The 65641-nt window shown below is 49.0% G+C and overlaps 1 protein-coding gene across 2 annotated transcripts; it reads right to left on the bottom strand.

Moving 5' to 3' along the window:
• Positions 1-13696: 13696 nt before the first annotated feature.
• TMEM229B (transmembrane protein 229B) lies at positions 13697-49545 on the bottom strand. Of its 2 annotated transcripts, none has more exons than XM_061182679.1 (3): positions 49461-49545; positions 25000-25181; positions 13697-14216 (listed from the first exon to the last, which is right to left on the bottom strand). In XM_061182679.1, exons 2-3 carry the CDS (start codon positions 25124-25126, stop codon positions 13699-13701), a joined length of 645 nt encoding a protein of 214 aa, XP_061038662.1. In that variant the 5' UTR covers positions 25127-25181; positions 49461-49545; the 3' UTR covers positions 13697-13698. The 2 variants fall into 2 exon arrangements, with proteins under 2 accessions (XP_061038662.1, XP_061038661.1); XM_061182678.1 differs by having other exon boundaries at positions 13697-14220.
• Between the last annotated feature and the right edge of the window lie 16096 nt (positions 49546-65641).

The raw sequence follows: 65641 nt of genomic DNA on the forward strand, positions 1-65641 counted from the left end.
AGGCACGGTTCTCACACTGGGAAGAGAAAGCAGTGAAAGGGTTAAACATGCGCCCTGCCCTCTGGACCCTACATTTGGATGGAGAAGACAGAGAATAAAGAGACAAACGCACAAAGAAACCAGACTTCGGAAAGTGACTGGTTGTCACAACCCCACAGCTGCAGACCTTCACAGCTTGTCCTGTCCTTGAGGATATCACAATGGGAAAGATGACATTGACTCAAGAAATACAGGAAACCTCCTTGGGAAAGTCAACCAGTGGTCCGGACTTGAGCCTCTTTGAACTCCTTAGCACAGGCCAGCCAGGAGTTGTGGGTACCAAATGCCCCAGGAGCAGCAGGCGGGCTGGGCTAGAGGAGATGATGGAACACCTGAGGCCCTGGCTGGTGGTGCATCAGGCATGGCTGCTCTCTGGTGGTGTCCTCACCTGGCCAGAGAGCCGCTGTTGGCTGCTGACTCCTGTGGCCCGACATTCCCTTGCCTCAGCAGACAGGAGCGGGAAATGAGGGCGGAGCTGGCCAGTCCCTGTGACAGAGTGCTGCAGCCTGAAACCCGAGGAGATGGGCTGAGGTCAGTGCTGGCCTCTGCTCCCCAACCACAGGTGAACTTAAGGCTTTGAATCTTTGCTGCCCTGAATGAAGGACTCCTTATAGTGGATACGGGGTGACAGAATCAGGATGGGAACTGCTTTGGGGAGGATGGATGTGGGGTTGAAGCTGGAGTGGAGTGAGTCTCCTCCACAGCCTCAGAGTTGATGGAATGATGTGCGGTTCTCTGCCCTTTATGGACTCGTGATTTCACCTGCCAATTCCCTCATTCACTCAACAAATGTTTATTGAGCTCCTACTATGTGCCAGACCCACACTGTATAGGTGCTTGGGATGCGGCAGTGAGCGAGATGTGGTCCCCAGCCTCCCCCAGATCATTTGGGCAACATTTTGTTCTTTTTGACACATTTGTCAGGATCTCAAGTTGTCCTCTTACAATCCTGAGTCCCATGAGAACATTACTGTCATTCCCATTTGATGGATGGGCAAACAGAGGCAGAGAGAGTTTAAGTAATTTGCTTAAGGGGAAGCTAGATAGAACCAGCAACCAGATCTTGCTTAATCCTTTTGCTGACCCCCCCACCAAGGGGATTCAGGGAGGTGGTACTTTCTATTGATTTTTAATGATTTGTCCTGACTGTTAGAGTCTGAAAGTAAAACCTGATAAATTAGGGACGTTTTCATGGAATACCTGACCTTGTTTTCCTCATTCACTGTTTCATTTTTAGCACCTTCCTCCTGAATGGAACCAAAGCCCTTGACAGGCGAGGGAATACATCAGAGACCTATTTAAAGTTCTTGCTTTCATCACTCACATCACACCCTGGTGCCCATCTTTACCAGGCCTGCTTAGAAGGCCTCACTGGCTGGACTCAAACCCATCTCGGTTTGAAGTTGAAAGGCCTCCTGGGTTACACATCAGCCTCTTAAGGGTCAGAGATACAGCTTATGCTCCTGTGCCCCCTCCCAGCACCAAAGAGCTCCCTGTTCCCCATGTAGGCGTTCAATAAACCCTAACTGATTAGTTGATTGGGAACAACAAATATATGGTGGAAGTGCCTGGAAATACAATCTCCCAAAGGCTGCCAGCCAGCCAGGGGCTCAAGGCACAGGTGTTTTCAGATCAATGTGCTTGCTCATCCCCAAGGCAAAGTTTAAAGTGAGTGACTGAGCATTATTTTAGAACAGTGCAAAATTGGAAACATGCAAATACCCTGTGATAGGGGGATAGCTAAGCTAACTGAGTTATATTAAGATCCTGGAAGACTGTATAGTTTTTAAAAATGACACTACAACACAATACAACACCATACAGAGAAATGTGTACCAAGCACCAAGATGGCAAAAGCAGAATATGTGAAGAGTGTAGAAATATACACACATCCACTTAGAAAGATGAGAAGGAAACTTGACTGTTTAGTAGCTGCTTTTTTTTAAAGTTCACTAAGCAAAGGGGATGATTGTAGCAGGGTGGTGTCTCTCACAGTGTGTGGTGTGATGGGAAGAGTCCCTGGGCCAGTTGACCAGATGACCCAGGGATCCTGGTGCTGCCAATTATAGACCATGTGCTCTTGCACAGCCCACTATCCTGAACCTTAGTTTGTTATCTGTCAAGTGAGAATGTTAATACTTGCCCTGCCTGTCTCACAAGGTAAGAATTTATTTACCCCACTTAGTATGATATTCATAGGTTTCCTGTAGAAATAATAATGTGTTTGACTATGGGGTGCTGACTCATACCTGGTTCAGGAGTCACAAAATATACATCATATAAATGTTATTGTTTTTCTGAAATCCAGAAAGTCTTGCAAAATCCCATGGGTTTGGGGTAAGGAATCACGGACCTGTACTAAGCATCTAGACATATAATTTTATTTAACTTAACCTTCACAATAATCCTATAGAGTAGGTTTGATCATTCTCACTTTACAAATGAGAAAACTAGTGTGTACAGAGGTTAATTTGCTTTCCTATTGATAATAAGTGGCCCAGTTCAGATTGGGAGCATTCAAAGCCCATGATTTTGGCTACCATGACCACATCAGCAGGAGTCCAGATATGCTTGCTGGAGTGACATCTGCTTGCATTTTGACTTATGAGACTAACAGAGGAGAATATTTCTCCTAATACCTGATATTGATTGCATGCCAAGCACTTGACAAGCATTGTCTCATCTGATCTCCTCAACTCTGGGAGGTGTGGACTAATATTAACCCCATGTCCAGATGGGAGACTGAAGCTTAGACAGTTTCCATAACATGCCCAAGTGAGTCAGGGACCTGGGATTCAAACTCAAGTCTAATGACTCCAAAGCCTGGAATGTTGCATCTTCTGTTGAACAATCAGGAATTTGCCAGGGGAACACAGAGTGTAGATGGCCACATTCTGGAAAGACTGAGAAAGGGGCTGGTTACAAATAGCGTTATAAATGTGGAACAATCTGGTCCTTCCATTTCCTGGTTCTGTGCCTTCACTTCCCCCTCCCTTACCCTCATCCTGCCTCCTTGTGTACAACAAGGTCAGCTGGCATCTCAAGGACGTGAAATATAAGCTAGAATTGGGTCTCGAGTGCCTTCGGCAGAGTGATAGGAAGGAAAAGTATATAGATAACTAGAAGGAATGCACGGGTATGTCAGTCAGAAGGAGAAGGTGAGTCGTTTCTTAGGATGTTCAAGGCCTACACACAGGCCAAAATGATGAGATATTCCCGCAAAAGGTGCCATCTGGTCCTGCTGGTCAGCAGGCCTGAGGCCCTGGGGAACAGATTGAGTGAAAGTCAGCAAAATAACACCTAACAACACTTTGTTCTCATTTCTAAAGTGATTCAAGGAAGACACTTGTTCTTTGGTGTTGAAGAGGTCTAGACAAGGTTCTGCCTCCTGCTTTGACCCTTGGCTTTGGCTCAGCAGGACAGACTGTCCCAGGGAGCAGCCCGTGGGCAAGCCAGGTAGGCAGTGGGCATTAGCTGTCCTTCACTCTCCACCCAGAGGTGGTTAGCAGACTGCCTGCTTCTAAAGGATTTAGAGAGCTTCAGTTTCCCCATCTGAAAACGGGGCTAATATTAGTTCAGAGCTCTAAAGTTTTCCTGGAGACCCTACTGCAGAAAAGGACAGCTCCTAAATCAGATTACTCGGGAACTTCCCTGGTGGCACAGTGGTTAAGGATCCGCCTGCCAATGAAGGGTACATGGATTCGATCCCTGGTCCGGGAAGATCCCACATGCCGCAGAGCAACTAAGCCTGTGCGCCACAACTACTGAGCCCTCATGCTGCAACTACTGAAGCCCACGTGCCTAGAGCCTGTGCTCCGCAACAAGAGAAGCCACCGCAATGAGCCCACGCACCGCAATGAAGAGTAGCCCCCGCTTGCCGCAACTAGAGAAAGCCCGCACACAGCAAGGAAGACCAAATGCAGCACACACACACAAAAAAATCAGATTACTCCCAATTGGATCAGGTCTGAATCCTGGAATATACACAAATTTTTTTTTAAATAGTACCACATACACATTTACATGTGTATGCATTTTTTAAAAAAATATTTACTTATTTATTTGGCTGTGCCAGATATTAGTTGCGGCAAGAGGGATCTTTTAGTTGCGGCATGCATGGGGGATCTAGTTCCCTGACGAGGGATCAAACCCGGGCCCCCTGCATTGGGAGCACGGAGTTTTAACCACTGGACCACCAGGGAAGTCCCTATACACAAATTTTGAAAGGTCATGATTTGCACTTCTGGGTGCTTTACAGTTTATAAAAGAAGGGCCTAGTTTGGGGCATTCCCATGTTGGAGCTTCCTCAGCTTTCAACAGTCAACCTAAGGCTCCGAACAGGTGCAGGGGTGGCAAGCATAGACTGTAATGGGTGAGGTCTCCTAGAGGTGGGGTGCAGACTGGATAGAGGGTATTAGCTCAAGGCATGAGCAACATCTCATGAATTAGGAAGGAGGAGCATGAGGGCTAAAGATACGATCACAAGTGACGGTTGGATGCTTAAAAGAAGTCAGGTATGTAGCAGGGATCTGGATGGTCAACACACAGAAGGTTCTCACTGCTGCACGGAGAGTAGGAGAAGGGTTGGTTAGGTTACAAGCAACAGAATCAACTGACTAACACAAACTAAGAAGGAATTAATTGGAAAATTGTGAGGGGCACCTCAGGGTGTCTAAGGAAAGGCCAAAGAACACTCTGAGAAAACAACAGGAACCCAAAGTCCTCTGGGGATCCAGGTGGCAGGAATGATTTATTGGACAGTCCCTTTAGGCTTTGTTTTGATACTCAAATGAAAGAAAAAAGGGTTGATTGTCCTTCCTTGTCCTGGGAGAGGAGGACCTGCCAAGATCATGTCCAGGGGGAGGGGGGTCATTCTGCAAAGCAGGAACTACATTATTGTATTTGGTAAGGATATTGTAAACGCCCACCAGCTAGGGTCACCAGTTTGCTCTGGTTTGCTAAGACTTTTCCCGTTTTGGCACAGGAAACCCCTGAGTCCCAGGCAAACTGGGAGGGCTGGTCTCCCTACAACCGGCGATGGGCCAGAGCTGGCCAGTTAAAAATCCCTGAGGGCAACGCCCACAGACTTTTAATAATAGGGATGGCAAATAGTCCACTGTAAGATGTTTGCTGTGCTTCACTGGACTGTAATGTCCCCTCTGGTTGCTCCAAACCTTCAGCGTGGTTACTTTCACACTCAGCTTTGCCAGGAAGGCTAGGATATGCTCCCAGTGAATTAAACTAAACTAAGTTTGAACTAAATCCACTGAGCTAAATCTCAAAGGGGCTCAGTGTCTTATCAGAAGTCATACAGAGAGTAAGTGGCAGAGCCAGAGTTAGGCCTAAAGTCTGTCTGATTCAGTACTTATGCTGTTCCCCACCCTTGCCCTGCTCTGGGCTGCCCCAATCCTGCCAGGGCCCTGAGACTCCAAAGGTCTGTGGGTGGGGTGGGGGTTGGGCTCCCAGGTAGCTTCAGGACAGTTCTGCAGGCCCATCTCACAAAGGTTGAAGCGTAAGAGGTGGGGTGAGGTGAGGTGAGATGGGTTGGATGTGCGGTGGATTAGACACCGCTGGCCTGTGCATCCTGAGAGAAGGCTCGAGTCAGGGTGAGTGAGTCAAAGGATGGGTCCTCAGAGGCTGCTCAGAATTAGGAGAATGTGTGTGTTGTGTATGTGGTGTGTGTGTGTGTGTGTGGTGTGCATATGTGTGTAGTGTGTGTGTGTGTGTGAGAGAGAGAGAGAGAGAGAGAGAGAAGTTTTGTTTGTTAAGCCCTGCAGGACCCAGCCTGGAACAATCTACTCCAGGGCAGGAGTGCTTATATAACAGGTAGAGAGGAGGGTTTGCAGAAACCAAACACACCCACGTCTCAGTTATGCTGACCCCAATCCATGACCCCACGTCTAGCAGGGCAGGACAGATGCTAGGCCATGTGGGACCCCAGGCTCTACCTGCAGTCTCCCCTACCGGACCCCACCCCCAGAAAGGGATCCCTGGCAGGGGCTGGGCCAGGCCCCATGAGTCTCCTTCCTTGAGAGCTCTCACCTCCGTTTCTCTTCCCCCCGACCCAGGCCTCCAGAGCCCCCCACACACTGACGCTCGCCCGCCTCTCTCACCTCCACACTGTCCTCCTTCTCACCCCCTTTCTCAACAAGCTCCAGCCGCACCAGCCTTTCATCTGTTCCTCAAGCTATCCAGACTCATTCTCACTTTTTGGCCTTTGTACCAGCTGTTTCTTCTGCTTGAAATACTCTTTCCCCATCTTCGCATGGCTGGTCCTCCTCATTATCCAGATTTCAACCTAAATATCATCTCTTCCCAAAAACCTTTTAGGGCCACCCAATCTAAAGGTGCTCCCTATTCATTTGCACACCACTCTCTTAATGTATTACAGCCTGTTGTTTTCTTGTTTGTTTATATCTGTCTCTCCCTGACTTGGTTTACAAGACATTTCATGATCTAGCCTGGCTTCCTGTGGACTCCATCCTTCACCCTGAGAGCTACTGCAGAACCACAGGGGCCCCTGCTCTTTCTCTGAGTTCCCAGTCTCTGCGTGTGTTGTCTTTTCCACCTGGAGTCCGGCACTTCACCCCCTCTCCTGGCTATCCGACACAGACATATTTCCTGACCCCTAAGTCTAGTTAATTCCTTTTCCCTAAATCAGCCCATCAGCGTTCTCTGCACCCCATGATCCAGGTGAAGCCATCAGGCAGGGAGGGCAAAGATGAGTCTGCCTTGTTCACTGTTGTGCACAGGCCCAGCACAGGACCTGGTGCTTAGTAGGATGAATGAATGAACAAAGGTCTGCTGCAGGGACAGCACTGGAAGAACTTAGCTACTGCTGCTGGCAGCTGTCAAGCTGAGAGTTTCCAGGGAGACAGCTTCCATCCTGAGTTTGCCTGAACTAAATCGAGAGCTGGGTCCAGAGAGAGCTCGAAGTAAACAGAGACCAACGATGCTGGCTATAATTGAGCTCATCCGTCTCTAGTTGGGCTAAGAGAAGGAGTAAGAGTGTTTCAGGAAGAGGAAAGGCCCAGAGGCAGTGAGCAGGGAGCTGCCAGGGAAACCACAAGTCATTCTCCCTGGATTGTGCAGGACTGAGTGGGAGGTGAGAAATGAGGCCAAACCACAAAGGGCTGTGTAAGCCTTGCCGAGGTGGTGAACTTGATCTTAAAGTTAATGGGAAATCATTAAAGAGTCTGGAGTAGGGAGTGAAGTGGTCAGATCTGCATCTAAACGGAAAAACCATTGCAGCTACAGGACATGTCTTGGGATGGAGAGCTCCAACCCCAACCTAAATCCTTGAGTTCTCTCCCAGGTTACCCCACACTGTACTTCTAGCTCTCGCTCTTAATGGAATCCCTAAATGGGTATAGGATGCAGGGCTTCAGAAGAAATCTCCCTCCTTAACACCTGAGTGGCTCCCCAAAAGAGACAGCCACATCCAAATCCCTGGAACATGTGAATGTGACCTTATTTGGAAAAAGGGTCTTTGTAGATGTAATTAAGTCAAGGATCTTGAGATGAGATCATCCTGGATTATCTAGATGGGCCCTAAATCCAATGATAAATGTCCTTAGAAGAGGCAAAAGAGGAGAAGACACAGACAGAAGGGGAAGAGGCCATGTGACCATCGAGGCAAAAACTGGAGTGATACCACCACAAGCCTAGGAAGCCAAGACATGCCAACAGCCACCGGAAGCTGGAAGAAGTGAAGAGTGATTGTCCCCTAGAACCGCCAGAAGAAAGCCCTGCTGACACCTTGATTTCAGACTTATGACTTCCAGCACTGTGAGAGAATAAATTTCTGTTGTCTTAAGCCAGCTAGCTTGTGGTAATTTGTTACAGCAGCCACAGGAAACTAATACATCCCCATGCTGTAACTAGGAAGATTCAGCCTCAGGACCCTTCACCATCAGTGGACCCTTATGAACCAGAACACTTCCTTTCTGTTTAGAAGGTATGACTGTAACAGAGGCAAGAAGCCAGGCTAGACTATCAGTGGATCCTTCTTCTTTGTACTGCTTGGCGTTGAAAGGACACCTTTGCCCACACCTAGAAAGCATATCACCAGAATGAAGCATTGGACAAATCAATGGAGCTGGGTCTTTGGCCAAGGTCCAAAGACTCTGAGAGTGAAGCTAGAATGCTGGCAGGGCTCTGTGGGGACTAATGGTTTGGGAAGAGTGGGGAGGGTGGTGAGTTGTTCTATGGTGGTGGGCACAGATATGGCAGGGATGATTGTTGTTCAAACAGGATTCCTAACTCCAGTTTCCCAAAGGGGACTGTGGTGCTCTGGAACATTCAGCTTGGCTTTTAGGGTGGGCTTACTAGGGCTGACATACTGTGAGACTTCATTCACCAAGAGTTCCTTAAAGCACCCACTGTATGCTGGCTTTGTTCTGCACTCTACCCATCTAGGTATCTCCCAGAGCACAGTCAATGTCTACATTTCCAGACAGTGAGAAGCCAGCCCACCCCTGAAAGCATCAGTACTTGACCTTCAGGTTTGCACTATGTGTCTCTTCCCTGGGGAAGCCTATAGGTAGGAAGCCTACCTATCCCTGTAGATGAGTCAGGTTCCTCTGTTAGACTGAGGTTTCTCTTTTGGAGGCCTGATCAACACTGTACTGTACTGATATAACTATCTTCATGAAAGAACATTCCACGCCTTTCTCCTGACTAGCTGTGAGCACCCCAGTAACTAGCCTGGTCCCTGGCTCACTGTAGGTGTCCAATAAGTAGTTGAAGAACTAACCAGATCAATTCTCAGGTCCATCTGAGTTTTCAAAAGGAGAATGATTTCACCTGGTAGTTTCAAACCCTCTGAGAGCACCGACAGCTAGGGGCCCAGGCTTAATCTCAAGAGAAGGAAATAGGATCAAAGGCGAAAGGCCCGGGGAATAAATAAAGCTGCATGTGGGAGGTAGAGAAGATGTCAACTCCAAACCCAGGGTTGCCAGAGGCCAAAATTTCACAACCCTCCCTCCATGAGGAGGGATCCTTGTGCCAATTGGTTTAAGTCTTGGCCAAGGTGGCATCCCATACTTCCTTTTCTATAACCCTGTCTCTCCCCCCAAAAACCTCCCCCTCCTGAACATTAATTTCACCTTGTGAATAGCATTTGGAGGGACTGGACTCTAAAAACGTCCGGAGTCTCATCAAAGTACAAAAGGGCACCTGACTCATCACAGGTTCTCCCCAAAGGGTCTTCGGCTTACGTTGAAACAAAAGAGGGATGTGGTAAATCAGGATTGTAGACTGGTTGCCACCAGACCTCCTCTGTAAAATAGGGAAATAACGGTGCTCACCTCAGATGGGAGAAGATTTGAGAATGAGGGCGAGCGCTCAGTGCAGTGCCTGGCTGCAGTCGCAGGAATAGCAGCGGCACGAACCACAGTTGTTCTTCTAACCTGTGCTATGAGGAGTCAGAAGGTCTCCTTGAATTGGGTGAGGGTGGGGCAGAGGAGGTGAGGAAGGAAAGTATCAAGAAAGAAAGGTACCCATTGAGTAGAGTACGGAAGGAGCTGGCCAATGAAGAAGGGTCTCAAGTCCCCTCGGCCTCCTTGTTCTGGGTCCTACCTCTTGCCTCTTCTCTGAAGCTCCATCAGGTAGACCCTGTTCCATTATGCTTGCCTCTTTCTTTTTATAAACACCTGCTCTAATGGACTAGCCTTATAGATTTGTTTATACTAACATGTAAATGACTGTTGGGGCTTTGCTCATTTGTATAAGGGGAAGGGCTTTCAGTTGAAATGAACACCATCGAGTGAGTGGGGGAGGCAGAGGGCCTTCTCAATGATTCAGAAAGCACAATGCCTATTCCATCTGGAAAACCAGCAGGTATTCTATAGTCTGGCTATGCCAGGTGGGGAAGGCCATTTTGGTTTGGTTAAACTGGCTGAGCAAATTCTGAACCCTCCATCCTCTTCCTGGAAGTAGGAAAGTAGGCAGGACCATGGTGGGGGGAGAGAAGGACAAGGGATGCTAGACAGAGCAGAGGTACACAGAGCAGGAAGGGATGACTCCCTCCAAATGTGCTTCTCGGGGAAAGCAGCACTGCCAGGGGGAGAGCAGAACTCTCTGTTTCTAAAAAGCATGACTTTCAAGGTAATGGGAAGTAAGGGGTTCTAGCCTTCCAGCTCTTTGGGGTACCCTCAGACTCCTTCCATGGACCCTCCTGCCCCATGAGACATTGCAGGTCATGGCTGGCATTTTCAAGAGAAGCCCATCTCATGGGCAGATGCAGTAACCTATAGTCAACCTGGATACTGCCTGGGCCTCCCCATCTGCCCTGCAGCCTGGTCCCAAATTCAGGACTGGACCAGATTATGATGGGGAGTCGGGGGTCGGGTGGAGAATTCAGGTTACCAGAGATGGTCAGCACAGAGATCGTGGAAAGGACTGGTGGAGAATGCCACCTGCCCTCCCCAAGGCATGGCCCCATCTAGCATGCTTCAGGACAGTGTGATGCCAGAGTGTGAAGGGCCTGGCCTCCAGCAGCTCCTAGGGAAGGGGCTCCAAAACAGAAGAAACAGAGATGGGTCAGAGCCAGTCCTGGAACACAAACACCAGTATATTTTGTGTGCATGAATGTGAAAAGAAAGAGACAAAGAGACCAATGGAGACGGAGCAGGCAATGGGTGCACAAACCAGTCATGTATCCTTCTGAAGAGCTGCCATAGCTGGGAGACAGTCCCATCTGCCTCAAAGGCCCTTTTGTAGAGCAGGGACCTGCAGCTCCTCCAGGCCTGGGGTGGCCTCAGAGTAGAAGGTGCTTTCCCTGCCTTAGCTGTAAGTCCTCCAGGCCTGAGCCTCCCATTTTTCTGCCTCCCCTGTGGTGATGTCTGCATAGCCCAGAGCTCTATAAATACAGGTTCTCCTAACTGACCCACTCAGTGGCTGCCTCCCCAGGAGACCCATGCAGAAAGCGAGGGACCAGGACAAAAGGACTTCATGGGCACTCCCTAGGTATTATTGCTGTGAATAAGCATAGGCCATTGTGACTCACTGGCATCGGAGGGGACACAGCACAAGGGACAGGATGCCTAGCAGATGTCAGAAGCGATTCAACCATGCAGGGCAGCACATGGCGATCTGTGACTCAGAGATGCTGCCATGTCCTGTGGAGAGAGGCCCAGGACACAAGAGGTTCATAAAAAGTGATCAGATTCTCTGCTTTGCAGGGCTGGGATTACTCCAAACTTTGAGTCCTTGGGCACTATGGGATTGGGGCCCTGAAGACACACAGATCCTGTGGTCAAGCTCCAGGTCATCACCTCCCTTTGCTAGGGGCTCTGTGCCCTACGAGGGAGAATAGGAGCCTCAGGGCACCTGGATGAAGCAGAAGCACAGTGCTCTGCACGTTGCCAGGCAGGCAGGTTTACTCGGGGACCTCTCGCACTTGGGAGTTTTTATAGGGCCCAGAGAGATAGTGCCAGGAAACAGACAGGGCAACCTCTGGAGCGGCCAGACCCAGCGGGCCACCCAAGGGCTTGCTCTGGCAGAGAATCATGGAGGCCTTGGGCTGGGAGACATCAACAAGCTGACCACCAGATTCTGTCGTGGAGGGGAGAGCAAAGGTGAGTAGTGTGGTCTAAGGGGCTTAGAGGGGTAGTGGGGTCCAGGAGACCGAGATAATGTGGATCAAGGGGAAAAGACCGAGGAAACAATTACTCAGACAGAACCGGGAACCAGACACTATTCTTCCTCTGGAATCCCCTCCACCTATAGATGGAAAGCAATTGACCCCCACTGGAAGGCTGAACCCCTAGAAGCCCCAAAGCCCTGGAATTGGGGCCACAGTAAAATCAAAGGTAGGGTTAACCCCTGCAGAATGTAGGTCGTGCCTGGACTGCAGGAGCCTGCCCAGGACATAGAGGCTGGGGATCGCCTTCAAACTGTCCTGGACAGGGTCACTGCAGAACACAACCCTGCCACAGGCAGAGTCTCCCAGCCTTTCTCCCAATCCAGGACACCACCCCTGCCCACCCCCAGCATCCCCACCCTGGCCTGTGCCCTAGCTGGTGCTGTCTGCACAGTCTAGGTGGAGCAGTACAGCAAGAAGAGGAGATTCTCTCCACAGGTGGTATTATCACTTTTAATGTTCTATAAAAAGGGAAAGGCTAATTTCTACCTAAGAGTCATAGTGTGGTCAAGAAGAGACCATGTACCATGGGATAGGCTGCGTTCTGATGGACCCCTCCCCTCAGGGAGTGGGCGGAGCTGGAAGTGGGCTGGAGTTAGGATTTCACCTGTCTACTGCCAGCAATGGACCTGTCACTGAGGAAGGCGGGGCAACCGAGATGACAATGCCCATGAGCCTGGCAGGGTTAATACTGTTTAAGGAGCAAGCTCAGGGGGTCAGCTTTTCTGGGAGGGGTGAGGAGGGGGTAGCCCTGAGGAGGTTTTGCTGCAGGGCTGGGGCTATGGCAGAACCAGAACGGACCCATTCCCACTAAGGATGCTTCGAAGACCCTCCCAAAGCTGAAAGGCCCTCTTTTTCTCCCTCACTCAGTCTCCATGACTCTCCAACACTGGATACCTGCTCCTCCACCTCCTAGAAAGCTAGACTGCCCCGGCTGGTTTGAAAATAAACCAGTCAGGTACCTTTACTGCCCAACTTCCCCCCTTCACACTGATTTGTCTCTAGGTCCCCATTGTGGATCCATGGGGCCCAAGATGGCCTGACTGTGCGTTGGGGGTATCATTAGTTTTTAGCCACTGCAAGGAGGTGAGCACCAGGGGCACTGCCACAACCCCCCAGACCAGGGGGGTGGGGAGGCATAAGGGGGACTTCTCAGGAATCGGGCCATCGACAATAGTGGAGGGAAGGCTGCAAGAGGGTTGGAGGGGTCTGCTCAGGGTTCTATCTCTGGCAGCTGCTGTGTTGCCTAGGGAGTTGTGGGTGGGGCAGGTGGGGGGGTTACATGGATAAAGGGGCTGCTAGTGGTAAAGGCTTTGAAAATAAGAGAAAAGGGGGAAATGCCACCGAACACACAGGGATTGAAACCTCCAAAAGCCCAAGGTTGGTGGGAATCCAGCACCAGGGGGGGAGCCCCCGAAGGCCAAGGGATCAGCGTGGGACCCTGGGGGAGGGGAGAGGAGCCAAGGGAAGGCCTCCCAGCCCTTGCAGACCAGCATTCCTGCCCAGCAGCCTCCTGTCTGCCCAGTCTCTTCTTAGGCTGCAGCTCAGCAGGCCCCTGGGGGAGGTATTGGTTGCAAGCAAGCACCTGAATATTGCCTAATGGAACCAGCCCAAGCCCAACTAAACCAGGTGAGAGGGAGGCAGGTGGCCGCTGCAGCAGCCCGAAGCCTCCTCAGGCTTTGCCTCCCACCTTCTGCTCCATTCTGTGTCCCTTAGCCAGGACAGGGCCTGCTGCTTCCAAAGTCACCCACGTAGTCCAGTCCCGGTGTAGCCACAGGCCTCCCGCCCCTGAGCTGGGCTGACATCCACGGACCTTATCCGAAGTGCCCCTGCCGCCTCCACACCCCGCCCCCAAGACCTGACCACGCCCCCAACGCCCGCCCACAGTGGGTGGGGGCATGGGGGCTCCGTGTGCCCTACGGGGCAGGGCTTGTGCTGTACAGAGGGGGCAACCCTGCCAGCTTGGTACCCTTGTCCACAGAATCCATGAGAGCCCCCCAGCCCCCCCCCCCAGCTCAGTCAGTCTTGATGTGGCCGTTGGCCAGGGCCAGGGGGCCGCTGGGCTCCCCGGGCTCGGCGTTCTTGTCAAAGCGGAGGCGGAGGGTGTTGCGGATGATGAACTGCTCCATGATGAGGGCCCCGCAGAACCAGGGCACGGCGTACTCCAGGGTGATAAGGCCCATGAAGTCAAAGTCGAACTGGGAGTAGTCCCAGGGGCAGGCGTTGAACTGGCGCAGGATGAAGCCAGTGGTGAACTCCCACAGGTAGGTCCAGAGCGTGTAGATGAGGCAGCGCACCAGCAGCGGGCAGCGGCCGCGCAGGCGCAGGTACATGCGCTCCACGATGAGGATGGACGTGCCGTAGATGAAGAGCGCCCACACGCTCGTGACTCCCGGGAACTTCCAGTTAAAGTTCACCACGAATTCCCAGGCCGCCGTGAACATCACCTCGCAGAAGTAGCCATGGATGGCGTACAGGTACCAGCGGGACAGCGCCGTCAGGGGCTCGGCGGAAGCCATGGCGCTGACTGGGGCTGGCTGTTAGGGACGCAAAGGAGACACACGTGAGGGAGGAGGGGAGGGGGCAGGGCCACAGACGTGCGCGCCCCAAGTCTCTGGAGTGACCAGGCTGGAGGGGATTTCAAACCTGCCTCTACCTTTCTCTTTAGTTACTCATCATACTCCTAACCCTATTCCATGTTCATTACTTTATTTCATATTCGTTACCTGAGCCAGGTAGGCATGAGAAATAAAAGGAAGAAAACAAACAGCCCCACTGGCTTCCTCTGAGAAACGCTACTCAAGTGCTACTTGGAGAGAGGTGTCTACTACACTCCCTATAATAACTTCTTAGGATGATTGGTAGTCAGTGGAAGAGTTGGCTGTCCTGGCCCACCAATCACCCCCATTTCCAGGCTACTTGCTAATTTTTCACTAGGCCCGTCCACTGGGGTCCCCATCTCTTCCCCCACTTCTTCTCAAACTCAAGTGAGTTCCACATCACTCATACTTCTGAGCTCTTTCTAAGCAGCCTGTCACATGTGTCTTTTATGTGTGTGTATGTGAACATATACATAGAAGTTACCATTTTAACTGTTTTAAAGTATACACTGAAGTGATATTAAGTACATTCTCATTGTTGTGCATCCATCACCACCATCCATCTCCAAAATGTTTTCATCATCCCAAACTGAAACTCCGAACTCATTAAACACTATCTCCCCATCCCCTCTCCAGCCCGTGGCAACCACTATTCTACTTTGTCTCTATGAATTTGACAACTCTAGGTATCTCATTTAAGTGGAGTCATGCAGTATTTGTCCTGTTGTGACTGGCTTGTGTCACTGAGCCTAACGTCTTCATGGTTCATCCATGTTGTAGCATGTGTCAGAATTTTCTTCCCTTTTTAAGGCTAAATAATATTCTATTGCGATCTACCTAGATATATTTTGTTTATCAATTCATCCATTAATGGGTGTTTCCACCTTTTGGCTATTGTGAATAATGCTGCTCTGAACATGGGTGTACAAATATCTGTTCGAGTCCCTGCTTTCAGTTCTTTTGGGTATTTACCCAGAAGTGGAATTGCTGGATCATATGGTAATTCTGTTTTTATTTTCAAGGAGTGGCCTTGCTGTTTTCTACAGCAGCTATACCATATTACATTTGCACCAGCAATGCACAAGGGTTCCAATTTCTCCATATCCTTGCCAGCACTTATTTTCTGGTTTCGTGATGATGGCCATTCTAATGGGTGTGAAGGGTTGCTTATTGTGGTTGCGTTTGTTTTTAACTGCTCCATTAAGTGGGGTTTCTGTGTTGAGTTTCAATATTGAGAGGAAACCAGTGGGCTGACAGAGGAGAGAGTCCTCCCCTTTACTTCTCATTCCCTTCCGATCCTCTCTTTTAAACCCCACTGGCCTTCAAGGCCCCATCATGCTTCTCCGAAGACTGGCCTGGCCCTCCACCAGCAAGTGTGTGGACCACTCATTTGACCCTTTACTCAATGCCACCCCTAGTTACTATCCAACCAGCCTGTGTACTCCTTGATGGCAGCAACTGTCTCCCGGTCCTCTGTTCTGCGGCCTTGGTACAGTCCTCCCCTGAGCAGGCGTTCTCTAAATGACACGTCATTTATGTGGAGGGTGGGGTGGGAGAGTTCAGGGTTATACCAAGAACGGGCAGGCAGAGCAGGAGAACATGAACCCCAGCTCTGCCAGCTGCCAGTGGACTCCAGGCGGACACCTCTGGCAGTCCTCTCTCCGAAGTGGTGGAAGGGACAGAGGTTAACAAGATGACATTTGCAGTCTGCCCACCTGTCTGGGAATCCCAGCCTTACGTCTCAGGTAAAGCAGACCTAGTCACAATAATGCCTACCCATGCACATTGCTTGGTGGTCTTCCAATCACTTTCATTCACATTTTGTCATTGGTTCTTACTAAATTAAGACTTGTGTGAAGGGCAGGTAGTTTGACTTCCATTTTTTAAGAGAGGTAGTTGAAGCTCAGAGAGAAGTCATTTGCCCCATATCCCAGGGCCACTGAATGGAAGAGGTGAGACTAGAATCAGTATCTTTTGATTTCGACTTCAAAACTCATCATACTTCAGCCATCTCCTAGACATGCGTGCCTAATGTCACTCCCCTGCTCAAAAACATTCAATGGTTCCCCATTTTCTAATGAAACGCTGCAGTGTCCTTGGCCTGGCATTCAAGACTCTCCCTGATCTCACTCCAATCTACTTTTTCAGCCTAATTCTCACAGTCCAGCTCTCTGCGTCTTACCACCATCCCATCTATTGTGTTTTATGTGCCTTTCTCCTCTTGCCTCCACAAGTACAAACCCAGCTTACAGGTTACCTTCAGAACAAAATCTTTTTCATCCTCCCAACCACAAATCCTTTCTTCCTCCCCTGAATATCCACAGCATGTATTCTGTCTCTCTTTGGTACAGATGATTTTGTTTCACTATGTTGATAACTTTCAGTCCCCAGCCAAACAGCTTTCCTGTGTTCTACACCTATTTACCCCACTCCTTCCCGAACACCTCCACCGAAGTGTCGCATAGGCACCTCATATTCCTTTCCTAAATCAAACTCATTATCTTCCCCCCCAATATCTCCTATGACCCCCATCTTTTTTTTTCTTTTTTCTTTTGGAAATTAGAACACTTTGTGCAATGTTTTGGTCCACTCTTAGCTTCTTTTTTCTTTTAAAATTATGCAATTAAAGGAGCACCCAGCACACAACTCGACACAGAGAGTGTGGGAGGACCGGCCGGTGATAGGAGCCCAGGCCCCTGGCCTCAGGCTCGAGCTGCCCTCGCTGCTCCGGCCACGGCACCGAACAGCAGCCCCTCAGGGCCCGGGAGGGGGAAGGGGGAAGGTGGTTCCAGCCCCAGTAGCTTTCCCGTCCCTACTGGTGCCCGACTGTCAGCGCGTCTTGTCCCACACCTGTGGCCGGGAGGGGACCGCTTGTCCTCTGTCCAGCAGAAGGGCTGGTCACCTTCCCTTGCTGCGAGGCGAGTACGGAGGGCCTCCCGCTGGAGGTGCCGCCTCAGGCCAGGTCACCCAGGTCCACCTCAGGGATCGTATGACCCCCACCTTGATTAATGGTACCACCATGCACCCAGTTAGCAGAGAGAGGTCATTCCTGCTTCCTCTGCCACTTCCCCCCTTTAACCTGAACTCCCTGAAAGTAAGGACTTTGATTCAGCACTGCATCCCCAGGTGCCTAGAATAGTGCCCCGCACACAGTAAGCATTCAGTTCAAGAGTGAAGACATTCTTGGGACTTCCCTGGTGGTCCAGTGGTTGAGTCAGTCTTGCTGTGCAGGGGACGCTGGTTCGATCCCTGGTCGGCAACTAAGCCCACACGCGCAACGAAGAGCCCGTGCACCGCAACGAAAGATGCCATGCGTGTCACAACTGAGACCCGACGCAGCCAATAAATAAATAAATATTAAAAAAAAAAGAATGAAGACATTCCTATCACTCAGCAATTGCTACATAACAAATCATCCCCAAACTCAATGGCTTAAATAAACTCTCATTTATTATTACAACTCACGTGCCTGTGGGTTGGCAGATCTTGGCTGGCCTCAGTCACAAGGCTGTGAGTCATCTGGGGGCTCTGTCCTATGCTTGGCCGGGATGGCTCTGCTCCACTTGCCTCTTGTCCTTCTTCTGGGCCTAGTGGACTAGCCCTCCAAGGTCTTCTCATGGCAAGGGCGGAGGCCCAAGAGCGAGCAACCCAACTGCACCGGTGCTCTTCAATACTAGTTAAGTTGTTAAGTCACACCCACTAACATCTTGTTGGCCCAAGCAAGTCACATGGCAAAGCCACCAAGTCAGCCATTAACTCCTATACTTTCTACCTCTTAAACATCTTTGAAATCCATCTCCTCCTTGTCATTCCTCTTTCTCATTCCTGCTCTAGTTCAAGCCCCATCATCTCTCATCTGGATGACTCCAATGGTCTCTTACTTAGTCTCCCAGCCTTGCCTTGCTCCTTTCAGTTTACTCATCACTACTGTGAAAGAGTGTATAGAAACAGCAGTCTTTCTAAAATGCACATCCAATGTTTCTCCCCACTTAAAGCCCATTAGTGGATCTTTAACATCTACAGAGTAAGGCTCAACCCCTAGGCGTGACTGGCAAAGCCCATCGTGATCCACTTCTGCTTCGGAGCCTGTCCTCCAGATCTCTCCATTGCTGTTTTTGCTACTTGGGGTGCCCTTCCCCCACCCATGGCCTGCGAAGCCATAATCCTCCTTCAAGATCCAGCTCCTCTTCTGTGAAGACTTTCCTAAACACCTGCAACTCTGGAGCTGTCCACTGCCCTGTCCACCTCTGCACCTCATTCACTTCTGTGATAACAGTTAGCATTTGGCTTTGCCATGATTCCTCTGGAGGCCAGCACTGGTAGCCACCTGATGAATGTTTAATACAACATTAAGAGAAAAAAGCAGGATTCAAAGTGGAATGCTGAGTATGATTCTGATTTTGCAAAGGCATACATACATGTAAATATCAAAAAAAAAAAAAAAAATTTAGCCACAATCGTCTCTAGATGGTGACATCATAAGTGATTTTTATTTCCATCTTTATACTTTTCTGTAGACTCTAAAATTTTTTTCTAACTAGTATGTATAATGTATAACTTTTATAAAAATAATGGTATCTCAAAAACATTTGTTTTTGTTTGTTTGTTTGTTTGTTTTACTTTCTTTCTTTGGCCACGTAGCACGTGGGATCTTAGTTCCCCGACCAGGGATCGAACCCGCACCCCCTGCAGTGGAAGCGCGGGGTCTCAACCACTGGACTGCCAGGGAAGTCCCTTAAAACTATTTGTTGAATGACTATATATTAATCTTCTTAGCGCCTTGTATATAGAAGATGCTCAGTAAATTTGCCAGACAAATGAACTTAAGGAAACCTGAAATTGTGTAAAATTAACGCCCATTCTTCCCTGCTGAGCCATGCCCAACAACAAACCATGACTCACAGGTGTGAATGGTGTGTAGGGTTAAGTGCAGAGGCTCCAGATCCTAACTGCCTGGGTTTGTGTTGTGGACAATAATACCCCCCACCTGTGGGATCTAGGGCACATTACCTGACCTCTCTGTCTCAGTTTCCGTATAAGTGAGAATAAGAAGAGAAACTACCTCTAAGGGTTACAGTGAGGATGAATGAGCTAAGAGATATCCACTACTAGGGATACAGCAAATGCTCAAAAAAGGACGGCTTTCATTTCTGGCACAGAGCCAGGATTCCTGGTCCGCTTCTCCCTCCCACCTGTGGCAGGGTCTTTCTGCCCCTCTCCTCACTAGCAGCCGGGCAGCCTTCTGTGCCAAGCAAGTCAGGTCTTCACCTCCACCCAGAGCACTAACCCGGCAGCCAAGCTACCCGTGAAAACAGTAATCACACACACAGCCCATGGAACAAAAACTCAGCTGAGGAGAATCGACGTGAGCTTCCAGCTCCCGTGTGGCTGAGGAGGTTTGATGAAAGGGGAGGGGTCTCAGAACCAGCCCTGTGCGGGCCTGGCTTTAAAAGAAGTGTGAGTGAAAGGGCCAGCATTCCTGGCAGTTTCTCAAGCTCTCGTTTTATCCTGAACTCCCAACAGGTTGCTAAGCTCTGCCCAGAACAGAGCTTGGGCTCCAGGGAAACTCACAGAGGAGCGAGGAGGGGTCCGCAGTCCGAGGTAGGTGGACAGTGGTGGCCTGGAGACCCCTCTGCCTCCTGCCCGACTCAGGGTCCTCTGAACGCAGGTCTGTCCACCTGACAGGCACTTGTAGCCCTGGCCCCTCTGTCCCCCAGGATCCGGAGAAGGGACTTCTTCAGACGTGCTCTTCAGCAGCCTCATGTAACTGGTGGAGTCATCACTCTGGTCAGTCCCCTCCTTGATGCTGATTTTAAAACCCTACTCTCCTTGCCTCTTGGTCTGATCTTTTGGGGAGGCCAAGAATGGTTTCCCAGTCGGTTACAGATCAGAGGCTCCAGCCACGCCCACCCCCCGGAGCAGGTGACTTGGAAGAGTTGGACGCCCAAACCCTATGGAACAGAAGCAAGATTAAAGGAGTAGCTGTCAGAGGGAGAGAGGGCAAGCTGCCGAACAGAAGAGGGGATGTGGGGAGAGAGAACAGGGCGAGCCTGAGGCCTGGATTCTGTTTTTAGAATCTCCGTGCCTGGAAGAACACGGGTAGGTGGAGGGGAAGCATACCTAGGCGAGGTCAGGTGGTGTCTGAGGAGACCTGGACTGGTCCACGGAAGATGAATGGGGTAGAGCTGGCAGGGGCCAGGAGGCCGGGGTGAGGACAGGGACGGGGATGTGAGGCAGTGTCGTCAGGTGGGATGGCAGCTCACGCTGTGACGGGACAGATGCTAAAATTAAAGGCAGGCATTGGCCTGGGTGGATTTTCAGAACTCCACCCCCCAAACCCACTTCTAATAGTCACAGGAGCTGTGCCTAAACTTTGAGCTAGGACAGGCTCCCCTCCCTCTGCTGGGCCCAACATCCCCCATCCCTGCCTGGCCTCCCCCAACCTGAGCCCTTTGCCCCAGACCCTTCCAGTACCTCCTTGTTCAGCCCTGGGATCGGAGCCCCGGGTATACCTGCATCAAGAGGAAGCAGCAGTTCACGGGATGTTGCTTCTTTCTCCTCGTGACAGGCATAACCATCCTGAGGACCATGACACAAAGATGGGACAGCCCAGGAATGAAAGCTCAGGGTGGAGTAGTGAGGAGAGCGTGGGCAAGACTGAAAGCAGAGAAAAGAATTTGCAGAGCAGTGGACGGTTTCACAAGCGGGATTTTAGGGAACAACACTCAAGTACAAGAGCCCTCATGTGTGATGAAAGAGCCAGGCACACGGAGTTCCAGCGAAGGGCCAGAGCCCAAGGAGAGTCATCAGGACAGGGCACTGCCCCTGCAAGGAGACAGGTGGGGGAAGGGGGAGGCCTGGCTTTCAGAGCGCTGCTCCCTAGGAGTATCTCACTTGCTGCTCTTGGAACCTGCTGAGCTATTCCTTAGGGTGAGCAGTTGAGAGGAGCGAAGAGAATGCCATAAAAGTCCAAGACGGGCTGGAGGCAAAACCAGATGGGATGATTGTTCTTGGTTTTGCCAAAAACCCCCACCTTGTAGCATCTTAACTTCCTGGAACAACACGATAACTCTGGGAATTTTTGTCCAGAGGAGCATCTTGCTAGAAAATCAGGATTCCCCTTCCATGCAGACAGGCTGGGAAAGCCTTCCTCTTTCACCTCATTTACTTCCCAAATTTCACTCCCCATCCCCAGGCAACAAAACCATTACAGTTAATTAATACCACTGCTCTGGAGAGATGCACCGGCCTTCCCGGGGTCTCTGAGGACAAGGCATTGGGGGCACAGCTTGAGCAACCCTGAGTGCAGTCTCCTGGTGGGGTAGTGGAATTAATGAGGGGTGGGCGGTCGCCCTTCCCTCTGGGTGCCAGATGCAAGTTCTGAAACAGTCCTGAGCTTCCCCTGTGGTCATCAGGTTGAGGAGGAGGAAAACATGGGCTTGCTTCAGGGCCAGAAGGGAAGCAAGTGGGGGAAGATACCTGTGGTCACTGGCTTGCCCAAATGCCATAGAGTTCCACCCTCTCTTGCTGTGGGCACCCCCCCAGGAAAGCTCCCTGGGATGGTCCTCCTGCCACTTCCCAAGTCACAGTAATAATCAGGCACTCTTCTCAGCACTTTCCATGTATTAACTCAGATAATCTTCAAGCCCATTTCATAGATGGGGAATTTGAGGCAGAGAAAGGCTAGAAAATTAGCCTAAGTTCTTACAGCTCCACAAGGCAGAACTGGGATTCGAACCCAGCTCCAGAGCCTTCACTCGCAGTCAGCACATTGCACTGTTCTTGAGCCTGCCTACAGGCTCCTTTGAGGGCACTACCGTTTTCTGAGTTTCTGCTTGTGGAAGGCTGAGATGGTATATGGAGAGACAACAGGAAGCAAGAAGGATGTGAGCTTCTCGGTAGATCATCAGTGAAGCCCAGAACTGGTGTCAGAGCTCCTGAAGGCTCTCAGTCTATTCTGAGAGGCCAAGTTCTGTTCTGAAGCCACGTTCTGGCAGCGTCCACACGAAGATCCTCCACGGTCACGGCTGACCCTCACAGGACCATAGCAGCAGCCACCCCTTTGGACCTTAAGGCACGTGCCATTCAAAGACCTCTCACCAGGACACACATTACCCAGAGCCTCCCCGACTGCCAGCCTGCCCCAATGCTGCCGGGAATCTCAGATGCCCCAGCCCTGCCATGGAAATGCCAGCCAAGAGCAGTGGCCAGCGTGCAGGCTGCCCAGAGAAGCCCTGTGCCTACAGCAGCAACAGCAGCCAGAGTATCAGAAGCAACCGATCCGTGCAGGGCAGCAGGCCGGGGAGGATTTTAGACAGCCTCAGATGCTGAGCAAATCCCAGCTGGCAGGTGCAGGGGGGGCAAGTGGGCTTGGGAAACGGAGTCAGCCTGACACAGAGGCTTACCAGGGCTCAGGCAGCAAAGGGCAGCCTGTGGGTGGGGACTGCAGGCTGGGGTTCCTGTGCGTTGCCTGCAGGACCCTTCCCAGACTTTACATGGCTGCCTGTCTGTTGTCATTGAGATCTCAGCTCAACCATCACCCCTCAGAGGAACCTCTGATCCAAAATAGCCTCCCCGTCACTCACATCATCCCATTTTAGTCATAGCGCTTTCACTTTCTGATATTTTGCTACTTGTTCATTGTCTGTCTCCCCCAATTAGAGTGAAAGTTCCACAAGGGCAGGGCTCTGCCTTGTTCACTGCTGGGTAACTAGTGCCTAGAACAGTGCCTGGCAGTAAGACCCACTGATACCTGTGAACGAATGGATTGATAATGAATGGGCCCAAACAGGCGCAGGCCCTTAAACACTGATGAGAGCAGGTATAAAGAACTAAAGAGCTCAGCCTTTCTCTTCTCCTCTTTCTTGGGAAATATAGCCTTTAAAATTTTTTTATATCTAGCATTTTAAAATGTCTTTCTTTTTCCTGATTACAAAAATGACATTTGCTCACAGTTGAAATTTAAACACTGCAGAAAGGAATGACATAGAAAGCAAAAGTCCCCCATCATCCCACATCTTCGAGAAAATCACTTTTAATGGTGTGTTGTGTACTCATTGAGATTTAATTTAGTTTTAAAAGAAACAAATCCATGCATCATAGAAAGAAAAGGCATTCATAATTCCAGCAAACTAGCAGCCATTGTCATTTCCCCTTTGTGATCTTTTCTCATGTGTTTAGTTTACAAGTTACCATAATGTACTTATCCTGTAACCTGACACTTTCACTCATTACATCATAATCATTTTTCCAAGTTGTCATATTTCCTATGTTCTCCTTATTATAATGGCTGTGTAATATTCCACCAAGTGGAAATCTATAATTTACTTAACCTAGCTGTTCAACAAAGGGAGAACAACTGTTCCCCATTTCTACTCTGACAATGACACCACAAGAACATCTTTTTTATGCCTGTAACAAGAGAATTCAGCCCTTTTCTTTGCTGGAACTATTTCCTAATGAAAGATTTCTTAATGAACAATTCTACAAGTGCTATCACTGAACAAAAGGGTACAACTGTTTTAAGGCTGATGATGTAGGTTGTTCTGGGGAATTCTGTGTAATGCGGGGAATAGGTCTCCGTCTGAGCCACCGCGTTCCCACACTGGCCTCCACGACCATCTCTCCACCCCCCACCCCACTCCCACAGTCCAGGCTCTCTCACACCACCCCGGCTATAAATCAACTCGGTAACACACTTCCTGAAAGACCCTCCAATCACAAACTGATTTTGCAAGCCTCGGTTGACTGAAAAATAGATTCTAGCCTTGAGTTTTAAACTCTCAACTAGCAGTGGAGTCAAGATCTATCTAAAGCTGAGAAATACCCGGTTACCCTTTCCCTCTCTGCAAACTCCTACATAGAAGCTAAGGGCTCTGGGCTCCCATGGACCAGTCCAACAGCTCCTAAAACTTGTCCAGTCAAGAGTGCAAACTCACCAGCGCTCCCTGCCCTGGTTTCCGGGGGAGCTCTCCGCCTGCTGGCCCCCGGTCCCACAGTGGGACTGTCTGCCCTCTTCAGACAGAACAGCCTTTAGGCTGGACAGCCTCTGGGGCTTGGGAGAGCAGCCAACTGTCATTTTTTAAAGCATCATCAAGGAAAAGCCAGAGGCCGAGGCTGGAAAGAAAGGCTATGTGAGGACAGGTGAGACTCCCCAGCCAGGGGGCCGCTCGCCCTACATGCTGCTCCTCTGGACTGAGGAGGAGATATGGCTGAAACATGGCAGAGGCAGCAGAGAACTTGCTCCTCTTGACCCCCTGGTGGCCAAGTTTCTGGCAGCTAAGGCACCACAAAGCCTTCACCATCCAGTGCCCTGGATGCTCTACCCAAGGCCACACAAACCACTCATGGCTTCTGGGCAGAGTCTGGAAGCCTAGGTGAGATCCAGTTCCCACTGAACAGAGGTAAAGCCCAGGGCCCAAAGCACCCATGAGCATACAGATAAAGGGAACTGGGGAAGATGCCATCTCCTAAGTGCTGGGTGTCTCACATCACTCATGTCAGCCCATCTGGGTCTGACCCAGTTCTTAGAGGCCATGTGGCCATACGATGGCTCTAGCATGTGACATGGCCTGAAACTGCTGGAAAACCCCCTCCCATTCCAGGACCATAGCCCTTGGACCGGAAGCAGGCTCAGAACTGGAACCTTCAGACCTGCGCCCATGCTGCTGAGGCAGGAAGGGCCAGTGATCCCCTGGGAGCCAGTAACATACTCACCTATCACACCCGTGAGTGTGCGGCTCCGAACAGACATCAGGAACACTGTCCAGGAGCGTCCCGGGTTCACCTTTGTCCCGGTGCCTGGCTGGGCCTCGGTGCCATTCTCAACAGTGTGGGCACGCATCAGCCCCAGGGCTCAGCTGATCCTCGGCTAGTGGATGGGTGGCTTCCATTTGTCCCTGGAATTAAAGAGGAGGAGTTCATTAGCTTAAACTGCCCCCAGCTCCGAGCCACCAGGCCAGCCGGAGAGGCAGCCTCAAGGCAAACACCACAACTCCGGGCTCTAGGCTCAGCCCCAGACACTCATCACACCCAGGCCATGGGGCCTCTCCTGGAGCCTGGCACCTCCTCTCTGCCCTCCTGCTTGCCCAGGTCTGGTTAATCCGGAGATGAGAGCCCGGAATGGATCGCAGGCAGTTCACATGGGGGCTAGGACTCGGTGCTTCTTGTGCCATGAGTGAATGTGTGCACACTTGTAAATCTGAGCAGGGATATAATTTTAGAATCCAGCTCCATTCTCAATTTAGCTTCAAATTACACTCTCACCTTCACCCTGTAGTGGGTACATCTGTTCTCAAGGGCAGTCAAGAACCTCACGGAAGACAGACGATGTAGAGCATTTGTTTTAGCATTTGGGGAGCCAAGCACAACTACACCTGCAAAAACAAGCACGCCAACAAAATGTGTGCTAAAACCCTCTACCCGCAATCCCACTACCCTCATATTTGTTTCATTTTATTATTTTATTATTATTGTCGAGACCCTTCCTATTAACATCGGTAACTGACTACAAGCTGATATAAAGCTGACTTTGTAATGCCCCTTGCCACATACATATTTTTAATAGAGCCCTAAGACTTGACCATCTGATAGAGACGTCGACATTTTTTTGCTTTAATATGAAGGTGCTGAAGCTTCCCTGAAAATCCCTTGGATAAACTGTACCCTCTGCACGAGCCCAGGGACAGAGATCAGATCCAGCCCAGCCCTACAGAGGGATGGACGGCTGCTCAGAAGCTGAGAACAGTGTGTGACGGGGGTGGGAATTGCCCCCACCCCCAGTGGACGGCCAAGCAGGGTGGACCACAGAGGCACCACCTGTGCTGATGGCCACCCTCCTCCCTCCCCCAACCCCCCAGGCTCTCTGAGCAGGGGTGACTCGGGCCTTTGCTCCCGAAGGTGACAACTTTCGAGGCAGCAGCGGAGCCAAGAGAAGTGAAAGCGCAGGGGTTGGGGACCTGAAATTCACTGTGTGCACATGTGCTTGCAGGCAGGGAGGGCATGCACCCTCGGGTCTCTCCCCTGGGCCTCTGCACTGAGAGAAGTGAAGGACAGAGGGGTTGAAGTGCTGCGGGCTGCTGTGCTCTCCTGGCCTCTGTCCCTCCCCAGCTCCTCCACAAACAGGAGCCCCCAACCCTGCCCCACGTGTCCACACCCCTCCCTTCTCCCAGCCTGCCGGGCCGTGATCACCCTGGAACATACCTATCAGGGGCATGTCCAGCGCGCCCTCCACCCCAGCACCACCATGACCCTGTGCCTGGGGAGTTCGATCCCCCCCACGGGCACTTCCCCTTCTCTGGGCCCTAAGCAGGCCACATTAACAGTACTAGTCAAAACCAAACAGAAACAGAAACCAAAGCCCACATCCTGGCAGCACAGCCTGCTGGTCGCCACAGTTATCCCTGGGGGCCCGAGGCTGGTTAGGGTGCTGCGCTGGCAGATGAAGCGCGGCAGTCAGAACAGGCTCCCTCCTGGGGCCAGCCTCATGCTGGACACCTCCTGCTTCCTGGTCTGCAGGCTCTTCCCCCAGGGAGCTGGGCGGGGGGCGCGCTGGACGAGGAGGTGATGGGGTCCCACCTCTGCCTCCAAGTGCACAAGCTGTCCCCAGACCCCTCTGACACTCTCTGGCCTCTTAGACCGGGTCCCAGGGTGTAGAGGGCATGAGGCTCCCTTGAGGACAGCATGACCTGAACCAGAAGTTTTTGGAGTAGAGGAATGTGTGAAGAGCCCTTATACAACTAACATGTGGTAGTACTTGTACTTTTTCAAGTGTATCATCTCTCGTAATTCTCCCCAGACTCCTGCAGGGAAGGCAGGAATTATCCTACCTCCCCACCCCCACCCTGTCCCCAGCCCTGCTGCATTTTAAAGATGAAAACACTGAGTCTCAGGATATTAAGAGATTAGGCTAAATCCATACATTTGTTTCAAACCCTGGTCCTTGGGCTCCAGAGTCACCCCTCTTGCCATATAGCATACCTTCAAACTGCTTTCCATCCCAATCTCATTCTCAAGGCACACATCTGCATGCACTCATCCTTCATTCAGTGTAATCTACTTAGTCCATCCTGTAAGCAGCTTATTTGTAAACGTACAGCCAAGTCTGTCCATCCAGCTTCTCCTTCAACATGTCCCGATGCCCCAGAAGCTTGAAGGAGCAGAGACCACCATGCAATTTCAAGCCCTCTCTAACTGCCCTCCTCTGCAGCCCACCATACCCACTCCTCCTTTGAGACCCTGCCCCCTCTTCATTCCTTTGTGATGCCATGCTCCCACAGCCCCCCAGTTATTCCATCACTGATGTTCCCACAGGACTTTGAACAGCCTCCTATTGAAACATACTGCCCCATCTTAAAATGATTATGTGTCTGTTTCCCCCTCCACATGATGAATTCCTTGAGACCATGAAACTTCTGTAGGATGAAGGGACAAGCTAGGTAGAGAAGGATCCAACTAAATTACTGGGTGATTGCAACATCCAGTGTTATTAACCAAACATAATGATGTCTGGTGTTCTTCTCTAATTTTTAGGCTACAATCATGGAAGGGTTCTCTCCCACAAAGCACCATAAACGTTGGTTTACAACGGGCAGGGCTGTCTCTGCAGACCAGGGAAGAAAGGAGGGTGCTCGCTATCCTTTCTCCCACCTCCAAGAGCCATCACCCAGGCTGAGAGGTGAGGATAGATGGGGTGAGTGCCTTGGGTCTGGACAGTACAGAAGACATGTTACATGAGGAGGGATGGGGCAGGAACAGAGCGTCCTAGGCATCCCGGGAGACACCGCAGGCTTTCACATGGGCAAGGAGCCAAGCTCAGGTTCAGGTCAGAGAATAACAGTGCCTAGTCTGTTATTTCTACAATGTGCTGGCACTCTCAAAAGAAGCATCCAGTTTTCATATATAGGATTCATTTCCCAAAGAGGTTTAACCAGCAGCTGCTGGCAGGAAATTCCCTCTGCATCATTCTCTCTCCTCCCCTATAACTATTTAAGGTAAGCTGGGCTTGCAGGATTGAATCTCTGCTTCTCTGACCAGAACCTCAAAATCAAATCTACCCCCATCCACCACCCTTCTCTATGGGCTGGAACCTAAGAGTGAAGCCAGGAAGTGGCAGGCAAACACTATCCCTTTTTCTCTCCTGTTCTCCTCTTCCCAAAATCACCCCACCCAGGTGCCCATAAAGTAAAGAGAAGATGCCCCAGAGACCCATTGGGGAGCCCTCTGGTTTTTCAAATCCTCCCCAGTTCTTCCCTTTTGACCCAGAACAACTGCTTTTACTTGTCCTGTAGTAAGACCAGCCCTGAACACAAGTGGATTGGCAACTTCCCAAACCAAGGAGTGACCATGCTCAGCTACAAATGCAATTGGAATGCCAAACACCCCCCAGGGGAAAGGCTGTGTTTGGTCAGCTCCCCCTTGGGAGCAAGGAGACCCAGGCCCTGGGGCCTGGCTGGCATGGGGAAGAAAGGGTGTAGATAGGGGATGGACCCCCCCCCACTTGGCCATGTCCTTCCATTCCATGCCCCTCACTCTGGGCTTGGAATCTGGGTTACCCTGCCTGCTGGACATCTCACCACCCCGTCTTCTGTCTCACCTGCAGGCTACCCTGTCCTGACAACCTCCTCTTCTTCCTTCCTCCTCCCCATCCAGCCCACTCTACCTGACACACCCCTCCCAATGTCCCCCCTGGAACCAACCCTGACCACCCATCTCCTACACCTTAGAGGGTGGTCTCTGGCCCTGTGCTCCTTTCCTTTCCCTCCCATCCCACCCCCTGGCACTGGGTAGCTGCTCCTCACTGCCTGAAAGGCTGGACAGCTGCTGGGCTCTCTAATTAGCTGCCTGGCCGCCGTCCCAGAGCAAGGCATGTGTTACTGTAAAGAGCTGCCTCACCTCCCCTTCATCAATAATCCCCTATGCAGATCCCATCAGGCGGCAGCTGAGGGGCCCTGGAATCCTCATCACGTGAGACCAGCAAGGCTCCTTCTGTCAGCTGGACAGGAACAGGCAGTGGACTCACAGCCTCACCCACAAAGTGACCAGGAATTTATGTGTCTGGTTTCTCCCTGTGACTGCCCACATCCTTCGGATGTCCCACAGGTGAATCCACCGCACCATGCCTTTGGAGCAATGGGGACCCTGCCCCTTCGTTGCTTCCCCGGTGGAGGCAGAAAGAAGCCCAGTTGGTCTTTCGGAGGACAAATCTGGAGCATCTCAACAGCACGACTCCCAATGCCCTACTTTTCACAGCTTGCTACAGCCAAGCCACCCCCAGAGATTTCTAAACAGCCAGGGGACCTGGTCCCAGAAGTCGTGTGGAGGCTGGTTTGTTTATACGAGGTGTTGTATTCCAGCAAATGTTGACTGAGTACCTGCTGAAGGCCAGGCACTGTACCCCATGTGAACAAGACAAGCTTCCTGCCCCCTTGGTGCTCAGAGTTCCGTGGGGAGACAGACAATACGTAAGCCAGCCAGCACTTACTGTAATGTCTGGTATCAGGCCACGAAGGAGGGCAAAGGCCTGGTAGGGGAGAGAAAGAAACTAGATGCTGGAGGGCGAGTCTTAAACTTCTCTAAGGATCTAGCATCAGGGCATAGATCAGAAAGACACAAAGAAGCTTTGCAAAGAGCTTTGGGAAAAGCATTCCAGGCAGGGGGAAGAGTAAGTGAAACAAGCTAAACAAGTTTGAGAAATAGGCAGGCCAGAGAGGCTAAAGTTTGTGTAATTAGGGGTCAGACATTCCCTGCCCCTTATCGCAAGAGTCATCTGGTGATCCCTACGGGGCCAACTAGGTCAGGGCAAAGTGCCCAACTGCCAAATAAATGTAGCCAGTCAACTGAAGACTCTTCTTGCAGGCAGGGGCTGGAAACCGTGAATTCCTTATCAGCTGTTACTTGGCAATTTTATTAACAAATGAAGGGAAGGTGAAATCCTTTGACTCATGGCCTGGAATTTCCATCTGTTTCTGATCAAAAGAATTTAAGTAACTTTACCAGGTCCTCTCTAGCCTGGCTGTTTCACCTTAACAAGAAGGTAAATATTCCTTTTTACTCCAGGTAGTTTGTTGGATTTTCTGTCACTTACAATCAAGAAAATTCTAACTAGCACAGGTGAGTTTTCCTCATCTGGAACACACCTAGCTGGCACGAGAGTCACGTATCTGAGCACCACCTACCCATCTCTGCTGCTGTGAAAACCAGTGGCTCTGCCCTTTGCAGGCAGTAAGGGGCAGAATCTCAAATAAGAAAGTCAGATGCCTGGCATGGTGGGTGAATCTCAGCAGGATGGCTATAGCTCTGGGGGCTCCAAATCACCCTTCTGGTCACTGATTTTGTCAGTTCCCCTTGACTTACCTGGTCCTTGCCAGCAACTAGCACACCTTGACTTCTACAAACAGGACATGTGAAAACTAGTAGCCTAGAGATGAGGCCCAAGCCAAGATCAAGAAGTGCACAAAGAGATATTTTTCTGAAAACTGCAGAACTGCACTACCCAGTTTGATAGCCACTAGCTACATGTGACTCTTTAAAATTTAACTTTAAAAATGAATAAAATTTAAAAAGTCAGTTCCTTAGTCTCACTAGCCACATTTAAAGTGCTCAATAGCTACATGTGGCAAGTGTCTACCATACTGGACAGTGCAGGTGTAGAACATTTCCATCATCACAGAAAGTTCCACTGGACATTGCTCTAGAACTTACCAAGGGTGATGAGAAGGCTGCCAAACACGCAGACCTAAAGCTGAGCTGAGCTTCCTTGCTCTTGAAAATCCTCTTTTTTTTCTGAACAGACACCACTGCCCTCATTCTCTCCCTCAAGCCTAGTTAACCAAGGCTGCCATTGTGAGATGGGGGAGGATGAACCCTTGTTCCAAGAAAGTCACTGTCTACTGTCTGAAGAGTGACTTTTATCCGAGAGGCCAGGAGAGGGCCCTGGCCATCGGTAAAATGAGGCCAGCCCCTGAGTCTCTGGCTATAACTCAGTGTAGGGGGTGCTGCTTGGAGTATTTAAGAAACTCCAAACCATTCATTGAGTACCCTCTATGTGCCAGGCAGGTGTCACACAGGTCATCTCATGAGTCCCCTCCATGAGCCCATGAAGCAGGCATTAACTCCAATTGACAGGAGGCAAGGGAAGCTCAGAGGTTAAACGACAGCTAGAAAATGGGAGGGCCAAGGGTTTCATCAGCACTTTCCCCCTGCTACACCATTCATGGGAGATGCAGATGTGCAGACAGGAATTAGCGGACTTAATTTACCTATGGCAATGGGCCACCTAGAGCTGCCCTTTGTTCTCATGGCAGACAATCTCATGTAAGCTACCCCTTCCAGCCTACTCAAGCCCACCCAGGGGCTTGGGAGAGCTGCCTTCCAAGGGTCTGCCCATGAAGGCCCGGTTATTGAAAGACACCACATCAGAACAAAAGGAAGGCCACCAAAGGAAGTACAGAAGATAAACCCTGGAAGGGGGTAGGGGTCAGACATGTAGCATTTCTCCTGGCCAAAGAGGAGAAGGGCATGATCAAATTTTTTGTTTTAGAAAGCCATCTGGACCACGAGTTCCTTACCTTTGCATCCTCATGTCCTGGATAAAACTTGACATACAGTAGGGACTCAAAATCCAAGTGTTGAATGGAGGGAAAGGCACGGGGGCAGGTCCTCCAAGAGTGAGGGGCCTGGCCAAGAGGAGCTTGAAGGGCAGGTGGGTTGGGGGGAAGACCGAGAAATGAGTTGTTCTGGGGGAGCCGTGATGGGTGCTGTTTGCTCCATACATGACCCAATCTGACTGTCCCTTTCCTTTAAGTAATGGCCCAGAGGAAAGGCCAGCATACACTGGGCTGGGCACTGACTGCAGCAGGCCCTTCCACCGTGGGCCTTAAGCCCAGCAACCCTGGCCCCTCACTCAGCCTCTCGCCAGACAGCTCCATCTACTGTGAAAGTACCGAGCCTTGCAACACTCTCAAATATGGCTCCAAACAGCACTTAGGCAAGAGTAATTAAAGGGAATGTTATCTCAGTCAGGCTCTCATTAGGCACGTAATTAGACTGCTGAAAATAATTAACATTCCTTTTGACAAAGGACGCAGAGGACCCATTACATTCATTAGGACGCCTCAAACCAGCCTGAGGAAGGCCCAGAAGAGAACTCATCACCTCCCAGGCCTGCACAGGACAGAGTCAGCATCCGGGAACCTAGACCAGGTGGCGAGTCCTGCCCTGGGCCAGGCTCCTGGGTGAGCGGGCACAGATGGCAATGGATGCCTTCATGTATGTATTACAGATAACAATAATACACTCATACAGGCTCACAGAAAAAGAACTTGAAGGAAATGTATGACTATATCAAGATGGCAGGCCAGGGGCAAATGCCTAAATCCCCCAAGTCCCTAGAAAATGACAGAAAAGACATTTTCTAAGAAGAATAAATCCATTACAGCACCAGAAAACGAGGGAATTATATGAGCTCCCTGAAGATGGAAGCAACTGAGAATAAACAGATACAGAAACCACAACCCCCCAAAATAAAACCATGGAATAATAATAATAATAATAATGATACTCATACAGCACATATATGTGCCAGACACTGTTCTAAGCACATATTATCTCATTTAACCTTCACAAAAATCCTTTGAAATACAGACTATTATTTTCCCTGCTTTACAAATAAGACCCAGAGTTACACAGCTTTCCCAAGGTCATAGTGCTAGTAAGTGCCAGGGCTAGGATTTGAACCCCAGCAGCGTGGCTGAGGATTCTACACTCAGTCAGAGGAGTGGCTCTGCAGGGTCCAAGTTTGGAGAGATTAGGGGCCCAGGAGAGGCCCTGAGTGGTTGGTCATAGGATTTGGAGGAGCCAGGCAAGCGGGCTTCTGCCCCATCTCTCCACCCAGGCTCGTGCCAGGACATTAGGGTAGGGAGGCAAGGGGACACGTAGACGGCTCCTGCATCCCCAGCAGGCACATCCCACCCTCCTGTCCACAACCAGGGGCAGCTGGCTCTAGAGCACGGAATCAGGGTTCACACAGAGGTGACTGAAAAACCTCAAACTACAAAGGGAGAAACACGACCAAGACTTACCAAACATTTGACAAAAACCAAAACCACCAAAGAAGCACCAAATTAGAGAACAGAAGTTCTAGCTGGAAAACAAAATTAATAAAGTCACCAGAATGAAATGTTTTTCAAAGTATGATTAATATCCTCTGAGGGATAAGAGGGGCTTCTGAATCTATGAACCCAAACAAAACTGTTGCCAGAAGAATGTTAAAGATCTCAGAAATGAAGGAAATACACCATGGTTAACCACTTATCTCTGGATGAAAGAATAGAACGACTTTATTAAAATTTTTCTTTATATAGAAAAACTATTTTTCTAAACTTCCTATATCAAACATGTGTTACTTTCAGAATTGGGAAAGTTATTTTTTAAAATGCCTGGCACGAGGTAGGTGCTCAGTAAGGGGGTAGATCCTGCCCCCTACACCAACCCTTGGCCGCATCCAGACTGGTACATAACTTGCTGTCCCCCAATTTCTCCATCCATGCTCCCGTCTCCGGGTCTCTGTGCACACTGTTCCCCTCCTGGAATGCCCTTATCTATCGCTGTTTACCCAGATTTGCCTGTCTTTTAAGGCACACTCAGAGATTACCCTTGTTAATGAAATGTCCCTGCATCGTACCTAACCCACTCTGATCCCTCCTCCTCCAAACTCCGAAGGGCACTTAATTCTCCAGGGTCATAGGACAGCTCTCACTGAGCTGTCCTGTGGGGTCACAGTACTGACAACTTACATGTCCTTTACCTTTCAATGACCAAGTCTTGTCTCCCCAACTCAATGGTAGGCTTCTTAAAGACACTGAGAGGGAACTAGCTTTCGTTCCATACCCCACTGTGCCCAAATAAAGCTGAGAAGCTTTCACAAGAACATTCTTATGTGTCAGTTGAGTGAATGACGAATTAGCTTCTGTTCCTGGTGGGAGTAGGAAGAGGAAAACTATTGTGGAAATGCGGTTTCTCAACAGGGCTGGGCACAGCACAGCAAGGCCCTCCCACGTGGGCGATGCCCTCGAAAATGGGTCACTTGGTCCCAGATAGCTTGACCTCCCATGCCTTGCCTGGGATCCAGAAATACCTGCAAACCCAGGGTGGATGATTGGTAAATCTCGGGGCAAAATGTGGATAAGGAGGAAGACATTTATATGGTCTTAGGTTGTCTCCCCACAGATTGCTTATTAGTAGCGAGGAAAAATCAGTAAATGCACAGTGAAGAAATCGGACACCTTGACGAAGTGATCCAACTTAACATCACACGTAAGGGGCGAATGGACATCCGGTGCCTCTGGATGTAATACAATGAAAAAGATACAACATCACTCATGTGTATGCTAGCCAGGAGGGTATAACTCAGTCTAAATGTGAGGCAACAGCAGAGAAATCCAAAAGGAAGAACATTCTATTTTTTTTAAAGGGGGAGGAGGAGGTGGCTACATTCTTAAAAATGTCAATGTCATGAAAGACAAAGAAAGGCTGAGGAACTGCTCTGGATGAAAAGACTAAAGAGACATAACAACTAAATGCAGTGCTGGATCCTGGACTGGAGAGGAAACAAATGCTGTAAAGGACGTTATTAAGTCAATCAACAAAACTGTAAGACAACCAGCAGATTAGATAAAAGTATCATATCAAAGTTCAATTTACTGAAGGTTCTGTAAAACAATATCCTTATTCTTAGGAATCCACACTGAAATATCCAGAGAGAAAGGGCCATGATGTAGGCAACTTACTCTAAAAAGGTTCAGGAAAGGACCTCCCTGGTGGTGCAGTGGTTGAGAATCCGCCAATGCAGGGGACATGGGTTCGAGCCCTGGTCTGGGAAGATCCCACATGCCATGGAGCAGCTAAGCCCGTGCGCCACAACTACTGAGCCTGTGCTCTAGAGCCCGAGAGCCACAACTACTGAGCCTGAGTGCCACAACTACTGAGCCCGCACACCTAGAGCTGGTGCTCCACAACAAGAGAAGCCACCGCAATGAGAAGCCTGCGCACCGCAACGAAGAGTAGCCCCCGCTCGCCGCAACTAGAGAAAGCCCATGAGCAGCAATGAGGACCCAACGCAGTCAAAAATAAATAAATTAAAAAAAAAAAAAAAGGTTCAGGAAAAAGGGAGAAAGAGGGAGAGAGAGAGAACATAAATGATAAAGCAAATGAGGCAAAATGTTAAAAGATACTGAATCTGGATAAAGAGTATATGCGTGTTCTGTACTATTCTGGCAACTTTTCTGTAAGTTTGAAGTTACTTCCAATAAAAAGTTTGGAGAGGAACTTCCCTGGCGGTCCAGTGGTTGGGACTTTGTCTTCCAATGCAGTGGGTGGGGTTTGATCCCTGGTCGGGGAGCTAAGATCTCACATGCCTCCTGGCCAAAAAAACAAAACATAAAACAGAAGCAATATTGTAACAAATTCAATAAGGACTTAAAACAAACAGTTTGGAGAAAAAAAAACAACAAAGGGGTCCCTTCCATTAGACGGGGTCGGGTGGGGTGGGGTGGGGTGGGGTGGGGTGGAGCAGACATGGAGGGTGAATCCAGGGAGGACCTTTGTCATCACATGTCTACACTGGCCCCAAAATTCCAGCCCTGTCAAAATGTCCCTCATAGACACATTTCCTCTCCAATGTGGCCCTCCCCTTTTCTTACTTCTCCACCTATTTACTCCTTCCTCTACCCAAGATCAGCAATCTTCCAGGAGGCCGCCCTATCAGTACCACAGGACAGAATTGGTTAACCTTTTGGATCTATTCTTATATGTAGTTAATATTTTCTGGAGATGTTCTGACACCTGTTTTTTCCACAAGCCCATACTAACGAGTCCGGTTACATTTGTTAAGCCACAGCCTTCTAGGTGTTTCATGGTATTTCATTTCCACCCCCCAAATTTGTGGTTAGTCCTATTCATTCTGCCTGACTTTAGGCCTTTAGACCACGTTCATCCCTTCTGAGATCTCATGCAGGCTTTCTAGGGTAGATGCTCTGTTTCCCACACCCCACCACCATCACCACCACCTAACTCCGAAGTAAACCCCCCTCCCCTCCCCTCCCCACACACAAGCACAGCCTCCCTCCCCAGGTACTATGAGGAGGTGTAGCCACTTTAAATAATGCACCTCTTTAAATAAGAGGCAGCTGATGGAATCTCTTTAAGCAGCCTCACTGCAGGAAAGGGAATCGAGCAAGCCATCTCATTGTACAACTTCATTTATTAATTCAGAAATCCTTATATGCATCTTTTATGTACAGACTACTCAATGCTAAGTGGGTTGGAGTATGAAAGCTGAAGCACATCAGTGGAAATTCTACTGTAGCGTCAAATACCAGAAGCCTAAAAATAATAATAACCTCCATTCTGACAATGCCTTTTACTTAAATGAACTTACTTCAAGTTTATCTCATTATTCATGCATTCCTTCACACGTTCCTTAAACAATTACTCAGTATCTATGTCATGCCACCAGGTACACGCAAAGACCCAAGAGGCAAAGATCCAAGCTCGAGCCACAGGTAGCTGACATTCTAAGTGATCCTGGATTGCCCAACTAGCCCACTAGACACACACTGAGGGCACCAGCCACGATGGGACACCAGAGGAAATTATTCTAAAGAAGAGAAAATGAGTGAGAATCAGAAAGAAGCTACTGTGGCTTCAGCGCACAAATAAATTTTGTTGTTTCTAAGTACATGATTTTATATTATAATTTAGAATTATATTAATTTATTTTTAATTACCTTGGGGACCCTAAGTCTGTCAGTGCTGAGAGCCTCTAAAGATCTTAATCCAGCCAAACAGTAAGTAGAGGTCGCAATCCTAAATGCCAACAAGGGTCAAGCAGCCAACTCAAATTAGCGAAGACTCCAGAGCTATTAAGAAAGCAGGACTGACAGGAGAGATTTATTGTGGGGGGGGGGGGAGAGGGAGAGAGAGAGAGAGGGAGGGGTGAGAGAGAGAGTGAGAGACAGAGAGACAGAGAGAGAATGGCATCCATCATTCTGACTTGGGCAATAGAGGGGTCATTCCCTGAGAGAAGAGGTTGCCAGCAAAGATGTGCATCGGGGGTGACCCACAATGAACTGCATTTCAGATGCTCTAAGTGTGAGATGCCCACAGGACTCTAGGCTGGAGGCAGGTCTGGGACCCCCGCTGGATGGAGCAGCAGAGAGGAGGACCCTCTGGGGAGAAGATGCAAGGGGTGACATCCGGGGCTGGCAGAGGAGGAGGTACTGTGAAGGGGCCTGTGGAAAGGCCAGGGAGGGAGGAGGACATCAGGAAGGGGCCCCGCCAGGAAAGTGGAGGCAGGAGAGTGTCAGGGGTCACAGTCAATGGCAGAGGCAAGCCAGACAGGGACCGAGGAGATTTAGCAAAAAGAGGTCCCTGGGGACCATTTAAGAAGGAGGTGTGACTGCAGAGGGAGGTGACTGAGACAGTGTGGACAGATGACTCTTTTGAGAAATTTGCTTGTGAAGGAAAGGAGAGAGAAAAGCTGCTGGAGATGTAGAGATGGGGGCAGAGGGAGGCATCCCTTCTCCCTTTCTCCTTCCTTCTTTCCCAGATAAGAGAGACCTAAGGATGTTTAAAGGCCAAGAAAAAAAAACACAGCGAGGGAGAGCTTGTGGCTGGGACATACATTGTGGGGCACATATGGATGCTCTGGGCTGTCCTGAGGTCATGGGGAGAGCACAGCAAGCCACAATCCCAAAGGCCAAGGACACGTATGTCATTATAATCCCTTTACAAAGAGGAGACCTAGGTAGCCAGAGTTAAGGTCATATAAGTACTAAGGTGCTGTGGCCCAGACCCAGAACACAGATCTCCCAGTTCCTGGTCCTGGTCCTTCTTCCAGACCAGTAGTTCTCAATGGGGACACCCCTGGGATGGCGGGGGTAGGGGCCTTCTGTCAGCACCATGGTGGGTGGGGAGTGCCACAGGTACTTATTAGTGGGGACCTGGAATGCCAGACGCCCTGCAGTTCCCACAACAACCCACAAAAGAACCCCCCCCAACATAACTTTAGAACATTCCACTGGGCATTCTCAGAGGTGAAAAGCCCATTTATAATTATCGGCATCTAGAACCAAACTCCCTTTCTGAAATAAACACAGAGGATTTTTGCATGGTTTTAACATATACTGAATTGTCCAGGAATGCCACTGGAGTGCAAGTCGAGGGGATACTGTGCTTTATGTTCGGAACTTTACCAAGAGTGGTCCACCAGCTGGGAAAACCACGTCAGCCTCAGCGTCACCTCTCCTGGTATTCGAGTCACCCACACAACACACCTGTATCTTGTGGGTATTTGTAGCTGTTACATTCTCAGTGATTCTATGTACAGGTTCAAGCATCTGACTCTTTCCTTCTGTTTTCTGTGTCGTCGTGCCCAAACAATTACATACTGGAATATGTGATACTGTATTATAATTAACTTTTCCTTTATTTCTCTTTCACAATACAGTTTAGGCATATTGATTTTTTTTTAATTTACATATACAGGTATGTCATATTATCTATGAATTTTATTCGGGGTAATTAGGAGGCATTACAAATAATTGTTCTAATAAAAAGGGGCACCATCCCAGATTGTGGGATGCAAGGGAAACTGCAGTGCTGAGGGAAATGGAGGGGTGAGTAGAATCAGGGTGGCTTCACATGATCAATCCCACAGAGTAAATTCAATGGTCTTTTACAGATATTGACATGAAGTTCCTGAATGGTGGGTACACGACGTGGTCAACCCATGGGGCTTAAGACAACTATTCAATTGGGGACCTTTGGGAAATTTCATCTCCACGATTAATTTAAATTATACTATACCTCAGCATTTTCCAGCACGTAATGACAATAGGTAGAAGACCACACATCATCTGCAGGGCCCAGGGAAATGACAAATGGCTGAATGTCTGGAAGCAGTGATGTGTTTAGAAGAAGTCAAAGAACTAGGTGCCAGGCTTGGTCTGGGGAATATCTTCTTAATGCATGAGAAGATGAGTAAACAGTATGTAATAGGTTAAAAAGGCAGGCCAGAAATACTTAGGGCTCCGAATCTGAGAGGGGCTGGTTATTTAATGGGAGGGGAAAGGTGGCCTAAATTCCCATAGGCATGCCCGTCACTGCCAAATAGGGATGAAGGGTTAAAAAAAAAGTGTCCTTCAATCAAGAGGGGATAGCTAACTGATTCATGTGTCCTCCCCATCTGAGGACACCTGGGGACTGGGAAAAAAGGAACGGCACAGCCTGCTGGCTTGGGAGGCCTGGAAATGGGAGGCCTGGAAACAGGGCTTTCTGAGCCTGGCTCTTCCACTAACCCTCACAGCTCTATTACCTCTCCTCTTGGTTTCCTCATCAAAAAAAAAAATGAAGAAAACACAATAGAACACTTTAGATTCCACCACTGTACATTCTTCTGTTGTTTTCATGTTCTTCCAGGAACATTTGTGTGTGTGTGTGTGTGTGTGTGTGTGTGTGTGTGTGTGTGTGTGTGTGTGTTGGGTATTTTTTTTTCTGTTTTTAATTTTAAAATGTCAGGTCGAAGCAGCAGTAGGGATTAACAAGCAGATTGACTCTCAAATGAGTTACTGCATCCCTTCCCAGAAGGAAGTAGAGGAACCTGGCTCACTTGGGCTCTGAAGAAACACCCAGATGTAGGACGTGCATCTAGGAACGAGTTTACAAGTCTCTCTGCAGAGCTGAGTCAGCCAAGGGGCCAACAGGGCCCTTCCCACCACCCCCAATCCCAGGATTAAAGTGAAGTACATGCACCCAGCAGTCACTCCCACCCTGAGGACACACCAGTTCATCCCTGAGATGCCACAGCAGCAACACGGAAGGCTTCTTGGTTTAGGAGTCAAGCAGGGCTGGGACTAGGGTGAGGGAAGAGTGACACTTGCCTCGGCACAAAACTTAAGGAGGTGCCAAGAAAGACTTACTAATCAAGATAAATTATATCATAATGCAATATTTTTTAAAAAAACAAATTGGAAATCCAAGGCGTGGGCTATCAGACTGGAACCAGGGCCAAGATTAGGGCAAGGCCAAGGAGGCGAGGTCATGTGAGGGTCTGTGATGTTAGCATAGTCCCGCATCCCAAGGACCTATCCACCCCTTCCTGCCAATAGCATCTCTGAAGAAATATCGCACAGAACCACAATCTCTGGTCCCAAATCCTTGGCATTCAGACTTGTTTAGATATTTTTTAAAAGGTAATGTAGAGCACATCCAGTAGATTACATAATCCCCACAGCAGGGTCTGGGGGCAGCACCCCCAAACACATTAACATTTCTGCAGCCAGATCTATGAATATTCACACTCTGCCGAGTAAAGAGACCACCAGTGGCCTCATGTTCATCCAGGTCAGGCTTTGCCATCACAAGAGTTAAAGAAAAGCCTTTTGGTTTTAGAATGTTTTGAATTTTGAAACTGCAGATAAAAGAGTGTGGGCCTGAATAGCATTACATTACGGCTCTTAAAGAAAAAAGGCGGCAGATTGGACCCAAAACTTTTGTTATAAACTTGTACAGAAAAGAGAACTGCAACGGTCCTCAGCAGTGATCACCCAGAGGAAGGCGATTTCTAAAAGTCAGTCAAGCCCAGAGCAGACTTAAAGCATTTCCCACCAGCCAACCAACCGACATTGTTAAATACTGTCTGTGTATAAAAGCCTGTATAGAGTCCTGGGCTGTACTGAAACATACTAGACACGGGTCCAGCCCTCAAGAGCTGAAAAGTTAGAGGAGACTGGAAGGTGACCATAAGTCATTGAATATTGGAAACTGAAAGGAGCTAATCCACACCCACACTTTAAAGATGATGAAACCGAAGTTCAGAGAGGGTGAAGGCCTTGTACAAGTTAGAAACAGGAAGTGAGTGGCACAGAGAGATCAGACTCAGGTGTGCTAACTGCTCTTCACTGCTCTCTGCATAAAAGCACATAATAATTGCCAATTTAGTGAGGAAATGAAAAGAGTTGTAAAAGATCCCAGCTGAAGTGGTTTTGGTCAAACACACCTTTGCAGCAAAGATGGGTTCCGACTTCTACAAGGACTGTAATTTGGGGAGGCAGCAAAGCAGGGGAGGGACCTCCTGGCAGGGAGATAATGAGGTATGGGGCGGGGCAGGCGGGTGCATAGCAGGTGAGTTGGGCATGTGGATTACGCTCTGGTGAAGGGCACAGAACGAGCTGTTAGAAAAGCAGGTAAAGGCAATGCATAGAGCTTAAATGCCAGAGTGAAGAACTTACAATTATGTCCTAAGGCCGCATTTCCCAATCATTTGAGTTCTGCCTTCATGACTTATGGCTGCCCACTACCCTCGTAGGAAGAGGCAGAGTATGGCTATTTAAATGAGCCCACTCTGGGGTCAGATTCTTTCCATCTGAATCCGGGCTCTGATGCCAACTGTGTGACCTTGGACAAGCTGCTTAACCTCTCTTTGCCTCAGTTTACTCATTTGTAAAATAGAAATAATACACGTACCTCCCTTGTAAGAGTTCCATGAAAGAGTGTTTACTGTCCTGAAAACGGTACATGGCATTCATTATAAGTATTCAATAAATGTTAGTTGTTGTTAACCTTTTAAGTTAAATTTGTAGTTATATATGTACTGTAGCCTTATCCTAAGCTATAATATCCATGAAACCCTGGGCTTCTTGTGACAGCTTTGGTTTTGATGACAAGAGGGTCCATCAAAAGTCTTAACTAAGGCACTGAATACCACAGGTAGGACGCTCCCAAGCTGGTAAGAGGGCCTCCAGAAGAACCACCCAGGAAATCTGATATCTGACCTTGCAACTGAGAAGACAGGGTGGACCGGCATCTGACTATACCTGAGACACACAAGGTGTGAGACACAAGCTGGCCATCTGCTGTGGGCGGAGCCAAGGGAGCCGGCTGAGCTGGGGGATGGGCCTGCATTCCCAGGTTCACTGCGCCAGAGGATGTGTGATTGTCTCCTTGGGCTAAAGTGAGCCACATGCAGGTGAGGGCTGGCAAGAGATCAGAGCAGGTCTTGTCCAAGAGGGCCACTCGGACAGACAGAAGGACCTTAGCTGGAAGAGGCTGGAGGTGAATCGCGGATTTTAGGGGCCGAGAACAGTGATCTAGAATAGAGGATAATTTGCTCTTTTCAAGACAACCAGAAGTAAATGGTCCCAGCAAATGTGGGGGAAGAGTCTCTGAGAAACCCATGAATGTGGCCACAAGAAGAGACTCAGCATTAAGTACCTGCCAAGCCCAGGAAGCTGGGAGCTGGCAGACAACAGTGCTGGCCAAGCAAGCCCTTTCCTGTCCCTCTCAGCCCAGTGACAAAGGACTGGATGTATTAAGTACTGAATTGAGACCCTTTGTGACTTAAAGTGACCACAGGACCTTCTACCGCCTAAGAATGACCCGGAAAGTTATGGGGCCTGATTGAGTTTTCCTCCCAGGGCAGGGAGACAACTAATCCCACTGAATCAACATAAAGGTCCAGCAGGAGACAAAATTAAGTCACGTTAATGAGTTAAGTCATCCCAATGAGTCATGTTTCTTTACACTCATTAGAAACATAGCTATTAAAATGAAATGTTTGTCCCTTTACCAACTAAAATCATCTCTCAATATTCCCAGTGGTATGGTAACCACCATTAGAAATCACTTCTATAGGGCAATAAGGAACTCAGGAAAAAAGCAAGGCAGGTAGGGACAGAAAAGATTGGTTTGGTGGGTTCAATGGGAACTCATTTGCTCCCCAACCTTGAATATGATGAAATTAAAACAGAAGATGTACCAATGGAGAACAGAATCCTTGGACAAATGGCTTGTGCAAAGGGAAATCGAGGCGGCCCAATTTCACGAACAGAAAAGCTGTGACTCCCTGAGTTCCTAGGCTGAGCTCATAGTATGATCTTGCTCTTTTAAGTGGAGCTAGGGCAGCAGAGGGAGATACGTTCTCATTGACTCTGAGTCATTCAGAAAGCATCAGCCAAAGTCCTCCGGTCCTGGAGCCTTGGAAGATCCTGGACTGAACCAGGCCCTGACGTCTGCCAAATGTAAGTGCAGACTGTAAGACATACACCAATGCACGACTTCCCTGCTGCCTTCACTTGGGGAAAGCAGAAGGACGGGGGGGGGGTGAAGTTTAAGTTTTAAGACAAGATGCAAGGGGTGCACCTCATCATTTAGGAGATGGCGTGTGTAAGGGTGAACAAACGCCACCTCCCGGCTGCCCCATTTAAACAAACGAGGAACGATCCAACCTAGTCCCCCTTCCCAACAAGGGACTTGTTCCAACTGTGACTTAGTCCCCTAACTTCCAATTTGGCTTCTTTCTCCTTCAACCCCACCTCTGCTCTCCCAGCTGTGACTTCCTACAACTCCAGACCAGCTGAGTTATCGTTTGGGGAAAAAGCAAATTATCCAGATTCTACTAGATGACCCAAGCATGATTGCTGGAGGAGGTGTTAGAGAATATCTCTTCCAACATTCTCATTTTACAGACAAGGAAACGAACTCATGTCACATGAGCTGAGACAAGAACCAAACAAAGTCCCCTGGCCCCAGCACAACGCTCCATTATACACCGTCATGATAACTCTCAAAGGAGGTCAGCTCCCCTCCCGCAGGCCACCATCTCAATCTTCATTCCTCTTCCACAAACACCTCAAAGTGGTAGGAAAGCCCCAGAGTTAACTTGCCTGGAACAAACAAGGATAAAAGAGATGAGGACCATCCCGATGAACTAGCCGGTCACCTTTGAATGGAGTAATCAGCGGCCACAAGTACTTTCTCAGAAGAACAGGATGGTCCAATGCTTACTGTACTTTGCAGAGTATACCTGGGACCCAGAGTCATAATCAGGGTCTCCACAGCTGGACCATAATGACGGGCAGGGGAAGGCCCAGAAACTAGGTTGGAGGACGAGGCCTGGAGTCAAGAATCTGCTCAGACAAACTACTATGACTAGTGGAAGGAGGGTGACGGAAGGCAAAATGCTGCCCAGACAGCCTATCAAGCAAGAGAAAAATCTGGCATCCAAATGAAATGGGGTTTATGAGATACATCCCTATGCCAAGCAGAAGTCTGGTCCTCTTATAGTAAATCCCAGGCCATCTGGTCTGCTTCCCCAGTGCAGGGTACCGACCCCTCTCTTCCCAAACGTTCGTCAGGATATTGTTTTTCAAAGGAGAATCTCAATTTTCATCTCCTTTTAACTAGCTGTGTTTAATCCACACCAGCTCTCCTTCCTCTACTTTAACTAACACCACCTCCACTTTACTTCCTCCCCAGCATTTGTTCCACCATGCAATCCAAGGCTATTGAACACAGTAGCATCAGACAGATCTCAGTTTAAATCCCAATTTGGACTCTTGCTAGCTGTGTGACATGGGCAGTGACTTTATCCTTTATCAAGCGCTTAGCCCAATGCCTGGCATATAGTAAGTATTCAATAAAGAGTGGCTGTCGTCGTTATTATTGCTATGTTCACTGAAGCCAGCTGAAGCTCCCTGTGTGGAATTAAATCCCAGAGGGCTGAAATGGGCTGTCCAAGGTCACACAAGTGAGTCAAGGAGGGATCCCAGATTTCCTAATTCCGGAAGCCTTCGCCAACCATCAGCTCCTGCACAAACAACATCATTGCCCAACAACCTAGAAATCTGGGTATCTGATCATATCCAAGTACCACAGCTGATGATTTAATAGGTACTCGCCATGTGCTGGAAACTGGGCAGGCTATATGAAAGCTTTAAGGCATCTACAGATCAGCATAGGAAGGTCATCTCTTTGCTTGTGGCAGGCAAGAACACAATTACAAAACAAAAGTCTGGAGCCGCGGCTTATGTTGCCCACTGGTGACAATATTTCTTGTCCATATTTGTTTTCAGAAGGTAGATGAAAGTAAGACCGCTGCCCTGGCTGCCTTATTCCTGGCTTTAGAAAGGCTTTTTCGATCGGGAATGAGTGGGGGGTGGGAGTCCTAGGGACTGAAGACTAAATGGGGTCTGGCCAAGGACAGCTATGAAAAAGAAGATGGGGGCTGGCAGTGGTCCCCACCGTTGCTCCAAAGAACTCCAGAACTCCAGAAAAGAATCCTCTCTTTGTGGCCCTTCAATCTCCTTCTTGGCTGGCATCCCTAGCTCAGGGCTGGTGTCAAGGCCTTAGGAAAACTCAGGGTAAGTGACCTTTCTGATGAAAACGGAGCATTCCAGAAACTCACGTGACAGAAGCGCCTCTTAAAAACTGAAAGGAAACAACAAATGAATGAACCAGCTAGAAGGCCTTCGTCATTCAAGTCCAACTACGAAAGCAGTCAGAAATGGCTAATCCAGTGTGTCCTGAATGCAGGGCTTCTGACGTGGAAAGGAATGGCAGAAAGAGCCCTCTCCAATTACGCCCCCGATTTATTAGATCTCCCTATGGTAAGTTAGGATTTGACAATGCAAGTCTTACTTTGTTTTAACTGCCATGCTTCCAGAGGAAGCAGCAAAAAGGAGCAATCTGAGGACCCAAGTCCTGCCCATGTAGACTGTCTGCCCTAATTCCAAGGATGCTGTCCCTTCTATAATATGAGCCACACTGAGAGCCAAGAGCCCTGAAAGGATATCAAACTCCCTGTTGGGGAGCAAGCAGAGTAAAGAACAATGGGAAGCTGGATGTGCAGAAACAGGAATTGGCAATGACTTTGGTTACTCCTCAAGTTGCCAGACTTGATGGTGACCGACCCCAAAGGCAGAAGCACCAACATCCGGGGAGGGTAGAAAGTTACCTTTCAGAACCATCCTCTAAGGGACCAGGGGGCCAATATCACTCACTCTGTGACCTCGACCCCACCAAATCTATACATAAAGGAACTGATGTTAAAATGAACATTGAGGACAGCCTTAGGGTGAAGGAGAGTGGGAGTTCACACCTGCAGGATGGATGTGAGCAAAGGGAAGGGAGCAGATTCTCTTTTTCATCTGGAAATGGGACAGAGAATGGGATAGATTCCTTATTCAGCCTCAGTTCTATCTATGGCTGTGAGTTGCAGGGGTGAAAACCCCTTCCTTTTCCTTGAATCACAGCAGCATGGCACATCCCACAGCTCAAAGTCTGAGGCAAATGTACATTTGAAATCAAACACATATAGGTACCTAAATTCTATCAGTGCATCTTTATCTCATGACGAGAAAGTGTAACCAGTGGATCTCCTCCGGTACTTAACGGTAAACATTCTTAAATCCCAGGAAAGGAAAACTTCCCCAACACAGACATTCACACACACCACAGCCAGTGTGCTAACTCTTAGTGTGACTCAGTTTCCCTCCATGGAAGCCATAGTCAAAAGTACCACCTCCCAGCCCTTCCCCAGAAATCAGCTTAGACTTTACTTTTCAAATACAAAGCCTCTGATTTCTGAGAGGTGGTGGTGGAGGAAGCAGAAGACCTGGTCAGTAAAGCTGAGTTTCTTCTTGCTCAGAGTATCAGCATCCCTTCCGACATTCCCTCCTTAGCCAGGTGTTGCCACAAAGGGAGCTGAGAGTTTGACAAGTCAGAAATTATCCACACCTTAAAAGGAATGTTCCTGGAACAAAAAATAAAAATAAAAAAATAACCCAAACCACCTTGTCTGTAAATTGGGGGTGGGGGAGGAGTGCGGAGGAAAGTAAAGAGATACAAATTTGAAAACAGTCAGGCTGTGCCAGGGTTAGATTTCCCTTCCCTCAAGGACAGCCAGATCTGATACGGCTGCTGATAAGGCCAAGTGGCTTCACTTTACTGCCCTTACCCCAGTCTCAATTTATAACATCAGCATCCCCAACATCATCAGAGACCCTTCTGAGAGCTTGGAGGGTGACTGTCACTGACATCCAGGCTGGACACAATCTACCAGAAAAAAACCCTACTAGGAAGTAACTTGAAGGTATCCGGAGAGCAGAGGCAGACAGAAAAGCACTTGCTGCCCGCAAGTGCCTTTCTGATTAAAAACTACACTTTTAAAACCAACACTGAGCCTTCCCTATCACAAATGCTGTAATGTAGCCCTTTCCTGCAAAATGACACCTTTCCCTTTAGAAACAGTATGTGAATCTGATACAAGTGAAATTAAACACAGTATAAGGCTCCCTAACTCATTTAACATCTTTCATTCAAGAACCCAAGGCACTTAAGTCACTTTATAAATGTAAAAATTCATGCCTCATCACTTTAAAAGGGGGAGTCGGAGGGAGTATCATTTTCCCATCTATGGTCAGTACATTTGAGTAACAGTCCATGGAAAAGCCCCTCTCTCACCACTGGAGGTGGGGAGGTCAGCCCTCTATATCATTATCCTAAGCTCGGAGTAGCTTGGGGATTAACCCAAAGGAGAACTGAGCCAAAATCAACCCTGCCCATTTAGAGGGGAAAGGGCCCTAGAAGCGGGGCTGGTGGTGCTCTCCAGTCTAGCACCTGCATCTGACTTCAGCCCCAAGGTCCAGGGCCATATAGAGCTATAGCTCAGGGGACTTCCTTTTTTCCTGCTATCCTTTACTGCTCCCTCCCTCCTGTACCTTTAAGTGACCAAAGTCAACACTAAATCAGCTTGTAATTTCCCTCCAAGGACGAGATAAATAAGTTGGCCCACTCTCTACTGTCTCCCCAGTTACTCAACTCTGTCCCCAAATATAAAGCCTAGGGGAGAAAGGCCAAGCCTCATCTCAGCCCACCCCTCCATGCCTCTAGGGTGTCCTGGGAGGCCCACCCCTGGCCCAACCACTCACAGCATTAGTTCAGTCACAGGAGCAGACAGGAGAGTCACCCAGCAGTCCAGCCCCCCCCCGCCCCCCCCAATCCAGTGCCTTCTGTCTCCACAGGCAAGCAGATGTAGCACTGCCTTGCAACCAGGGGGAAAACCCGACTCTCAAAGGGCTGTCTTTTCTAAGAGGAAGAAAGGCAATGGGCAGTCCTGCCACAGGATGGAAGTCGGTGGTCACATGCAAGCCAGCTCAGAGCTGGAAGCACCTTGTTCTTGGAGACACAAGGTCGGGGACTGGGGACCTGGAAACTGGCCCATTTGTTTTCTAGAGAGAAAGACACTGTATCCCCCATCCCTGCCCCGGGAAGGCTATTCAGCCCTCCCCTTGACCCCTCTTCCTGGTTACAGCAAAGAGAAAAACCCCCTGATGACCCAAGTATGAAGGCCAGAATAACAGCTCCTTTGCTACTGGGTGCTGAGAACGCAGAAGAATCGGTAAGCTGAGCCCCCAAGGTTATGCTGGCACAGCTCCCCAGGGGCCTGCTCTTGTCCTCCTGGGAGGGCTCGAAGTGGCATCAGAACAACCTGCCACCCTAAGCTCTGTACCTGAGGCAACCAAACAAACATACCCCCCAAGGAAACTGTGGAGAAAGAGGGAGACACAGTCCAGGGAAGGAAGGGAAGGGGATCAGTTTCTGACTGGGCATGGAAAGAGGCCAATATCGCCTTCCCGTTGCTGTAATGGTCCCCATCCCAGCCCCGCATCTCCCACAGAGGACCGGAGATCAGGGTGGGCAGATGGAGAGCTGGCAGCCAGGGGGCTGGGAAGGGGAGGACGCCTAGGTGTGCAGTCCACCATCACCTAGTTTTTCTATGCACCCTGGAGAGAGGGTTCATCTTGGCACGGTTCCCTCCCCTTCAGAAAAGTCCTCAGCCTCAAACTCAGGAGGGTCCGTGATTCCCACTCCCAAGCCTCTCTAGCTTCCACCCAGCCTGACGCCCCCTCCGCTCCCCCGAGGCGGCCTCGGGGATGCTCTCCACCCGGAGGAAGAGGGGATGTCAACCTTCCGCTGCCGGAGATCCCCGGCTGACCCTTTCCCCTCGCATCTCCCCATGCCCCCTTTGTTTCAGGCGGTGAAAGTTGCCAGCGTGCACCCCTTCCCCAACACGCCCCCCTGTGCGCCCATCCCCCTCAGGGAATCCAAGCCCGGGCGCACCATCTAATTTGCGGCTCGCTCTCGAGCCGGGGCACCGCTTCGAAACCGAAAGCAAAGAGGAAGCGGGATCCGGCAGCGCCCCCAGCCCGGTCGCCCGGTCGCCGGGTCTTCCCCATCACCGCACCATCGCCCGCGCCCTCCCGCACTCGGCGCTGCCCGCCCCGCGTGGCCACCTCTCCCGGCGGCGGAAAGGCCTCTCTGCGGGCATCGGGGGCACCTACCGGTGCGGGGCCGGGGCCGGGGCCGCGAGCAGGGGCAGGGCAGGGCCGGCCGCCTGCCGGGAGCAGGTGCGGCCGGGAGCGCTGTCTCCCCTGCTCGCTCCCGCTCCTCCTCCCGCGCCGGTGCTCGGGGCGCTCTTCTGCGCCGCCTGCTCCCCGCCCCCAAGCCCGGCGCTCGGGCTCCCCCCGCGCCGAGTTGCCGGCCCTGCCTCCCCCACGCGGCCGGTCCTCCCGCGCCGCGCCTAGTCCCGCATTGTGTGTCGGCGGCCGCCGCGGCGGTGCGGGGGTCGGGGGGCTGCGGCCGCCGCTGCCCGGGCGGAACGGAGCCCCCGGCGGCGGCGGCGGCTGCGGCCGCGGCGGCGGCGGCGGCGGCGGCACTCACCCATAGTACGGATGCGGTGCAAACTGCACATGCTCGCGTCTGACAAGCGCTCTGCCTCCGGCCCCGCTTAACTCCTTGCTCGCCCGCTCCCCCGCTCCCCCGCCGGGTCCGCTGCCCGGCCGACCGCACCGCCTCGCGCCGCCGTGAGTCGGCCGCGCCCCGGGCGCCTGGAAGCGCGCCCTCGGTCCGGGCCGCGGCGCAGGTGGCTGCAGTGCAGAGCTCCTCGGCCCTCCCAGCCCCTGCCACCGCGCCTGCGTTTGAGGTGTCTGCAGGAGCCCCGAGGAGAGGACCAACCGGGACCTCTCAGCTCCCAGCTTGTAGGAGTTGTGTGGACTGCGTGTACAACGTCCACTGTGGATATCCTGTAGGTCCCAGCGACCTGAGGGCCACGGTCAACATGGTATTGCAGACCCACTATATGCCAGCATAATGCTCCGTGCCGTCCATTCATTGAAACGGGCCTGCAAGATGGGTGTTTTTATCCGCATTTTCAAGATGGAAAAACTGAGCCCTGTGGAAGTTAAGGAATCTACCTAAGGCAGAGCCTGAACGTCCAAGGCCCACAGTTTGGTTTCTACCACAAAGATTAAACATAAGATGTTCCTTCTGAAGTCAATCTCGATTCTTCTATTGGAAGGTGGAAAATAATGGATGTCATCTAGAAAGCCTGGAGATTTTGGTATGTGGAACTGTGGGAAATCAGTGATAGAGGACCCTGCCTTGAGACAGGCCCCTCAGGCGGGTCCTGGTTCCTGCAGAAAGGCTGCGCAGGGAGTAGGAAGGCAATGCAACCCCAATCCCTACACCAAGCCTGGGTTTGGCACTGGGCTCTGCAGCCAAGAGGGAAGGACATTTTTACAATTTCTAATGCCCCCTGAAGGTATCTTTTTGTAAATAATCCGTCCAGGGGGGTGCTCTTTTCTAATTCTCACACAGACCCTATGTGTGCCAAGGCCTGATCTGTGAGGTCTGATGGCTGCTTCCCTCCTAGCCCTCACCCCCTTTTTGTCACATGCCACAGTGACAAAGAGCTCTCAGAGGTCCAAGGCAGCACAGAGTCTTCTAAGAAAAGGAACCTGAGGTCCATCCAGCTGGCCTTGCCCCATTCTGGATGAGAAGCCGAGATGCTGTCCTCCAGTCCGAACCTAATCTGATCCTAAGCCTTGGGTTTCTCAAACCCGCAGAGGAAGTACACAGCCATGTGGTGCCAGTGGCAAGAGCTCTTGGCTTCTCTGAGTTAGTTTCCTCCTCTAAGATGGAGATAATATCGCCTACTTCATAAGTATATTGTGATGACCAAATAACAATGCATGTAGAGTCCTCAGTACAGTAGGCCTTCAATAACAGGAAAGTGTTTTCTGCTGGGGGTAAAGCAGGGATGAGGAGAAGCGATCAGAGCTACAGTGAAGCATGTGGGCTGTCCTAGAATACTGTCAGAGAGGCAGGAGACAGTCCCCTCCCAGAAACACCTTGGCAAGAACAGGCTTCAGTAAGTCTGGCAGCAAAGCCCACTTGCTGAAGAGGGACCTCCCTGGCGCCCCCTTGCCTCGGAGGACCAGTTCTGCTCTGGTTCTCAATCTGTGGCTGGCAGCTGATCCTGCTCCCTTCTGGCTCGGGGAGGCAGCATTGCTCAGAGGAAAGCACAGCGGGCTGTTAAGGCAGAAGATCTGATTTGGGATGACTTATCCGTTAGGTACTTTGCAGTGCCTAGCACCCACAATATTTTGGGGGCCAACAAAAATGTTTGAATTTCTTTTAAAATCAGAGGCAAAAAATAAACTTTGAGGTCAAAGAAAATGTTTTCCTATATAATTTTAGTATAGAAGCCATAGTATATAGAAGCCAAGGTGCCAGTTACAGAATCTGAAGAAGGAAGAGTTGGGAACTAAGGCACAAGACTTGGCATCAGTCACTCTCTCCTGTATCCAGCTCTCCTATGGACTTAACTCCATCATCTGGGTCTTCCTCATTCCCAAATTAGGAATCATTTCTTCCTAATAAAAATTTATATAATGCCTTACAATGGACATATCTTCTCTCTTTGGGTAAGGCAGCTATTTTTAATCCCCATTCTATAAACGAGGAAATCAAGGCTCAGAGAGATTATATGGTTTGGTCAAGGTTATATTGCTAGTAAAGGCAGAATGCAGTTCCAACTTAGGTCTTCTGGCACCCCATCCAAGGTCCTTTCCATCTGCACCTAGAAGATTTCAAATAAGATCAGGTGTGTACAGGACAGAGCTGTCTGTTGCAGAAGCAGACCTAAAAATAGCATCTGTAGCAGCGAGTAAGTCCCCTGGCTTTTCACCCAAAGAACGCTGAGACAAGCATGCGGTGTTCTGGGAATGGGTTGGGGCGGGGTAGCCCTGGGTGAAGGTAGGCACCATGATAGTGGTTCTGGTGATTCAAGTATAGATTCAAGGTGGAGGGCCATGGGGCAAACCAAGCCCCACTGCACTAACACACGCCAAAGGATGCCAGCCCTTTGACTTCTTGTCTTATCAGAGCAACTTGGATCTGAGTTCAGACTCCACATCCTAGCCAGATGTCTTAAGGCAGTTTATTTAAGCTTTCTGAGCCTATTTCCTCATCTGCAAAATGGAAATGGCAATAAAACTAAACCCCATGGCTGTTGCAAGCATAAATGAGATGATACGTGTTAGGACCATAGCATAGTGCCAGGAACACATACGTAGTTTGAATTCCCTGCCACCACAGGCAATTAATGGTCTTTCTCTTCACATTTCTCTTCTACCACTAGGCAGGGAAAAAACAGTCTTTCAAGTGTCTTTGTGTTTCTAAAGTGCCTTGAATATGTTAGGTTCTTAACCATATTTTCTGAAAGACAAGAACTTTTCTGCCTTTCTACAAAGCAAACCATCCGTAAAGCGGTAGCTCTTGTCCACCGTAAGTAGTTTTCTCAATGACTTTCAAGGGGAACCAGAAAAACACTTCTGTATGCTCGTTAGAGAGGACTGGTTCTTTGGGGGTTGCCCTCTGACACAAGTCAGGAGAGATGTTGCTCCAGAGGGTGATTTCAGTGGAGGGACTGGGCCAGCAGCCAGAGCAGGAAGGACCTGGGAGGGAGCTGGAGCATGGAAGTTGGAGGCCGAGAGAGAACTATGTATAGTCTGTCCCAGATGCTGTGATAAGAAAGAGAGGAGTGAGGTAGGGGCCGAGGAAGCATTGAAGTCAAAGGCAATCTTGAGCCTGGAATTATTTGGACCAGCTTAACAGGAAAATAAGTTGGGTGAGAAAGAACTGGGGGAATCCCCAGGGAACCAGTCCTCCATAACAGGCACACAGAAATCTTTCTGTTCCCTTTGAAACAGAAGGGAAAGAAACTTTCCCATGAAAGTCATCATGAAAATTACGGTGGACAAGAGCTTCTGCTTTATAGATGGTGTGCTTAGTGGAAGGGCAGAAAAGTTCTTGTCTTCCAGAAGATATGGGCATGGTTTTGGCAGTAAGAGAGGAGGTCAAGGTAATCTGCTGGAGTTTGAAAATGGGGGGGGGGGCGGGAGGAATCTCTTTGTAAAAACCTTTTCTTGAAATAGGAAGGAAAGAGGCATAAAGAGGCTAAGGAGTATGAACCTGCACCATTTAGGATTCTTTGGTTGCAAGCAACAGAAACTGACTTTAGCTATCTTAAGTCTAAAAGGAATTTATTGGCAGGCTATGATCAGGTGGCTCACAGATTTGGAGGGAATGCGGGCAGAATAGACTTGAAAAGGCTAGGACCAGGACAGCTTTGGGAGTCCAGGGAATGGGAAGTAACTGAGAGTCTCCTCAGGGCTTTGCTGCCGGAACAAAGGGGCTTCAATCTTTTTATCGCTTCCGCTCAAGTGTAAGAATCAAATTTGCCTAAGTTCAGTCATGCATCCACCTCTTGGCCAGGGAAGGGCCAGCAGGATACCCGGATGTAAGCTCTATCAGCACCCCAGGGTATAGAGCTAGAGACAGGCCAACGTTTTAGGGACTTTGCACAGCTGCGAGCTGTGCTCAGGAATGGATGAACAGTGATAGGGAAGCAGGTGCAATAGGTTATTAAGGATGTCCTTGAATGTTTATTAAATGCCTCTGAGGGGTGGAAAGTGGTACCAGTGGAGGGGGAAGAGGCATCAGGCCCCAGGGAAATGGTCAAGTTGACTGCAGGTTTATCAGAAGGTTTGCTACCCGCATGTCCATGTGGGAAAGGGGTGTGTACTTTCACAGAGCTCTCAAAATAATGTATGTTCCTACTTTAGGGATATTTAAAAGTCATGTCCTCTCTCTTTTTGTCAGTCATCAAAAAGAAAACGCAGTGGATAAGAACTATGCAGTATTCATGAACACCTCGAGCCTGAAAATGAGGAACTCACCATTCTGTGATAATATGAATTCATCCATAAAGCATTACGACATTAACGTTTGTGCAGTAAGGTAGCCTGGAAAATGAGTGCAGGTTCATGAGACTAGCAGTAAATTAAGGGGGAGGGGGAGGCCAATGCTAAAAGAAATCAAAGTGAAAATATGAACATACATTGGAACTACACTACTTCACAGTTTTAAGTGTGAGTTTAACTGTGAAGGTTGTAAATTTGGGGAGGGCTAGAGTTGATTATGAAACTTAGGAATCATGGGGAGAGCCATCCCCATCCCCAGCTGCTCTCATTTCCGACTCAGCAGTCAGCCCAGGTGCTGGGCAAATTTGAAAGAATTTCTGCCCTGGAGATTAGAAACCAAACTCCAAGCTAGTCACCTCCCCTTCGTGCCTCCCTTTGCCAGGATACAAGGAGCTTAGTCGTCTGAGGGGGGACAAAGGAGTATTGTTAAGGCGAGCCTGGTTATGAGAAGGCTTTGCAACTAAAAGCTTTTATGCTGCTATCTAAGCCCTTCTGCCTGGGGGACACTGTGTGCCTGTCCCAACTTCACTATATCAGTTCAAAGAGAAATTTCAGCCTGATGCAGTGATTGCAGAAGGATATCTTAGGACTCAGCAATATTAATAGGTTAAGAAATTCTATCACAACATCTCATCCAAGACCCGATTCCTGGCCCCACTAGGTCCTGAGATGGGTTAGAGTGGGAGAATCTTGCTTTTTGTAGATCTGAGTTAAAAGAGTTGTCCCATAGGAGCTGGCTGAGAAGCAGCCCAGCTTGGGAGGGGGGAATGGGGGTAGGTGGGGCGGTGGTATTGGGATTTATCACTGAGGGTAGGATAAAATCTGTTTCGATTCTTTTTACCCCCTTTGTCCTAGCCCTTCTAGGAGAACTCTGCCACCTTCAGAAAAGGTTCTGTAAGCCTGAGGGGTTGATGATCTCAGGGACTCCATCTTGTCTGGGGAATTAGTTCAGGTGAGGTGTCCTATTAGTCTTAGATGCTAACTGATTAAGAAGTTATATATTTAATGTCTTCTCTTCTCTAGTACTGTGCTGTTGTGAGGACTGGAATCCTGACTTCAAGGACATTGTTATTCAATTTAACAACCTTAATGTACCATGCACTGTGCTAAGGATTAGGGTCATAGTGGTGAAAAGACTGAGACCTAAGCATATGGATATGGGAACAATACACAACAGTCTCTAACTCAGTATTACCCGATGCTCCTAGTGACTTAAATTTTGTACCTCCCGTGGAAGGGCATGTGATTATTTGTGTTCTCAGATGCAGCTGTTTCCATGCCAAGCTTTATCTCTACCACACTTGATTTGTAAAGTAAACTCTCAGGCACTGGCTCAAAATTGACTAGTATTTACAAATTTATACACTTCTTTCTGTCAAGAGACTCTTTACCCTTCTTTCTTGTCCACGGCTTAGGTCAAGGGTTTGCTTTCTCTTGTGCCCTTCAGCAAGTACAGACTTGGGAAGGGGTATTGCCATCTTTAGTGGATTTTTCCATATCTGTGAGCAGTAATGTCAGGTATAGAGCTGTGATCTCCCCGGGGAATACAGCAGAGGGGTACAGGGACAGAGAAGGAACAATAGTGGGGTTCCCGATGGAAAAAGGAAGACCACAGAGGGGATAAGTGCTCTGTTCTGGACCTGCACGTCTGTTCAGAGTGCACAGGCTAAGAAGGGAACTGGTTGCTCGAGGCCTCATCTTGACCTGGTAAGTGCCCTTGTGGGCAGTTGTATGATGGGAGATTAACACTACACCATATCCTGGAGCTTTTACTATTTAAGTCCAAATTCATGTTGTAGGAAGACATTGGGCCTGGTGGCTCCCACCCCCGTCCTAACTGAATGGAGCTGGATGATGGCCTGAAACTCTAAGAATGTCAAAGGAAGGTTCATGAGGGTCTCTGGTGCTGCAGTCCAGGAGTATGGATAAACATGGGTGAGTGTGGAGGAGTGAGAAGGGGTAGAAGGAAGGAATAGGGGCTCCAGACTTTCTCCCTGAAATCATCCACCATGCTGCTCCCGCCCAGAACCTCACAAAGTCAAGCCTCTGGACTACACCCAACTAGCTTCACATTCCTTCTTTCCTCAAGTGGAGACCACGGCTGAATACGACATTTCCCTTGCAAGATGTAAAATGGGCTTGGATTAGAACTAGGCCTAACTTAACTCTGTCCCCAGACTTGTGTCTGTTCCTTCAAGACCTGGACAACTTCCAGACCACAAGAACATAGTGTATAATAGGAATCCAGTAGTGCTGTCGTGGTCATAGCTTAATTGCTCTGAAGAGGTAACAGGATCCAGGCAATATCAAAAGCATGTGAGTCCCCTCCGATCTCAGCATTGGTCCTCAGCTCGCCCCCTTGCCAAATCCCTGCCCAGGATCTTCACCAGTTGGAGACAGTGAGTTGGCATTAAACTTGAAAGATGGGAAGTTATGAGGGCAAATTCTGGTTCTCTGACTGGCAGATTGTGGCTTTATTGAGTTAGTTGTCAACTTCTCTGAATCTCAGTTTTCTACTTTACTGATGAGATCAATATTTTAAAAACATTTTAATAGCTTTATTAGAAAAATGATTCATACTCCTTATAAAACATTCACATAATATAAAAAGAACAAAGCAAAAACTAAAAACATTACACCAAATTTCTACACCCAAAGATAATCATTGTTACTATTTGGTGGAAAAAGTCTTCTACCAATATTTACATACATATAGTTTTATACATATAGTTTTACATAAAGTCAATTATATTATACATACTTTTCTAGAAATTGTTTCACTTGACATTAAGTAATGAATATTTTTCCATGTCAATAAAAATAATTCTTCAACGTAAATTTTAATGGCTACATAGTATTTTATTCTCTAGATGAATTTTAATAACTTATTTACTAGGTTCCAACTGATGGACATTTAGGTTATATCTTTTTTTCTTTACTTTGTTATTATTGCTGCTATAAATATTTGGGGCAACACAGTCTTTTCAAGCATCCTTCTCCTAACAAGAAAAATATTGAATGATGTAGCTCAAGGAAGGACACAAGAATCATAAAACTCTGTCAATGAGAACAGGAATTTTGAGTGAAGGAAAAGGTCCTAGAAAATTTTTAGTGATCTTTACCTCCATAAATGGTTTCCAATCTTATGTACATTACTACATATGTACATTACTATTCCACTGGCTTGAGTGGCAAGTATATTTAGGGAAATTTCTCATTCTGAATATTCCAATGGATTTATTTCTTTTTCTAAAATTTAATTAATTAATTTGGTTGCACCGGGTCTTAGTTGTGGCAGACAGGCTCCTTAGTTGGGGCATGCGAACTCTTAGTTGCGGCATGCACGTGGGATCTATTTCCCTGACCAGGGATCGAACCCGGGCCCCCTGCATTGGGAGCGGAGAGTCTCTACAACTGCACCACCAGTCCCCACCAATGAATTTATTTCAACACTAGGATTTTGCTTCCCAAAAGAATCATGTTCTTCCCAAGAGTGTCTTTGTTCCAGAGATCCTGGGTCCACTAGGCACAACCCCCTGTGCCCTGCAGGGAAATTCCTGCTTGCAGGTTCAGGCAATTCCAGATGCCATCTGAATGTTTATCCGGTGGCCAATGGGACAATGCATAGTGTTTGGAAGGAGCAGCAGTCACGTATCACTCCCAGAGCAATGTCTGTTGGTTTCCCATCCTAGGAATCGGTGTGTTCTGCTCCATCGCTTACCTCCCTTCTTATGTACAAGACCTGTCTGTAGGCTCTACCTGATTCCTTTGGGTGGACCCAACTCTGTAAGAAGAAAAGGACTAGTGTTCCCTCTTCTGGACCTGAACCAGGAAATTGAGAACCTAGAAATGTGGATATTCCTTTTTGGAAAGGTGCACTGTCCATAGGACCTCTCTGAAAACTCCAAAGCTCACTTTTACATGAGGAAAGCTCGCAGTAGGTGGATTCCCTCAGTGCTCTGAGTCGAGCAGTCTGGTTCCACCTCCGTGTCCCATCACTTTACCTGTGGTGGAGTAAAGATGATTCTCAACGCTCAGCTTGGACTTTTTGTGCAGAAGAGACTCTTCCTGTGCCCTCCTCTTGTGGCACAGTTGGGTGAGAGGGACCTGGAAAAAGTGCCAGGCTGATGGTCTGTGCATGCTGGAGCCAGGCAGCTGGGAAAAAGGAGAATGTTCTTTCCATCTATCCCTACTTCACCTTAGTCTTTTAATACCACTAAATTCTCCTAATCCCTTCCCTGAAACTATGTAAAATTGAACAAGGACAAAGGATACAGAGTTTGAAGTCTCCACTTTAGGCAGAGCTTAAAGCTTCGTTAATCACCACTTTTCAAAGTGACCAAAGCCTGCAGCGGTCCGAGGAGAAGGGAGCAGATCTAGCCCTAGGTGTGGCTGGGAGCAAGAATGCTGGGGCTCACGGTCCTTTAGGAAAGTAAGCCATGCCGACCACTAGATGGCGCTGAGCAATAGCCTCCGACGTCCTGGCGGGTCCTGGGTCACACCCAGGACTCTGAGACGGAAGACAGGTTTGTCATCTGGACTAAACCCCCTTCACAAAAAGGCGTTGGCAACAAGAGCTTCCAGTAGGATATGAGCCCTGACGCTGCTGGTAAAAACCCCGAGCCTGGGCACAACGATCAGCACAAGGAAGCAAAGGTCTGATTGATCAAAGGAGACCTAATGGTTTCATCCTAAAGCACCCAGGTGTGGGGCAAGGGCTGCAGCGGCTATGCCTTCTCATTCATTCAGGTATTTCACGTCTTCCCTTCTCGGTGAATGCTGGGGTGCTTGCTGGCCCAGTATTACAGCCACCCTGGAAGGCGCCCTGCAGGGGAGTGCAGTATCCCTGAAGCGGAGGGAACTCCAAGCCCTGCCCCACCCCGGTTCATAGGCCTCTTCCAGTCAGGAGAAGCAGCTGCTTAGAGGGGAAGCCAAGGGGCTCCCCAGGCTGCTATAGCACCTGCCACCTACTTGGAGCTGGTCTCTGCCCAGCCCGTCCTGCCCCCTGATGTGAGCTGCCATTGTTTTCATCTGTGATGAAAGCTAATGGAGAAATAAGACAGCTGGTTTCAAACCATGATGTTGCAAGTTCTAGAATGATCTAGAATCCCAGTTAGATGACTGGATTTACCAGGTTCTCATTCCCTGAGCTCCATCAGCTCCCAACTCAGCTTCCCTTTCTCCCTCCCTGCCATCTCCTTTCCCCCCTCTCCACCCGTGTCCTACCCAGCCCCCGTCCGCCTGGCTCTCTCTTGCTTGGGGAGCCCACAGCTGCACTGCACAGATCATTTTGCATTGATATCTGTTGTCATTACATCAGCTCTACCCTGTGTTCCCCTCTGGGGCTGTTGCTGCTCTCTGAGAAGATCACTGGAGTGTTGGAATATGATGTATGACAAACCAGTCAATACCAGGCACCCTACGGGTCCTAAGGAGCAGGGAAATACAGAGCCCTGAGCCTGAATGCATGTTTTTAATGTGTCCCCGGGATTTCGTGATGGGGAATCACTGCCTACCTTCTCACTGGAATCCTTCTCCTTCAGGCCCTCCTTCCATCTAATCCTCTTAGTAGTTAGCTTCCAGGTCCCTAGTCTTTGCACATCTTCCTAGTCCTTTACCTCTTTATACCTTCACGTTCCCTCCTCATTTAACAACACTTACTAGGTGCCTATCATACGCCATGCACAGGGGCAGACCTTTATCTCCACCCCTCAGGGCAGATAAGAATCCTGCTCCCTGTTTTCCAAATGCAGAACCCCTCCACTCCCCATCCTCCGCCTGGCTCTCTTTGGCTCCAGAGCCCACAGCTGCACTGGACAGATCATGTGTGGGGATACAGGTGGTAACTGCATCGGTTCTTCCCTGTGCTCCCCACTGGGAAGAGCCTGGATTCAATGGCAGGTATGTCTGCTTCTGAAGCCTGTGTCCTGCGTTCATCTGTCACACGTGCCACAGACTGTTTCCTCGCGCAGTGCCTGGAAAATAGGAAGTGCTCCATAAATACTTGTTAGTGAGTAGCTGAATGAATAAATGAAAGAAGGATCCACACTCAACGTTAGGATACACCCACCCAATACACACACACACACACACACACACAGAATTCTGCCTCTGGGCCTTCTCGTTTCCTTCCTACCCTGCACCTCTCTGCAAGTCCCATTACTGCCCTCCCAGCCCCACTTGGATGATGACTGAGCCTCTGTGACCCAGCCCATGGTTGCTCTGGCTGCTCCCAGAGATTCAGCAGTAGAAATAGCCTCCCGAAAGCTACCAAGCTCTGCCCCTGCTCCTGAGGCAGAAGGCTGGACCAGGACTGGCCCTAGGGCTCCTGAGAATCTGAGGCCCCTCCCCCCTCTCCTCTTTGCTTTCCTTCTTCCCCTTTGCTCTCCTTCCAACAGCAACTGGGAACCAGGCCCTGAAGGCAGAAGAAGGGTTGCTTTGATTTGGGAGGGTTTCCATGAGGCAGGATGGATCTCTGGAGCCCAGAGCCCTGCTCAGAGAAAACAAGTGGGGTTAGGAAGTGAGGTCTCTAGAAGGCCCAGGACATGGGGAGGATGAACCATCAAACATTTCACCAGCTCTCCTAGAGTTATTGCTGTCTCTCAAGCTATCTTGCTTAACTATTGCAATCCTGCGACAAAGAGAATTCTCTGGGAGCAGATACTACCTCTGGACCTAGTAGAGGAGATACCGAGAGAGGGACGTAGGAGAGTATCTGGTAAACATTAGACCTCCAGCAAATATCTGTTCAAAGAATGCATAACAAAAGCTACCATTTATACAGCACTTGCTAAGTGTCAGACACGTACTGTCTCATTGAACCCTCTCAACAAGCCTAAGATGCGAGAATTATTATCACCATTTTACAAACGAAAAATTAACTCAGAAAGCTTAAGCAACCATCCCAAGGTTACATCAGCACATATGTGGGAAAGCTGGGACTTGAACTGCGGCCTGGCCGGTTCCAAGGTCCCCATTCCTTCCCACAGTGCTGTCCGGGGAACCAGGCACAGACTAGGATGCTGTTATATTGACTCTGGAGGAATTTCTTTTTTATCTATTTCAGTCTAAACGGTATGGTGTATGGATATAAATGGACTCTCCTCTCACTCCTAGAGTGGTTAGTTAGCACCTGAAGTGCTCTAATCAGGAATCTGCACTCCAGAGGGTGGTTACATAAACACTTCAAACGCCATCAAAATGTACACTAGCGGGCTGGATGTGCTTGAAGGATGCTAGAAATAATCTTTCACTGGTGAAATGAGTGGCTTTCAAAATTTGGAAGTAGCCAGAAAGATGATGATGAATGATGTGTAAGAACCAGACCAGGCCAACTCCCCAACTCCCTGGAAGCAGGTTGTGGGACTTTTGGTGCCTGCTTGCTGATAAATGTTTGTATATTTGGCAGACTTTGGCCTTGGCCATGTTTAATGCTCCACCTGTAGGAGGTAATGGAAAGGGGACAAGAGGCCTCCACTCACCTCTCATCTCCAGTGGCTGGAAATATAAGAACCGACAATTTCCAAAGGGCCAAATGAGTTCAGATCTGTTCACAACAGGTGCCTATCCAGGCCTGATGCTCTTCTCGGAAGAATAAGAGGAGGCCCTCAGCTTCCGTGGCCCAACTGAGCCTTCGACTCCGGGCACATGATGACTTTCTCCCCTTCTCGGTGCTGTCAGGGCACTTGTAATAATAAGCTAACATCAAATAGAAACGAGCTTTAGGTGTGGTGAGTACCATCTCTCCGTGAATCCTTAGAGGGGTCTGGAGGCTCAGAGCCTTTCTCTCAGCTCCCACCCAGCCCTGCCTGCTCCCCTCCCTCTCCCACTACAGCACCCATCCAACATGGCTTTTTTTTTCTTTACCTCAGTTTTGCAAAGTTCCCCCTCTGCTGTGGTGACTCCCTCATAATCCTGCCTTTTCCTCCAACTCTCAGATATTATGACCTGAAGGGTAGCTGTGCCGAGGAAATAATTTCCCCACTTTACAACAGGACAAACTGAGGCAGGAAGCAAGGAGATGGTTTATCCAAGCTTATAGTTGGGCAGCTAATAGAATCCCTGGAACAACTTGAAAGTCAGCTACCATGAATGAATGAATGAATGAACGAATGAAATGGTGGGAGGGAGGGAAGGAGAGAGGGACATTGGCGTCAGCAGATACTATCATCTGATTCGGCAGCGGCCATGGTTTGACTCTGTCTCAGTCCATGGAGGGCTGCATAGAAAGTGCTTTAAGGACTTCCCTGGTGGCGCAGTGGTTAAGAATCTGCCTGCCAATGCAGGGGACACGGGTTCGAGCCCTGGTCCAGGAAGATCCCACATGCCGTGGAGTAACTAAGCCCGTGTGCCACAACAATTGAGCCTGCACTCTAGAGCCCACGAGCCACAACTACTGAGCCCACGTGCCACAACTACTGAAGCCCGTGTGCCTAGAGCCCGTGCTCTGCAACAAGAGAAGCACCGCAATGAGAAGCCCATGCACCGCAACGAAGAGTAGCCCCCACTTGCCACAACTAGAGAAAGCCCGTGCACAGCAACGAAGACCCAGCGCAGCCAAAAATAAAAATAAATAAATAAATAAAATTTTAAAAAAAAGGAAGAAAGAAAGTGCTTTAAGACAAAGAGATTCTGGGAAAAAGACAGTCTCAGACATTCCAACCCTTGATCCCAGAGTTAAGTTAGGGGTAGGTCACCCTGAAGGTCCAAAAGAATTCATCCTTGGGGAGGCGTGGCATGGGAGCTGTGGTTGAGGGCACCGCTGGGGAGCCAGGCCTCACTGGAGCCTGAACAGCTGCCTCTGATGATTGGGGACCAATGAGAGGGCAGGTGGAGGAGACATCAGAAACCCAACCAGAGCTCGGGGGAGGCAGGCAGGACCTTTCTGGGCTGCTAGCATGGGGTGGCTGGGGTCAGGCAGAGGAGGCAACTGTAGCAAAGAAGACTGGTGGGACAATCCCTAGCATTAGATGGGAAACTGCTCTGCCTGTGTGCATCCTTGCCAGCCTGGTTATTGGCAGCCCCCAAAGAATGCCAGGGTCTAGGGCTGTGGGAGTCACTTTCTCCCTGGAGTGGAGGAGGGGGCAGGCCCATCCTCCTCCAGGCATCCATTCTCCATGGGGAGTACTAGGTAGGGACTTATAATAGTAAATAGAAGAGCTATAAAACTGAGCTCTAAAGGGCATTATTGGGACAACTGGGGAAATTTAACTATGGCCTGTACAGTCAGTGATAGTATTGTGTTGATGCTAAACTTTGTAAGTGTAATGATATTAGGAAAACATACTTGTTCTTATGAGGAACATGCTGAAGTATCCATGGGCAAAAGGTCATGATGTGTACAACTAAGTCGCAAATGCAAAAAAAAAAAAAATATATATATATATATATTCACACACACACACACACACACACACACACACACACACACACATATACATGGAGAGAAAAAAAGAGTCAGGGAGAGAAAGTGAATGTAGCAATGTGTTAACAATTGGTAAATCTAGGTGAAGAGTATATGGGTGTTTAATGCACAGTTTTTTGCAACTTCTATAGGTTTGAAATTTTCAAAATAAAAAGTTGGGGGGAGATTTGGGGGAAGAAGAATAGCTGTCACTTATTGAACAATGATCAGATCCCAATATTTACGTAACTCTATTATCTGATTTAATCCTCAAACCAGCTCCAGAGGGAAACATTGTGATTCTCACATTAAAGATATGGAAACCGAGTCCCAGGGATGCTAACGAACTCGCCCAAGTTTACAGAGCAGGGATTGAAACAGAGCCCAAAGCAAGGGGGAGGTCATGCAGAGGAGTGTCGGTTAACACTTTATTGAGACTTTCTGTGTGCCGGCAGTGTTTTAAAATCGTCCATGTGTTTGACTCATTTCATCCTCCCTCTCTAAAAGCTTTGTGCTTTGTGATAAATCACTTCATCTTTGCCACTGGGAGGGAACAAAGGGGCACTCAAACACACTGACAGAAGTGTAGGTTGGTGCAGTCTCCTTTGAGCGCAGTTGGGCAGCATCTATTGAAATTTAAAACTCACATTGTGTTTACACCCAACAATTCCACTTCTAAGTGTTAAACCATAAAGATAGTCATATATGTGGACCAAGAAGTATGTAAAGAGATTCTCATTGCAGCAAGGTATACAATAGCCAAGGACTGGAAACATCCTAAATATCCATCATTAGGAATGCTAGGTAACCATTTTAAAAAGGAAGGCAAATGAACAAACATAACAAAACAGAAACAGAGTTATAGGTACAGAGAACAAACAGGTGGTTGCCAGAGGGGAGGAGGGTGGGGGGAGGAAAGAAATAGGTGAGGGAGATTAAGAGGTACAAATTTCCAGTTGCAAAATAAATGACTCACGAGTATGAAATACACAGTGTGGGGAATATAGTCAATAACCATGTAATATCTTTTTATGGTGATTTATCATAACTAGACTTATTATAATGATCATTTTGAAATATATAGAAATATCAAATCACTATGTTGTATAAGAGGAACTAACACAGTGTTGTAGGTCAATTATACCTCAAACACAAAGTAATTCACAAACAAACTCTTAGAAAAAGAGGTCAGATTTGTGGTTATCAGAGGCAGGGTGGGGTGGGGGTGGGGGGACTGGATGAAGGTGGTCAAAAGGTACAAACTCCCAGTTATAAGATAAGTAAGTACTAGGGGTGTAATGGACAACATGATAAATACAATGAACGCTGCTGTGTGTTATTCATGAAAGTTGTTAAGAGAGTAACCCCTAAGAGTTCTCATCACAAGGAAAAAAATTTTATTTCTATTTCTTTAATTTTGTATCTGTATGAGATGAGGGATGTTCACTAAACTTATTTCATCATGTACATAAGTCAAGTAATGCTGCACGCCTTAAACTTATACAGTGCCATATATCAATTGTATCTCAATAAAACTGGGGGAAAAACGTAAGGCATCTCTAAGTGTGCTGACGTGTCACACTTAGTGTCCATGAATGGTAAAGACAAGAGAAAAAAGCCTTCCTCAGTGTTGAAAGGGATATATAAAAAAATATATATATATGAATACACATGCATTTATGAATACATGAATACTTATGTATGTTTTATATCTTGAAGGAATACACACAAAAATTTACAACAGTAGCTGCTTTTGAGGGGGAGTGATCGAGGGCACAAGAGACAGGGCAGGAGGAAGGCTTACTATTCATTGTTAGCCCTTCTGTATTATTTGAAATTTATACTATGTGCATGATTGATTACCTGTTCAAAATGAGTGAGTGCATGCATGCATGAATGAGTGAATGAATTAATGAACAAACGAGTCTCCCTTACAAACTCCACAGGACTTGCTTTTGGGCTTCCTTAGGCAACCACTTCCAGTGTTGAAGGGGACAGCAGAGGCCAGTGTCCC

The sequence above is a fragment of the Eubalaena glacialis genome, chromosome 2 (genome assembly GCF_028564815.1).
Source record: "Eubalaena glacialis isolate mEubGla1 chromosome 2, mEubGla1.1.hap2.+ XY, whole genome shotgun sequence".
Lineage (NCBI taxonomy): Eukaryota > Metazoa > Chordata > Mammalia > Artiodactyla > Balaenidae > Eubalaena > Eubalaena glacialis.

Bases quoted from the DNA above. Each gene is read 5' to 3' on its own strand.
- TMEM229B (XM_061182679.1), bottom strand. From the start codon at position 25,126: ATGCGTGCCCACACTGTTGAGAATGGCACCGAGGCCCAGCCAGGCACC. The intron at 14,217-24,999 runs GTGAGTATGTTA...CCTAACAGCCAG, and splicing joins CACACTCACGGGTGTGATAG to CCCCAGTCAGCGCCATGGCT.